Source organism: Sinohyriopsis cumingii, chromosome 9 (genome assembly GCF_028554795.1).
Source record: "Sinohyriopsis cumingii isolate HCF-2022 chromosome 9, ASM2855479v2, whole genome shotgun sequence".
In the NCBI taxonomy this organism is placed as follows: Eukaryota; Metazoa; Mollusca; class Bivalvia; order Unionida; family Unionidae; genus Sinohyriopsis; species Sinohyriopsis cumingii.
The window spans coordinates 105,019,888-105,085,904 of NC_142969.1; the positions used below are offsets into that span (position 1 = coordinate 105,019,888).

General features: G+C 37.5%; 1 protein-coding gene across 1 annotated transcript; it reads left to right on the forward strand.

Moving 5' to 3' along the window:
- Positions 1–36,960: 36,960 nt before the first annotated feature.
- Positions 36,961–60,520, forward strand: LOC149792405 (uncharacterized). Its single transcript, XM_089970975.1, has 3 exons — positions 36,961–37,121; positions 47,789–47,950; positions 56,021–60,520. Exons 1-3 carry the CDS (start codon positions 37,055–37,057, stop codon positions 56,287–56,289), a joined length of 498 nt encoding a protein of 165 aa, XP_089827101.1. The 5' UTR covers positions 36,961–37,054; the 3' UTR covers positions 56,290–60,520.
- The last annotated feature ends 5,497 nt before the right edge of the window (positions 60,521–66,017 follow it).

Below are 66,017 nucleotides of genomic sequence, written 5' to 3' on the forward strand. Positions count from 1 at the left end.
AGAGCACTCTTGAATGTTATCACTGTGTCTTTGTGTCTAAGTTCAGTGGGAAAAATTCATTCCACGTTGATGGGCCCTGGTATGCAAAAGAACGCTGTGCATATGACTTTATTTCGTAGTGGGAATAATGAGTATACGACTGTCAGAAGAGGAGCGTAAGTATCTTGCTGGTGTGTACACATGGGTGAGGTCAGATTGGTATGTTGGACTAGAGTCCGACAGTGAAATGTAGCACAAAGAACCAATTTTGTGCTTGATTCTGGATCGAATGGATATCCAGTTTAGGGTACAGGGCAGCGGAGAGGTGTGCTCTGATCGTGGTACTCTAAGTATGATCCGAGCAGCTGTGTTTTGAACTTTTTGAAGTTTCTAGAGCAGATATTGAGATGAACCAGACAGATTTGAGTTACAATAGTCCAGTCTTGAAAGTACTATTGAACACACAAGTGTTTTAGTGGCATCAACTGAAAGATATTTGAGAATGGAGCTGATGCATCTCAGCTCAAGATATGTAGCCTTGCATATGTTCATGACATGTTGGTGCAATATGAGAGTACTTTCCAGAGTAACACCTAGGTTTCGTACTGATTGTGTGAATTTAATTTTGGTGTTGCTGATATTTATTGTTTGAGATAAAGGATGCGAATGAGAAAGTCTCTGTGGTGTGATCAGAATGGTCTCAGTTTTATCATCATTCATCTGCAGCTTGTTACATGTCATCCATGATTTAACATCAGAAATGCACCTCTCTATACCTTGGATGATAGCATCAACTTCAGTTGGGTGCCTAGATTTGTATATTTGGGTGTCATCAGCGTACAGTTGGTGAGACACTGGACGATGATCTATGACACTTGAGAGCGACTGAGTGTATATAAAGAAGAGAACAGGTCCAAGAACAGACCCCTGTGGAACACCACAACATAGATGCACTGGGCTGGAGTGTATTCCTTTTGTAGATACAATTTGTGTCCTGTTGACAAAGTAGGACTTGAACCACAGTAAGGCTGTATCATGAATGCCAAATACATGCTGGAGATGGTGAAGTAATATATCATGGTCTATTGTCTCAAATGCTGCAGACAAATCAAGGAAGGTGAGGACTGTAATCTTTCCGCTATCCAACGCAGAGAGAATGTCATTAACTACTTTCAGAAGAGTAGTTTTAGTACTGTGGCAAGGGCGATATGCAGATTGTACATTGCTAAAAAGACTGTTTGAATTCAGATGAGATACAAGCTGGGATAGAATAACCTTTTCTAAGATTTTTTATATGAATGGAGATTAGAAACTGGGTGGTAGTTCTTTAAATCGTTATGGTCTAGTGTTGGTTTCTTCAGCAGAGGCTTTACAGTGGCAGTTTTGAAAAATGATGGGAATTCCCCGGATGAGAGAGAGGTATTAATAACATCGGTTAGTGAAGGCAATACTGGATCTAAGCACTCAAGCAGCAGTGATGAAGGAATTGGATCAAGTTCACATGACTTTGGTGCACTCTTCAACATGATTGTACGTACGAAATCCATAGAGACAGGTTCAAATGCTGCTAATGGTGCCGCTCAAATTATGTGTCCCAACTGTATGGTGACGACGAGTCAATTGAAATCGTGGTGTCAAGCTTATCTCTAATGGTTCGTACTTTGTCACGGAAGAAATCTGCAAACATGTCCGGTAGCTCGACTGGAAAAAAGGTAGTTGGAAGTGGTGTAGATTTGTTCCTTGACATTAGCTTGTTAGTAATCTCGAGGAGCTCTTTGCAGCTGGAACTTTCCATGATCTTAGTTGTGTAGTTGGCTGATTTCGCTGCATGGACTATATCTGTGACATTTTTCTTAGTGGCTTCATAGATTTGCTTATGAATAGTGAGTCTGGTCGAAAGCCAAATCCTCTCAGCTTTACGGCGGTATCATTTAGCAGTGCGAAGCTGGTCCCAAACACTGCTATACCATGGAGAACACTTTTGAATTGATACTCTGCACTTGGCAGCTGGGGCATGTTTGTCGAGCAATGAACACAGGAAGTTATCGAGTTGTTCTGCTGTAGCAGGTAAGCAATTTGTTAGGTTTGCTTGGACGTCGTGCATTAGTTTGGTTCTATTTATCATACGGAGGTTTCTCTTAGTAGCAGATAAAGGTGGAGGGTTAGGGACTGATACGTCAATATGGCATATAATGCAGAGGTGATCTGATGCAAGGTCCTGGGATACCAGGGAGGACCGTAGAATGTTATCATCAGGTCTATGAAGAATCCAGTCTAAAATGTGACCATGTTTATGGGTGGGTTGGTTAACTGACTGTTTGAGGTTGAAAATATTAATGGAATCTATGAGTTTTTATGTGTTTGGGTTTCCGAGACAGTCAAAGTGAAAGTTGAAATCTTCAAGAATAATCAGGTTGCCACCTAAAGAATTTCCATACTCCAGGAGATTCGGAAACTGCTCCAAAAAGAGAGATTCAGCCAGCTTGTTTTTTCTACTAGGAGGAGGGTGGTATCGGCAGAAAAAATGGACTGACCTTTGCTCCAGTGTGAGTGTGGTTTGGACTTATTCGAAATTGAATGCTGTGGTGTGGTTAAGAGGTTTGATCATGGAGTTCTTTGTGATGAACGCAATTCCACCTCCGCGAGAGTTACGGGGGGACGACTTGATGGAGTAACCAGCGGGTGTTAGATCCGCACACTTGGGCTCATCACTTGATGTTTTTAGCCATGTTTCTGTCAGAAAAAGGACGTCAATATTCTGGTCGTTGATAAAATTAACTATTTCTGTGGGCTTTTCCGGTGGTCCTACTGACTGGGCATTGAATAATGCAATACGAAGAGGTATCTCTTGGATAGTTGACACAAAGGTTGACGAATTAATAAAGATATGAAGTATGTTATCTAAATTAACGGTCGAATTCTTTTAAAATTGTTGAGCCGAAATAAGGTAGATAACTGAAGTTATTCGTGTTCTACGCCGGCCAGCTTTGAAACAACGTTTTTTTTTTCGCCTCTGTTTACATTTAGATAATGATGAATGTAGTCCCAGTTCGTTTAGTCTAGAGCACAATGTAGTGTGGAGAGCCAATGAGTGATCATATAAAGCAATTAATGAGTTTCCATCAGAGCATAAACGGGGTGACTGGCGAGTATAACGTGATGGCGGTTTGTTCAAAATCAGTGGAGCAAGACAGCTGAGAAAAAGTCTAATTGTTCTCATTTCCAAAACAAGGAGATGAAGAAACACATACGAATTGAACAGCCAATACATAATTAACACAATAACATAGATGAAGACAGGCAACAAGCACAAATATCGTGAAAACGGCACTAAAGAAAACGGAACAGCTGCTTCAAGCCGGTTAAGCGATAGCGGCCATCTTGTCTCTTGTCATCCAGTGTCTCACCAATTGTGTATATATATATATATATATATATATATATATATATATATATATATATATATATATATATATATATATATATATCAGATAATTTCGATGATACTGATGGTAAGGATTCGGTATTGTCCATCTACTATCAGGGTACAAATAGTTTTGAGAAAATGACATTTAGTTGAGACTTAAGTACATGGATTGGAGATTGAGTTCTATGTTTTTCACAGAAGAATCATTGATCCTTGGTTCTTTATATCCGTGGTTTGTAGCAAAGGTTAAACCAACAAACGATCGTACCTCACAAAACAAAACAAAAAAAGAACAAAAATCAAATAATAATAAAAAAGCAAAACGTGATTTCACATGATCAATATTTTGATGACTGTGGTCATGTTTCCTACTTTTATGGCTTCATACTTCACAAGCTTTTAATTTATGGCTTGGACTTGATAACATTTTTCAGCTAACATCCTCGGGTTCAAACTCAGCTGGTAAATAATATGGTTACAGTAAATTACATATACTTGAACTTTCTTTGCAGTTATCAAACATAGCTCAAATAGTACATGTACATGAATGACCTTAAAGGTAATGTACATTGTTAAGAGCTTGTTTAAGTTATGTTCTGCTGTAATTAGTGCATAATTATATTTGCTAATTAAGGCCAACGGTGAAAAATATTTGGGCGGTCTATGAAAGGTTCTCTTATTTACAATAGCACTGTCTTTCTTGTACAGATGTTAAGGTTGTAGACAAAGATCTGGACACTCTGGACAATCGAGTCCAGTCAAATTATTGGAAATAAGTGTGTCAGTATTTGCGACTAGAAATCCTAGTTCCAGATGAAAAAGAACTCGGTAGATGCGAACGATTCCACGTAATCTTGGCATGATACTGGATTCTGGGAAATTTAGATGCTGTTTCTTATGTCTGAGCTCACGTTTTACATGTATAATCATTCTCATTTTTGTTAGCCAATATATTCACTGAGTTTACCACTTCAGTTTGCAGCTATTTTATGCAATCATTTTAAATTCAGCGATTGGTCGACTTCAAATGGCTTTGAGGTATGCAAATTTCGCTGTGTATTCGACAGGTTCGTATAAAGATATTGAGCTAAATTGAAACTTGTTAAAATGTGTCCTTTCGTAAACATAGCCACGTTATCTTATTCGTCAGTATATATTTTAGTTGGTCCTTTAATTAAAAAAACGTCCGTTTCGATGCCATAAAGCTTAAAATAAATCAACAGCCAGAATAATCTGCTGTATGGTATTGGAGTTGTTCTCGAATTTCGTGATGCAAAATATAAAGATCATTTTGTTGTAAATTGAGCCCGGCCAGTGAAATTTAAAGCCAGTACACAGAAAGTACTTGTTTTGTACGCATAAAGTAAGTTTTTAATGCTTTGATATTGTCATGAGTTGATACCTCTAACTAAAAGAGCAAGATTAATCCCCATGTGGATGCAGCTTAGATGATTCGTACCAGAGTGTCCATGTAGTTCGCGACCACCATGCTGCTTACACAATGGAGTTTTTCCGCTCACACCCACCTTACAGTGTTACACTGAACAGGACCACCACCTTTTCTCACATGATAGACATATCTCCAACACTATTCATTGACACATTAATGGCCTCAACGAGCTGTCTTCCCCATGAAAAGCCACACAAATTTTTTTCTCCAATTATATAAAATAGTAATATAGTTTTACAACTAATAGTTAAGGATTGTGAAGTACCAGAAGGGAGGTGAGATTACCTAATAATCAAGACTTTTAGCACATCAACACTAGTAGTGAAGTGGGGCACTTTACGGACAATGGGAAAATACATTACGGCCCACCCCCCGGCACGATTACGGACATGGGAAATTGAACATAGGAATATATAGGGACAATGGATTGGGCCTGTTTACGGACAAGGGAAAGTGGAGTATGTATAGCGTCGAAAGTCACGGTATGGGAGATTGGTAACAATGTTGCAACCATGGGAGGTGACGTCACAGGACTGAGCAAAGGAGTGGGACTTAGATTTATATAACACATACAACAGACAACATACAAATAACAAATACTTTTTTGATGCAAGAAAGCAATTCGTTTCGAGGCATATGAGTGGCCCTGAAAAGGGCCTTTGGGTTCTTCTGCTTCTTCTTCTATTTTCTCCACATATTGTACCAGCTCCTTACCTTTTCTAATATTTCTTTCTTCTTCTTTCTCTCTTCATTCTCTGGTATCCAATCAGGATGATCCAATGACCTAAACTTCTCCTATATCTTTATCCAATTCTGATTTAGTTCGTCAAAGGCCTCTTTCTTCTTTATGTTTTCCTTGTCCTTTCTTTCTTTACTCCACTTATCTTTGATCTTCTTCACTTCTACTTCCATCACCTTTCTCATTAGTTCTTCAGCCTTTTTTAGTTGGTCCATACCAAACATCACATAAGACCAGTCTGTCCAATACACTATATTTTCCATAAAGCACCTCACTTTCATTACATTATCTAGTTCCACTTTCAATGTTCCCACTCTGACATGGGGGGACTAATCAATCCTCTTAGTTTCTCTATTTCCTCTTAGTATTCCTTGTATCAGATCCCTGGCTAATTTTAGACATGTTACTTGACTTGTTACAAAGTCTGTTGTATCTATATACCCCCATTCCTTCTCTATCCTTTCTATCACATATTCTCCATCAATTATCCAGAAATAACTATGTCTCAAATTATTGAACAAATCTGACACTGCTGCTATCTTCTTTTGATTATTCCATAGAATGGCGCGAACGACGAATGCTTTGACTTTATATTTGTCAAACACGGACGTGAAGGAAAACATCACTTACATTTACTACACATATTATCTACTATCCACACAGAGGTGAGGAGCCAAACAACTGACCAAAATATACTATTCACACACGCGAAGAAGCAAACACAAACCCAAAATGTACTATCCACACACGGAAAGTTGACATAACTATCCACAAATTTACTATCCACACACGAGAACAAGCAAAAACATAACCACAAATATACTATCCACATACAAGAAGAAGCAAAAATGCCACAAATTTACTATCCACACACGCGGAAAAAAAAAACCATAACCACATATATGCCATCCACACACGGAAAATTGCTATAAATAACCACAAATTTACTATCCGCACACGCGAAGATGCACAAACAAACCTAAAATATACTATCAATACAAGGAAAGTTGCCATAACTAACCACAAATTTACTATCCACACACGCGAAGAAGCAAAAGCAACCACAAATATACTATAACCACACGAGAAAAAGAAAAAACTAACCACAAATATAATATCTACACAAACGTACGTGAGCTCATACAAACACACACACACACACACACACACACACACACACACAAAATCATTAGTAAAGGAGTGAGTGTTTATATTCACACTACTCCACATTCACACAAATTGGCCATTTGAATAGTTTCTTTTCTAGAGATACTGAGTAGCCCTGAAAAGGCTCTTTTTCGAACTCCAGATGCACCAGGCTAAAGGTGACATCTCCACGGCCTGGCACCACAAACACATCGCCGACTCCAATCTTGCTCCCAGTTCAGTCTTGCTCTTGGGATCGCAGAGGGTGGTTGAGTGGCTTCACCATTCCAGTTCTCCGTTTTTGGAATAGTGAACACTTGTTGTTGTTCCCTATGTCTTCTGTGCCACACTCGAGGATGAACTGGCCCCCTTGCCTCCTACGGACGCTGTACAGGTTGTTGTTCTGGCTGTGGCTGTCGTGCTAGTGCTGGTGCTACCTGTGGAACTGTCTTCACCATTGGCTTTACCTCACAACTTTGCCTCAGCATGAGGTGAGGTAGGATTGTTTCTTCCTTCTCTTTCTTCTTTTTCCTCTTCTCCTCCTCCTCCTCTATCCTGGCTTCCTCTTTGATCGCCTCCATTGCCAGCTCATCCAGCAGCCGCCTGGCATATTCCAGATGAATCTAGAGTTCAATCAATTTGCTAATCCTACTCATCTTCTTTTTGTTGTCTCGTTGACTTTGGTTAGTCAAACTGAGTGACATTCCCTTTATATTGGTCAAGCACGGACGTGAAGGAAAACATCCCTGACACCAAAACATACATTGCCCATATTATCACAAAAAACGCGCGGACTTAACAGAAACACTCACTCACTTTTTATTAACAATCACTAATTTAAACTTTTGACAAGCTACGGAAACGAAGGGCTTATAGTGGCATTTTTTAACTAAGATAAAGAAATAATGTGCTTATAGACGCATTTCTGTTTTTTTCTAACTGACTAAGCAATTGAATTAATATTTCTTTTCTAGAGTATTAGGTAGCGCTGAAAAGGGTTGGGCTTTTTTGTGAACGAGGAGCTATGGCAATCTTTAATGATCTAAGATTGCGGCCTCGTCTGGCGGCAGGCTTTCCCACAAGATAGGGTCTGCTTCTTCGGAAAGAGAAAGAGAACTCTTTGGTGTCGACACGGCACTCGACAAAACCTCTGTCAGGTTCCTGCTGCTGCTCTTACTGCTGCTGATGATCTCTCTGCTCTCTCTGCTGTTTCTGAAGTCTGTACTTCTCCGTCCATTCTTCTTTCTCCTTGTTTATTTTCTCTCTGAAGAGCTCTTCTATCAGGTCTTCGGTTACTTCTAACATTCTGACTTTCTCTATCTCTTCAGGCTTCGGTATCAGGCTTTGCCTGACTCGATGCAAATTCACGTAAGCTTCGTTCAGATTGGCTTATCTTGAGCACATCTTCATAGGAGGATGAGTCAACAATGGATGGTCAGACTGGAGACTACCCCGCTGTCATATGGTTCAAGCGCGGACGCGATCGAAAACATGCCTACACTGTTTAGAGTCGGAACGCTTAAATAGTTTGATTTGAGGGATAGAGATAAATCAAAAAGCATGGTTCATGATACAAATGGCAAACAAACGACAGACGCATTTTTTCAAAACAACATTTTTATTCAAATAACTAACAACTAACAATCAACAATTAATTTTTTTTTTAAATTAACAATTTAATCAATAACAAACATTGTTTCTTCTTCCAATAACCATCTATTTTCGACAAGGTTGACAACGTTGTGAACTGAAGTTAGACTTCCACTGTTGGAAGTCATTGGGCTATTGATGTACACTACGTTTCCTAGCTAATGACAAAAGATAACCATAATGGTCACAAAACTATCGATCTACTTTCTCATCGTATCTTGAGAAGTGACGATCAAAATAATTCACTAAATGTTCTAAAGATTATCCAAGACTACGTTGATGAAGAAAATATACACAATATTGTCCACACACCATGGAATCTGTGCCTTGTAATTTCACATTATTGAATCGTGTTGTCTGAGCATTTCTTTTCATAAAGTCAATGATATCGTCTTCCAAAGGGGGCAATCCATACGAATCGAAATACTCCACACAACCTTCGTTAGGAAAGTAGACCGCTACCCAGTGGGTCCCTGGGAGATGACTGTCGTCCGTGTTGATGACATAAGCATGATTGTCTTGAGGTTTGCGATGAGGTAGTTCATCTTTAGCACACACGACAGGATTCCAAGAAGCAGTGTACGGACTGTGGTTCAAAAGGTAATAAAGTTCCCAGGTATCCATTTTTGTGTTGTTTTCTTCACAGATAATGATAAGTGATCAATTCAATCGGGACTTTTTGCCTGAATTTGTCTGACAAGTAAACGGCTATTAGCTCCGTCTTCGTACCCTGGGCCAAGAGAGTTTCGATGCGACGGATCTCCAGAGTAGTTAATGGAGGACAAAAATGTTAACGCAGGTCTTTATACACGGCTTCATCCGAGATGAGACCCCAAGCTTTGTCCAGATACTCGTCCAATTTCTCTTCTTGACACAGCATCAGACATTTATTGTGTTGAATTTGACTAGGATGATCGTTTTGACATCCATAGCAATCATTCTTGATTAATTCCGTAATTTTTCTGCTAAATGTTTGGCAAGACAGAAGACTATTTGCTGTTCTTGTTCTGGTCATCTGGACTTTATCACTATGTCCTTTTCATCTTTGTCTTGAAGGTCTGCTTTCACGGTCTCCTCACATTCCATGTCCAAAGATTATCAACTATTCAAAGAGGGATAACAGTATTCCATGGCTTCTAATAGTCCAGAATGACTGCTCTCAAACTGTTGATTTATATGGTATTATCAAACTCGGCATACAAGATGACGTTCACCGTCTTGGTTGGAGCTGTAGCAAACTGAAGTTCCACTCAAATCTGGCCACATTTTATAGGGTGGAAATGTCCCTCGTCGCTGCCTTGGTCTGGAGTGAAATCAAAAGCACACAACACGTAACCTTCTGCATAACCGTCGTAAGATATGCCTTGACTGGTGTTGGTTCCTAACTGTCCGGTGGCTTCGTACAGGGACAAGTACGATCTCAAGCAATTCCTCTTCTCGTCACTAAAATCTGGTTCAAAGGGTCTGGTACACAAGGTTTTGCCATCGCGACTGACTTCGATCTTGGTCACGTTGTAGTGATTAAACTCGAATGGACTGGCAATGCTTTTACCGTTGAAAGCTTCGTTGTTAACGATACCAGTACTTAAACGTTTGGGTAACTGTCCTTGGAACAGATGATCTTCGATCATGGATCTCTGTCCAGCAGGAATGGTGAACGTTTTCACTTCCACTCGTCGTATCGGAAACTTGGCTGTTGTTCTGCTCAAAGTGTGACTAATGTCGTTTCCCACTTTAGGTAACACTTCCACGCGTCGCACGTACAGTCTGGCTTCTTGGATGATGGTTTTGTAATAGTCAGCATCAGCTATCAAATGGAACGTGACACTACTGCAATTCAGGATATCCACTCCGTTCAGCAAATACTTGTCTTGCAGCCACATGTCCAAATGCAAGCGATCCATTAGTTCTAAACTTCGGCTTTTAGCAATTTTCTTTTTACGTTCAATAAATTCCTTTTTATCGTCATCTGTTTCGTTAAATTGGCATGCCGTGTCAGGTTCCCCTACCACGCATGCATCCAGATGGAGATGGGATGAAATTCGACCCATTGGGATTCTTGCATCATCATCATCGTGTGTGGCATGGCAAACATATCCAGTTCCGAATTGGAACAGGCGCAGTACTCTCGGTGCATCGTTTTTTGTCCCTATGATTTAATAATCAAAAACGTCTAAGTCTCGGGCGGTTATTCATTTCTTAGTCTTTCTATCTCTAGGGATATGAAGGCTTCTGAAGGGGTGTTTTCTTCGCCGTCTCTTTCTACCTTGTCCTTGCTGTCGCGTCAGGGAAGCAGGAATGCCTGACTCGGTAGCGTCCTGGGCATTTATAGGAGTTTCTCGTCGGCCCAAAATGTCTTTGCCCGTTTGCAGCAAGACATTTTTTGCCTGCTCTCAAGAATGCTTCCTTAGGGTATTGTTTGTCGATGATGACATTTTGGAGAAATTCTTTGCCCTGCGTCAATGTGTCATCTTTCAGGGCGTGCCATCCTCGTGTCACCATCGGTTTCAACACCGGAGACACCGAACGAAAGGCTGATTTTAATATATCTTCTAAACCATGTCCTCGCTGTCGAGCGACACCTCTGTACACAGGATACATGACTTACGAGTCGTTAGAGAATCGTTTTCGAAAATGGAGTTTCACCGTGACTTTCCGGGGCCGCGAGTGGCCGAGTGGTCTAAAGCGCTCTCCGTTACGGATCACTGCCATCTCACTTCTATCTGCATGGGTTCGTGTCTCGGATTCGGCCAATGTGGGTATGTGAGAAAGCTTGCCAGTAGCTTCTTGTGGGTCGGTGGTTCTTTCCTGGGTTTTCCGGTTTCTTCCTCCACCATTAATACTGGCCGCCATGTATAGTCTATCTTGTGCTGAAAAAATGGCGTTAAACCCCACAACATCAACATCAACAAAACTCACCGTGACTTTCCCCTTGGTGAATGGAATATTTTGTCCCAGATCTCCTTTTATAGCAATCTCGACAGTGTCGAAATACGACTTGCTGACGGGTAAATAGTGAGGATGTACAAATTCGCGGTGAACGTGATAGGTGTTTCCAACTCCGTTGTCAGCGTTCGTGGCAGAATCCACTTTGAAAGGAATGACATGCAGTAACGGTACGGAGGTTTGTCCCACCACGTTGTACTCCACCACATCGGAATACACAAAGATCAAATTGAGTCTTTGGTTCAGTTCTACTGGGGAACGAACATATTTTGCAAACTCCAGGTTACTGGTAATGGTTGGTATGGGTTTACCCATCAGTATGTTAATGTCTCCGCCCAAAATGTCATACAATTGAGGACAAAATCTAATACCTACCACTTTGTCCTCCGGAAATTTCATCAGTGGGCGACGAGCTACTTTATGGTACTCGAGGCTGACAGTTGTTTGTTTTTGTGTCCAAAACATATTTAACAAGCAGTACATTGAATCTGGTAGCAATTGCGTTCACCAAATGTTGACCACTAAAATAATTACCTGCAGGAATATGCAACCCATAGCTGTATCATTTAATTAGATTGTGCGGTAGTATTGGCTTAGCGTCAGCTGCAGTTACAACAGCTGAGTGAGTGATCAAGTATTCTTGCATTTGGTCGTCATAAACGTCCACCACATAAGTGTTTTGCTTTTCAGTGACTTTTTATTTGTTTAGGGTGAATGATTCCACCAAAGCCACTTCCCAACTGGCTTCGTGATCTAATTGGATAGCCTGATGTAATTTGGCCGTGTAACAACATAACGTATTGTTGGGAAACACCTCCAAGGAACTGTCACTGTGAAAGGTTAAGTAAAATTGGTTGCTATTGTTCATAATTCCAGAATTATGTGGCTGTCCGAGGGGTCACTGAAGTTAGATGAGTGTCTCCACCCAAGATGTGATTGCTGTTGTTGTTGGAGTGGTGACTGACACTGGACGCAAGATTCCCGTTGTTCCCGGATTGGGAAGAAAGTAACCGATGCAACTGCTCAATAAAATGGTCCACAATTGTTTGTCTCCTTGTTGCAAATTCAAATTACACAATACACCACAAAGTTTTGGGAGAAAAAGATGATTTGCGTTTAGGCACACGTTCTTCACACAACACCTACAAGGGTTGCTTTTGTAGACCTTGTAGAGAAGAACTGGGTGAAGGAGTGGTCACTGCAGTGGTAGCGGTAGCTGAGGCTGTGTGGAAGGGCATGATTGTCACTTCTTTATATAGTCGATGATTTGCGAAGCGTCGATCCAAGAATCAAAACTGGGAGGATATCCTTTCCAACGCACTTTGACTTCTTTGACACGTCGTTTTCCCACTTTACGGGTTATTCGTTCGAGAATGTTTTTGATGTCGTACACGTCATCTTCTTTTTTGGTGACACGTTGTAACTCGGGCAAGTAAAACGTTCCTTTTAACACTTCCCTGTTCATGTCTTCAAATTTATAGACGGTAGGATGACGATCATGCACTCGTCCAGTGACACGAAACAATTCGTTGGTCCAATTGGGTAAGTATCCTTTGTCGAAAGTGCGTTTGGTTTTGCCAATGCGCACCCAATCTCCTACAGCCAAAACTTCACCTTTCTTGGGGACAGCCACTGTTGGGGACGTACCAAACAGGCGATCAGAAACGTTCACTTCGTTGTCGGGAGTCACTTCCTGAGGTGCACGTCCAATGCTTCGATAGTAAAATTGGTTGTACGCTTGAACCAGGTGCGGTAAGACGTCGGTGTACTTGAGAGTGTGATGATGTGTAAAATATTTCCACATGCCGTCTTTCAAGTTACACTGAAAACGTTCCACGATGCTGGCACTGGTTTCAGGATTCTCGGTGGTGAAACAATGAATGTCACGTTTCTTTAATTCTTTTTGGAAAGCTTGGTTCAGAAATGTGGTGCCTTTGTCAGTTTGCCATCAAAGAGGGTGACAACCGCTTTGTTTCAACACCAGTTGCAGGGCTCGCACTAACTCACTGCTCGATTTGGAAGTCAATGGCACGACCCAGGAAAATTTGGAAAAGACGTCGATGACACAAAACATATATTTGTAGTAACGATTGTAGGTGGACAAATGAGAGACATCGTCTAAATAGGCTTGCCATTGATCATCGATGCCTTCCATTTGCGTGCGACTTCTGGATATTTTGCTTCGAATGGGTTTGTGTAAAGAGTAGGTAGCTTGTTCTTGTAACCATTGTTGCACTTGAGGTAAAAGGAGACTTTTCAGTCGAGTTTTAACAGCACGATACAATTTCTGAACTCCTCCGTAACCTGCAGGATGGATGAATCGTAGTAAATGCTAACTAACACCTTCTCCAGTTTTTGTTAATAAGTCATCCACTCTTCGGTGATGCAACTTTGGACGGGGCGAAAGGGTGGTTTGGAAACGGATTTACGTGTCCGACGGACCACGGGGGTAGATGTCGAAGGTAGTGGAGGTGGTAATGGAATGGCTTTGGTCTTCTTTTTTTTCACTTCTGGTTTCCCTTCTTTCTTTTCACTTTTGTCGAAGGAGGAGTGGTAATCATCTTTTTAACCCAAGCTTTCATTTCTTCTCGTTGGGGTGTGGGGAAAGGGGTCAACAAGGACGCTGCAATCTTACTAGGAATGGAAACTGCGGTGTTTGAAAAACTTCTCGTACCTCTTCTTCCTCAGGCTTTCGTGGGGTTGCGTCTCTTATGACCACTGGGGGTGGTGGGGGTAGGGGTGTATTCTGGGGGGTAACATCTTTGGGCCTTCAGGAGCACAAAAACACTGATACCCATGCTTTGTCTCAGGCTTTTTTTATATTTGAACCCGTCGCCACTGATTGTCTTTACGTCGTATCAACTTGACGACAGGCATTACGCGTAGTGAAGCAGTTCGCAAAATCGGGACAGTTCTTGCTTGGACAAATCCAGCAAACTCTGTAACATACCCAATCTCTTTTGGACTTTGATTTTGGGAGCAGTACTTTTTGAGCAGCTGCCACTGCAGCTATAGAGTAGGAGGGTGACACCGCTGGTGGTGAAGTTCTTGGAGACGTGGGTTTTCATGGTTTTATCAAATGAGGAAGAACGGGTGTCAAATTGGGTTTGGCGGGCATCACCAACAACGGAGAAGTGGAAGAACCTGAGGCTACCGGAGACGCGGTCACCGTCGTTGCTGGTCGTGGTTTTCCGAATGTAAGGTTGCGTAATGGCCGAGGTGTCTCTCTTGTGGGTAGAGGCTGTTTTCGGTGGACTTTTCTTTTTCTGGGGACTTTTCTTTTTCTGGGGCTGTGACCTGGTCATGACACCGCTGATCTTTTTCTTCTTTGGGCTTCGTTTGGCTTTTTTGGAAGTGGCTTTTTTCTTGGGGAGAATTTTGGGAGCATTAGGAACCCATCTTAAGAGGGAGCGAATGATGACACCTCCTAGAGTACCGCTCACTCCAGGTTTCAAAATGAATTGTTTTTGATTTGAGTGTCGAAGCGGGGATCGGCCAGTTGTGTCAAGGCTACTTTGTTTCGATCAAAAATGCGTTTGGTTTGATGAGGAATTTGAATGATGCCTTGCAGTAATTGACGTGCTGTCACCGTAAACCATCGTAATACTTATTTGGCTTCTAAGACACGAGCACGTATTTGTGGAGTTTTTTCGCGACTGATGCCATACAAGGCACGAATCATTTTGACGGGAAGATGAGACTGAAGGGACGTCATGTTGACGCTGTGTGAGACAGACGAAAAGTGTCCGAGGTTTTTATAGATTTTTTTCGTTAAGTCGACGACGGATACATGTACAGGACAGGCCCTCCGTCTTGAGACTAGTGGTGAAACAAATGGGTACGAAATCGCCAATAATCGGCGGGTTGTGGTTAAATTGACGATTAAATAGGCATGTGGAGTTTGAGTGTCATCGTCATACGCATGAGTTAGCCAAGGCGTTCCTAACTATCTGGCTAAGACTTGCACTTGCGATTTATCCCTAGGGCTTTTAAGCAAGACCACGTAATGAGCAATGAGGCTGATGGTGCGATGGGCTTTACTTTGTTGAAACAAATTTTGAGTAATGTAAATGACACTGCCATTACGATGATGCCCTTTGCGCGTAAACCAGTTTAATTTCTTCTTCGTCTTCTCCTAACATGTCGTTGAAAATGACTAGATGGGTTTGACTGGGGTCAGACGCGATTCCGTCGTCTTCGTTAGGAAACATGATGGAATCGCCTTGACTTTCTCGCAAGAGACTTACGCTGTTTGCCACTCTTTGTAACACCACACGATTCGTTGAGGTGTACGATCAATCAAAAGATTATGTTCGATCAAACATTTGACAAATTCGGTTTTGCCTGAACAGCTAGGCCCAGCAATTAACATGTTGAAGGGATGGCGAAGATACAAGGCCTCCCAACTGGCACGATCTAAGTGTTCGTCGATGACTTTGAAAGTGGAGGAAAAAGGAGCAGAGACAGCAGAGGTAGCCATAGTGCAAGGCATGTCACTTGTGACACAAAGACAGACAAAACAAGAGTTTTTATACTTTTTTCAGGACACGTTTATAGATTATTTTTTTTAATTAACACGAAAGACAAAAATACATAAAAGCCAAATGGTTAAGTACAACGATAAAATACACATCAAAACGATCAAAATGGAATATTAACAAGACTCTGCACAACACGTGTTTGGTAACCAAGATGTCCTAGGGACAGTGCGTAATGTTCTTACAGTCTCTATATGGGGTAATGTCACACAAGTGTCCTCCCGGAATGGTCTTTTGGGAATGTCCATGAGAGTCCTGTGCTGAAGGGAGTGGTTGTCCTAGGTGACGGGTTCTTCTGTCGCTGTCACTAAGACAGGTTTAAAAGTGACTTTTTTCCTAGGACGTCTGAATGGAGGATCACAACTCCTGAGCATAATTGGCCGCTTCTTGGGTCCAAGCCTCAAAACCCCAATTTTTCCAGTCACGAACATCTGTTCAATAGGGTGTAGGCCACAAGCTACACACACATCGTCATACACATCTTCGGTACCTAAAGGTTGATGAATCTTTTTTCCCGTAGAGGTCGAGAAGTATCCAGATGTAAACGCAAGGTTTTGAGCAGAATGAATCTCTCGTGGCCATTTAAAGGGACCACTGTCATGTTTTATTGGGTGGTAATTACTGTTCGTAAAGAGTCAACAAGGAATCAACTGGTAAACGAAATCCCAGAACACAAGTCACTAAGACACTCGTCACACGTCGAACGCAATTCAACGGATACAGTTCTCGTAATAAGTGTTGGTAATCTTACACTGTTTGAATAGTGTCATTGATTTAATTCCACGGAATCTGTTGAATCACTTCTGATAAAAGTTGTGACATGGTAGCCTGTTTTTATACCCTCTTTTTTCAGAAGCAATAAATGTACTTTCTGCACAGAGATAATCGTACTCCAGTTCCGAATCTAATTCAATCACTAACATAGAGATCACACTTCATTCAGAAGCTTCCTCTTCTTCTAAGTTTCTGATAATCCTCCAGTTCTTCTTCTGGAATTCGTTGCAGTATGTGTATCTCGTAGTAACGAAAATAATTAACATACTGATACTTCTCGTCCTCGAACAGTTTGACAAGGTTTGACCACTGGAACACTTTCTCCTGAATCAGCCCTCTTATAGCATTCAGGTACCAGTGGTTTAAACATCGGTGATGTAACTGATGCAATTATTCTTTACGTTTCACTTGAATTTTGACCAGTTCTCGGTATATCCGTTCTCTCAACTCCACAGGCAAGCCCAAAATGTTTTCTTGTAAAGTATCCATAATCATATCCTCCTTTTGGAATCACTGGGTCGTAGCCAATAGCCTCGTTTACATTTGTGACTGAGGTAGTCTCCACTCATAATCAGTCTTCTTATACTTTGGAAAAGAGCATAATTTAAAACTCGGGAAATGATTTTGAGTCTGCGTTTCACTTGTATTTTGACCAGCTCTCAGTAAATTCGTTCTCTCAACTCCACAGACAAACCCCGAATGTTCTCTTGTAAAGTATCCACGATCATGTCAGTCAGTATTATTGTATTTAAAATCTTCTCTAGAGCGAAAGTAATGAACATAGTGAGTAATTTCTGACCACTACCATTCAGGGTAACGTTCAAGAATGTCAATAAGATATTCTAATGTAAACGGTCTAAAGTAGAATAATAGGGTGAACACACACTTGATCCAGAAAAATCTAATCCGTTTGTTGACTTCTTTCATTCAAAGTAGTTAATCCTTTCTCTATCCGTTGGCCATTTTTGAAACGTTTCCAATCGACGGGCACAACCACAATAGTCAGGCAAGAAGACGGGAAAATTGTATGGTTTGGACTTGGAGTTCTCATTGGGTCCCTCACTCGATTCTTGCTGTGGCGAAGTCATCCTTCTTGTTGGTGAGTATCCTCTTGGGAGCATTTTTTTATACCAACGTGACCGTACGGTAAAGTGAAGCGATTGGGAAGCCTCACACGATTTGATACAGCTTTTCCACGGGTCGACTGACGATTTGGTGAGTGGGTAAACGTACAATCTTTTGCGGTTCGTGGATGGTCTCTTTAAAGTTTCCATCCTCTCCAGACTGCAAGGCTTCTTTCAATACCCCAAAGTTTACCACTCGACTTGTGCGATAATTGAGAGTCAATCCTTTCACTTTACACTCGGCGTGCACTTCTTGTTTGTCCCGGTGTTCGTAGCCGTAATTTTTAGGACCAGCACTAGCGAAACTTAAAATCTTCTCGTCGGGGTGTTCGTCTGTCCAGGCTCCTAAACGGTCTCCTTCGATGTCAGGGTGACATTGACCTGGGCGATCAATGTAGATGCAACTGTCCGTGTCAAAGTACAGGACACAGTCACCTAACAGTTCTAAGGCTTCGTACAATTTTAAGCGAGCATGGGTTGTCACGTAATCCGCAATGATGACATTTCCAAATTCGTCGGTTTGTACAAAGTCCAGATCTTCTTCGTAATTGACTAAGATCAAATCCGCACGAACGACATCCACGTGTTTTTTATGTATTTAGTTTTTTCGTGAATCATCTGAAAGTACCGGGAAGGATCTGTCAAATAGTCTGTCTTAGGCAAACACGGTCGTTGTGCCATTTTGCCCCACAAACAATTTAACATCACTTTGGCAAACAATCGCTTGCCTCGATGTGGCCTAAAGTGATGCCTTCCTGCACCCAGTATTTCTCTTTGAATGTCCATTGGTCTTCGGGGGTGTGGCAACAGGAAGGATAGCCGCTGGCTTCTTGTTTCAGTTTCAAATAAGCATCCAAGTAGTCTGCGCAAATGCCTCTTGTGGTATTTTTGTGTCTTGGGAAAGTGGTAAATTTCGTACACTTCTAACAGTTGGTATCCCAGGTCCAGAGCTTTAAAAAATTCCACGCTGACCCACGTTCCCGTCAAGGCGAATTACTCCTGGGTGTGCTGACAAGGTTGGCCTTGGTTGCACGTTTCGGCACAAGTGCGACACAAGGGAAACATTAGTTTTCCTTGGCAATGGTGAGGTAACACGGGATGGTACAAATCTGTGGGAGGCAAAACTTTGTACTTGATCAATCCTTCGTATTGTTGAATGTTGTTGTGTTTCGTCAGCAATTGTGGGTGCCCTGCAGGAAAGTGACAATATTTGCACACGAATGGATACAGTGAACACACGTTCAAGTATTTGATTTCTTCTCCTTTCTCTTCGTCAGCGTGGTACAGCAAACAGATGGCATTTGTCCGTCCTCCGTACAAACTATTCCGCGGGTTCAATGAGTAGACCAGCTTATAACTTTCCACGATGCGTTTAAACTCGGGATCGATTTTCAAACGGTGATCGTACTCGTATTCCTACATTTCCACCACTTGGTATCCTTTCTGTTCTAACTTCAAACGTCTATGACAAGTGGTCTGGTACAAGTCTTCTATGGTCCGTTGTAAAAACTGATTTTTAGTGCCACGTTCAGGGTAGCAGAGGGGACATCCGTGAAATAAGTTGGTTGTTTGAGGGCTTACGACAGCCAGGGTGATTGCGGGCATAAATCGTTGATGGTACACTAAGGAACATGCTTTGGCAATGGTGCAAGCTTCTTTCAAAGGATCGACCCCTCCGTGTTCCATGAACAGTTCTCGAAATTGTCCCAGCAACGTCGTAAAATGTCCACGTCAGAACGACAATACTTTAACATTTCTTCCTGAAGGGGTCTGAGGCGTGAGCCTGGTACCAAGCGTAGAAAGCTTCTCGTTGTTCGGTACACATGTTGTCGGGATCGTAATCGTAAGCCTCAGGCAAATGGGGTAGAACGGCGTATTGATTGGCTTCGGTATTGAAAAGTGCAGAAAAATAACTTTTGGCCATTTCTGTCATTCCAAACGTTTTATGCATTCGGCTCAAAGGCATGGTCAAGTAACTCATTAAATCTTTAAACTGTACTTGTCCCACTTGCATGGAAATGATTTTGGCCCCGTTCAAAGTCACTTTAGGACGTGCGGTGCTATGTTCCGTATAGTATCTGAAAAGAAACTGTCCATCGCATCACGAGAAATTGTGAGCCTTTACTGTGGCATAGCGATGACAATCTCCGTAACGTTCGATGTCCTCTTGGCTCCACGTCTCGTCGATGGGGTCTAAGGTCCATTGGGCGAATTCGGCTAGCGTGTTCGGTCCCCGAAAGATTTTTTCACGTCCTCCAGGAATCTTGCTCTAGTGAGGGCAATGACTAAAGGTAGGCTCTTGGATGCACTTATCGCACGCTCGGTGAGCCACACAGAAATTAGGAATATGAATGCCAGTCTCTTGCATGCATTCAAAATAAAAAAAGATGAAATTGCCTTTCTTCTTGTGGCCATCATTTTCCTGTTGGGGTTGGTATTTTTGAATGTAGCATTGATGTTCCAAGTCCACGATTTGGTGATAAATATGACGTCGTTTCATTCCTGAACATACGTGTGACTTGGCATTATTGGTACATATTCCTTGTCCACAAGTAGGACATAATCTCAGGAGTTGACAAGCACTTTTCTGCTGTGAACCTTGTGTTTTCAAATGTTATTGGTAACAGGTAGGCTGACAAAAGTGCGCTGACAAGCAGGGCAATGCACTCGTTCTTGTCTTTCGTCCAGACAGGGTTGAGAGGCCAAACATCCTGAGCATTTTGGTCCACAATGTTTGCGTTACTCTCGATTGTTATAGCCGTAGTCACATTTCTCACAGCAATAACTGTATCCCAGGAATCCAGTGATACTGGTAGTGGTATCGAAATGTTCATCGTGTTAATAGACGTGAATGTATTTTCCGTCATGGAAGTATTTACCTCGAAACAACAAACGTCCGCGCACTTCTTAAGGATGTACTTTCAAGGTGTAGCGTGGATCCAAGACGTCTTGCAATTTTTGTATTTCAGGAATGCCATAGGGTGTGTCTTTGGATAACCCCGCTTGCTGTAACAGGAATTCTGCTTCATTTCCTTGTTTGGCACGATTCGATTTTTGATTTGTTTGCCAGGCTCTTTTCCATTCTGCCGTGTCGTTCTTGTCGGCATACACACATCTGGTCTTGAGGGTTTTTAATTCGGACGAGACTCTTTTTGCTGCTGAGAAGGTCGTCCACCAATAACACCTTTTTGCGTCCTGTCCCTTGGGAAAGAGACACGTGGGTCATGAACAGTGTCGCTTTTCCATCGATGATGTGAAACTTGTCGTTGGATTGTTGCGCGTGTTGAATCTTGTCGATGACTTTGGAAGGTGTCAATTCTGCTGGGTTGCTAAACTCGATCCAAACGGGGCACTTTAAACTGTCGTGATGAATGGAAAGTCTCAATCGATCGTCTTCTTTGGCTTGACATTGGCGTTTCAGAGTGTTTTGACAAAGAATCCCACACCTCAGTGATGAAGCCCTCTGCTTTCTCCAGTGTTACGTCGGACTTGAAATCTTTAAACTTCACCGTGTAGGTGTACGCCGTCGTCCTATATTTTCTAGAGGAGCGCTTTTCCGTCTATCGAATGTGATAGTAATTTTCAGGGTTTACTAATGGTGGTGAACTTTGGCTCGGTGTAGACTCTCTGGGTCTTGATTCTGGCGCACTCATGTCATCTTCAAAATCACTGACATGAATTTGTGCCAAGACTTCAGCTATTGTACGAGGTGATAAATCACATTTCTGCCTCTTACTTTCTTCCCCTTTCTTCACGAATTGATGCGATTTTTTATCTTGACTGTGACAAGTCACATGACTACATTTTAAATGCCATTTTTATATGATTTGCATACTGTTTCAAATTTACTTTTCCTTTGTGCAAGTGTCATGTATCAAAAACTTTTACTACAGTTACTATTATTTGCATTGGAAACAGAGGTACGACTTTCCAACATGAAGGGAATGTAAACAATAAATGGAGATTATAAATTATATCCAACATTAATGATATGTGCAAATGCACTTCATTAGAATACAACTTAACAGGTAGTCAGGATTGTTTCAATATTATGTTATGTTTTGTTATATTATATTATATTATATTATATTATATTATATTATATTATATTATATTATATTATATTATATTATATTCATTTATATGTATGCATGTATGTATGTATGTATGTAGGTAGGTAGGTAGGTATGCATGTATGTATGTATGTATGTAAAAACGGAAAACGAGCGCTGCGCTTTCGACTCTAAATGAGTTTTTCGAAGGTAAATACAAAACAGAGACAAGACAAATAAAAATCAAAATATGTTTAGGTTACAAAGTTTGACATACATATTCCTACATGAATAAAATTTTGAATCTTTTGATGTTTCAACTAGATGGTTTCAACTAGATGGTTGCAACTAGATGGTTTCAACTAGATGGTTGCAACTAGATGGTTTCAAGTAGATGGTTTCAACTAGATGGTTTCAGCGTGATGCTGAATAGACATACAGACAAATATGTCGGTTGGTTGAGAAAGATGCAATTGATCCTTATGAAACATAATACAATCATTGGATGGAAGGATGCATGGACGTAAGAGCAAAACATACATACTGACAAACAAGGTATACGATTGATTGTAATATCTAATATAGAGCGAAATAATGAAGTAAATCGTAATCCCAACTTTATCTGGAACAATTTGTGACTTTTACCGTTGCAATGTCGACAGCAAATATCACAGCAACAAAGATACTTTTGTATAATATACCAATCTGTACTATACGCCATCTTATCGACGCAGTTCTCTGTTGCAAATTAATGAGAAATATATTAGGCCACCTGGGCGGCATGTGTTTCAGAAAAATGTAATCTAAAAAATGAAACAAATACAATCAGGTGGAAATATAAACATCGCAATGAATAAAGTTAACGTTCTCGGTGTTGGGTAATAAATCAGCTAATCTTTCAGATAAACTCTTACAGGCCGCAAAATCCAATTACTCGATACCGTAAAGTTACATTTTTATAATCCCCTGTTTATATGCATTTTCATTTATTTTGTAAAAGAAAGATAATTACTAAAAAATGACAATATAAAATGCATTTTTCATTTGTTCTGATGGTTTATGATGTGTCTATTATTTTCAAATGTACCCTTTTATTTATGAAAATGTTTACCTTTGACATAAATAGGAACATGCTGTATTCTGCTTGATACGATGAAAACCCTGCTGCCCTTCCAATGCTCTTACTTGATTTTGCTTATTTCATACCAGAATTTTCTTTTATAATTTGTTTTATTGGAAATGTATTGTTCCATTTTCGAAAGAGCTTTTTATGCGGAATTATCACTGCCTTTTTCACACGGAACGTCGTGTGTCCTCTTCTGCCAAACGTTTGCCCAGCCCGCATCACCTGTTATATTTCTGTATTATTTTTGGAACAGCTGTACAATGCACATTATTTTCAGGAAGATTTCTGGATAGACATGTTTGCTATAGGTTTTATTTGGTTTAGTTCATTTTAGGGTAGCTGTTTTCGTCCCCTGTGCGGAAGGGGATATAGTGTAGGCCCTGTGTGAGCTCTTGCGTGGTGCGCAGCAATACACGGATTATGGAGGCAACGTGTTGGCAGTGGGATGCAATCTGTGATAATGTGCCATGTGAGATCTTGGACTTAAATAAAATGTGGCTATATAAAAACTGTTTCCTTTGTATTTTAACTCTTTAACCACTGGCGCCACTTTTAAGCGTAAGGAATTAGTACCCTACTTCCGAGCTATGTTGCTTCAAGGTCATTCAAGATACACTAAAGTGGTTATTATTACAGAAATGTAGACAGACTTAGCTCGGCAATAGTACCAAACAATTTGGACTTTCAAATCGCATTACAAAATAAAGAGGAAAAAACGCAGTTTTGGGACCCGATGTTCTACACCCACCCAAAATTAGCTCGTGGTCTGAATCCGATTTTCTGTCTGGATTTTAGACTTTTTGGCCTCAGATCTAATGCAGACCGGTCTGCGCTGCACACAGACAGGATAATAAGGGCATTTGGAGTAAAGAGAGGCCAGTACACGAAAATGATCAGTCCAATAAGCAGAAAAAAAATCAACTCCAACTTTTGCCCTTCTGCACATGCGCGAGCGAAATAGCCAATGAAAAACAACGTTTCTAACACAACTAGGCCACAGGCTAAACTAAAGTCTCTTGCAAGCCGATGTATTTGGATGTATTCAGAAATAGCCCCCAGAATGTGTTTCTTACTAGCATTTCAGTCGAAAATGACCTAAATCTCCAGGGGTTAATTAGTTAATGATTTTTCCCATTGTCCCCTTTTAAGCCTTTCTTACGGAAGTTTTTCCAACATCTTTAAATTCTTCTTTTGTGTCATGGTGCATATATACTTCTTGATTCGAACAGTTTGTTTTTCTGGGATTCTGGCAGGGCTTTGGCGTCATAATTATTCAACCTAGCTTTAGCACGGCTCTATGGATTATGCTGATGAACTGTTATTCCCTACACATACATACATTCAATTTTATTCTTTTGTTATGTTTTGTTTGGGGTGGGGGTGGGTTCTGTTACTTTTTGTCCTTTATAGCAATACAGCTGTTAATTTAGCTGAGCACTTTTATCTCCCTAAAAGAAATATCATCCTGATATTGATGGTCTTTAATCCGTTGAGTTACGCATGCACATGGTCATGACATGTACTTTTAGTAATTGTCCTTTGAAAGTAATATTCCTCGGCGACTTGATATAACGGATCTCAGACATTGAAATGATTCCTACTACAAAAGGATGTTTCGACTAATCAACAGCTTTATGGCGCATAACTGAAGCAAATGAAATATAAAAATATTATGAATCAAGAAGACAAAAGAAACAATAGCTTCATCCTCGTTTAGATTGTTCAGTACCAATCAATCAAATTCAAACTAACATCCACACATCATAATCAGCAATGTGGAGACAATAAAATTTTTTATATCAAAGCCAATAATAATTGTATGTGCCATCTTTACCAGAAAAGAAATACAAATTAACAGTGATACAGGAGTTAATTGCTGTCTCAGCTTTGAAATTTTGGTCTATAAGATTTTCTTTGATGCATGATTTATTAGCTCGATAGCAAGAACTTTAAGTATAATTTTTTAGATTTGTTAGATTTCATCTTGTTTATCTTCTCTTCGATTTGCAGGTTACTGTTCTCTGAAACATATGTCCTACTGACTTATTAATATGAATTCATGTTTCAAAATCCTCAATATTTCGTAAAGTCAGTTTCATATCTTTTCACAATCACAACTTGCCAAGATTATTGTCTGGTTATTCTATACAAGGATCACATATAAACTTCCTTTAGACATAAAAATGAGCCGGTATAATCGTAGTATAAATAGCTAAGTTTGGGTCTTTCAGTGTTTGAGCGATACAGAAACACAAGCACATTATATAATGACGTCATATTGCCCGAGGACACAGACCTGAGCTAAAGATCCAGAACTTGGATTCGAACACGTGCCCTTTCAGAAGCAAATGAGGCACCTTATATACTGTGCCACCGTATTTCCTTACAACTGAGAAACATCTGTACATAAACGTGAAATAGAAAATAGATGATGCATATATATAAGCAAGAGAAAACATTCTAAATAGAAATACAACCCTAAAATCTAACACTTGTCGTCCTGGTATATTCATTACAAGTTTGTTGATTCCAAGAAATTGCGGGTCGACATGTTTGATTTACATGTTCATTCCAACAGATACAGTTGTTACCTTCTTGTTGCATGTGGACCATAAATCTTTTATTTATTTCTTGTTAAATAATTTTGTATTTTAGAATGTCATGTAATTACATGTTATGGGCGACCCAAAACTATAATGTAAAAGGAGTCGATGGAGACTGCAATATGGAACAATAACCACCGGAGAAAGGACGTGATTGAACAAAAGCCAATACAGTTTGCAAAATCAAAGACCGCAAGGTGGAAAAAGAACGACAGAAGACTGCAAGTTGGAACCTGAACCATAGACCACTGCAAGGTGTACAAAGAACGTCTGGAGACTGCAAGCTAGAACAAAAACCATAGACCACTGCAAGGTGTACAAAGAACGTCTGGAGACTGCAAGCTAGAACAGAAACCATAGACCACTGCAAGGTGTACAAAGAACGTCTGGAGACTGCAAGCTAGAACAAAAACCATAGACGACTGCAAAGTGGAAAAAGAACGACTGGAGACTGCAAGCTGTAACCAGAACGACTACATAATGTAAGGTGGAACGAGGGCAACTGATCAATGCAAGAAGAAGCAAGAACTATCAGAAACTGAAAGATGGAATATAAACTAGCTGAAGCTACAAGATGGACAAAGAACAAGCTGGAGATAGCAAATTCGAAAGAGAGATATTGGAACTGACGTCATAGAAAATATGCATAAAAGATTTTTAAGATAGAGCACAACCATTGGAAACTGTAGAATGAAACAATTATTTATATTGTGAAGTATATTTAATTTGTATTGTGTGATTGTCCTTTGTCAGTAAGTGAGGGTAGGGTATATTTAATTTGTATTGTGTGATTGTCCTTTGTCAGTAAGTGAGGGTAGGAGTTTGGGTCAACCTGACTAATGTCAATTTTTTAAACATTGTTTAGAAACATATTTATTTAAATCTGAGTTCAGGAATTGGTTTTCCTCTTGGAAATTCCTGGTCCTCCTGCTGTTTGTCATGTTCTTTTTCAAAACTTAATTAAATCACCTTACCATGCTTATAACTTTTAATGTTCTAGAAACGAACGTTTGACCTTCATCCTGGTCCTCTTATTGTTTCTTAGTTATTTATTTTGATGTTGCTGACATCAAAACTATTCATTTATATTTTAGCATCTGTACCTGAATCAGTCTTTTAGTTGTATTCAGTAATAATTTTAGAGGATCTATTCATTTCAATTATTCATTGGAATTTCAAAGCGATCAAGGTCTTTTCAGACTTAAGCGCTATTTTGGGATTAATATGAATTTATTCAATGACATTTTGGATTATATCGTTCTCATACACTTCAGTTGCTTGCACATCATCACATTCAACACTAAAATGTATTCGGAACACCACTGGAATTTATTCGGAACACAATAGATCTGGACTTGTGATGGAACATTTAGGACTAATTGGAATTTAATTCACAATAATGTAGGTTCCGTTTCAATTTTCACTTTGTCTTCTATGGAAATTAATTTTTTTTCCGAAATTTTACTAAATTGTTAGCTTTCGCTTTCTTCTGTTGCATAGTTAAGACTATAGAGTAGTAATAGCACAGACTGCAAAATGGAACAAAAATTTTGGACCCTGCATGACAGAATGAGACCATATGGAGACTGCAAGTTGGAACAAGAACCACTTGTGACTGGAAGATGGAGCTACGACGAATGAAACAGTGTACTGTTCGCTGAACCATCTAATGTACAAGTTGAATATTTTTAATAACGTTAAAACTGTGGAGTACTAGTTTGTGTCCCAATCACATACTAATTCTAATAAGTGACCCTTGAATAGGAAAAGTTTGCAAGATGTCGAGATGTTGAATATGAACATTTTTCCTGAGCAGTAGAAAACTTATATTAGGGAAAGAAAGAACAAATACTTTAGGACGAATTACGGTTGTGTTAACAAAACAAATCAACATAAATGTGATCGACCTACTCTTTTGCTCCAGTATTTATGAAAGAGAACAACTATATTTCGTTAGGTTTATACTAAAATTAAAGTGATTTCCTGTTTCACATTCATTTTTTTATTGTACTTAATATCCGACAAAAGTATATGCTAATGTATTTACGACTCCGTGATAGCTTTGTTAGGTTTTAGTGATTATTTGTTTGATCATGGGGATTGGAGATGGGAAGATATTTCTGAAATCTAGTAATTGGCCGTCTTCCAGGAGTAGACCTTATAACCTACTGACTATACTTTATTGTGGCAACAGATATTTTCGTGAAATTTATATTTCATAATTTTTTAACTTAAGGAATTATCTGTATATTTTTCAGCAATTTGACATAGGAATAGTTCTTTGTATTATTAGTTTAGGTCATGTTTTGTTGCACGTGGTATGGAATACCAATTTACGGCTGAGAAAACCATACTGAGAAGTCATGCGAATGTGAAGCAAGAACAACAATGCAAGTGTGAAATAAACGTTTCGTGGCTGTGTCATAGTTAGTTGATTAGAGGCAAATTATTTAAGGCTTTTACGTGTTTTTTGATGATCCCAAACATTGACTAACCGAGTTAATGAGATCAAGTTCTTGAAACTAAATGAGTTTTAAAGGAAGAGATAAATATATACTCCTCTTTTAAATCTGATTTTTTTTTTGGCGATTCTTGAAGCACTATGATCAGTGGGTTTAAATTAATTCAATTACTATTCTGAACAGATAATTATATTTGTAGTACTATTATGGTTGTTTGTATTGATAATTTATTATACTGTATACTATTTAGTACCTTTGTTCTCCTTACCACGTTTTGTCATTATCGCCCACAACAGGTAAGAACGGTCGATTATCCTTAATATATTCACTGTTTCAGTTGCCACTATCACGTGAAACTAAAATATACAGAAATGCATTAAAGATACTGTTTTATTATTTTATTTGTATATATTTATAGCATTTTAGAGTTTTCTTTTATTTTGATTTTCTCAATATGACATAATTCCTCGATATTCATGCTTTACTTTCGTGAAGTATGCGCTCGAATTATAATAAATATAATACTTATATGGCAATCGCACTATCGCCCTTTCTTCCAACAAAAGTCAAATGTCGTGTATAAAAGGCAATCAACTGCAGAAATATATGATGTCAGTAAGCAGCACGTGTCAACATAAAACAAATAGCCCGTACTGCGTCGCGAATCATATGCTAAAACATTTTCTATACACTGTTAATATTTACATAATTATTTATACAATTCCAGTCGAATATTGGATTTCATGAGTCATTTAGGCCAGATATTTACGGTCACAGTGCTACTTTTTGTCTAACGTTCTATGAATCAGGACGAATGCTATGTCTCCCGATGGATCCAGGTATCCATATTTTCTGTTTAATCGAAATTGTTCTAAACGAACAAATCACATTATACAATTCTCTCTCTCTCTCTCTCTCTCTCACACACACACACACACACACACACACACACACACGCACACATTCACACAAACATAGAGAGCGAGATGGCAATATGTGGAACTATGTTGTTAGATGAATAAAGTTTACACCAAGTAGCATGGAACAAGGACCAACCTGTTAGCTTCCGCAGTAATATACGATAAAAATGACAAAAGGTTCTTAAAACCAGTCGGGACATGATCCTTACTGAAAATCAATTGGTTATAAAGCACATAGATAATCGTATACATCTGATATTTTGTTTCTGGTCGTTAGTTTTGTTTCGTCACCAGCAAGGTTCTTATGTTTATGTACCCAAAGCCTGCCTGCCTCTCTCTCTCTCTCTCTCTCTCTCTTGTAGTCTATCGTATTCAAACTGACAATTAAAGAGAAAGAGAGAGAGAGAGATTTCATGACAAACAACGAATTTTAATGACGATGCTAAGCCATGCATAATGATCACTTAAATCAAATGTAAACGTCTTTTAATATTTCAATTACCCCCTCCCACGTGTTGTCATTTTGCTGGGTCTAATTCCTCATTTGGTTCGACGCACGCGCCCGGGATCGATCAATATCAACGGTCGCACTTTCACTTTTCAAAATTAAATGCTTGTACTTTCTTTATTAAAACCAATTTTCAAGTTTGAATCTCAAATTTCTTTTTATTTTATTTACTTAACATGACTGGAAACAGATTTTTGTAAAAGAGAAGCAAATTAAAAGTTGTCTAGCGGCAAAGTTTACATTAGTGGAGACAATTGGGGGGGGGGGACTTGACTATTTATCTCCCTCCGTCAATTTCCAGCTTATTGTTGGCAACCTTAAGACCACTGGAAAAGTCAGTGTGTTTTGGCATGTGGTATGAATAAAATGTTGTACATAGGCTGTACCATTACACAATTTTTGTGTTTCTCTGTAATGTCAGTATACAATGACATGTATGCAGTATTCATTTCAAAAATGTTTTGCAAGCTTTGTTTCTTTTTAATAACTGATGTAAGCATTAGTTGGTATATCATTCTTTACAGATCTTCCGCAAATCCATACCTATTAGATGTCAAAGTTCATACAATTCAGCGGTCGATTTTCATACCAATTAGAGGTCGATGTTCACGCCAATTAGAGGTCGATGTTCATGCCAATTAGAGGTCCATGTTCGTGCCAATTAGACGTCCATGTTCATGCATAATAGAGATGAGGTTCATGCCAGAAAGAAACGGGGATAAAGCGTCAGATGTTTACGTCTTAAGACAAGAATAATATTCATTTTCTTGTTTTTATTAATGACATGGCTTATAAAGTAAGAAAGCAGTACACCTCTCTCTCTCTCTCTCTCTCTCTCTCGTGCATTATACCGGTATAACAGTTATAATTTGACGATGGTACGGAACTTTCCCTATTTCGGAATCGTTTCTTCAGGCTGAATGCAAAACCAATTTTAAATCACGTATTTCTTATCCTTTGTTGTCTTATTTGCAATTTCATACAAAACTCTTTACGTGCCCGTGTGAAATATAGAAGACAAACTTGGGGGTTTCAGTTCGATTTGAGTAGCAGCTGCTCGGGTCCTTGGTTTGCATTTCCATTATATTTCCAGCTATTACTGACAGTGTCAGATAGCTCTTTTCGGTCACCAGTTAAGAGGCCGACGTATTTTGTTTAATATATCATATTGCAACGCACAGTGTCCCATGGTCGATGGTAAAAGAACTTTGTCAAAATATAAATTCTTATTCATCGGTTAATAAAATATTGGAATAAACAATAAGTAATATCTTGTTCCCTTTTGATTTGATGGCAGGAATTATTGTTTCACTGGAAAGAAGTGAAACATTTATATCACGTGCAAATGCAGTTTAAAGGTGTTTTTAAAATCATTCTCAACTCTGAATCGAAAATATTGAGATCGTTTAGACAGTATCAAGTACTAACCATTTGTGCGGAATAACGGCGTTCACCAGAAAAGCAAATTCGGATAATGACCTCTCTCTCTCTCTCTCTCTCTCTTTGTGACACACACACACACACGCACACAGACACACAGATACAAAGACAAACGTGTATGAATAGTACATAGAACTGGCTCCTATATATTGGTTACATCATAAACTATGTTCATTTTGGTTACAATGTTCATCTTCATGTACTATGGAATGAATTATAACGCTACTAATGGATTAAATATCTCTTTGAACAAAAGTGCATTTAAAATGTCCCATAAATGATTTTCGCCTTTTGTTTACTTATGAATTATTAGCCATTGTGGTGACTTCTTTATATGCCCCTTTATTACTGTATTCAACATGTCTTTATGTCTCCCTTGTGTATGTAAATTATGCACGCTGGCAACCAGATGACAGTTTGCCTATTTATTTGCTTCTTTATTTATTTATTTTTTCATCATTAATTCTTTCTTGCAATTAATATACCAGTATCAGATTATATACGAAATTACTTAGGAATTATCTTGACGGTCGTGTCGCTTTTAGCTGAAGTTCTGCAAATATGGATCGATGATGGAACTGTCTCAAGGTTGTATGGCTTAATATTACAAGAGAATACTTGTTATGCTTTTTAATCATGGAAATTAATTAGATTTTACTGCTTTGGTGGCCGATTTGTTACACTCAATTATATAAAACTGATTCCGACATTTGAAGGACATTATGAAAATATTATCGTTAATATTATCGCCAAAGCCTACTTAGTTATATCTTTATATATCTTGCAGGTAACAATAATGTTACTAATGTATTAAAAATAGATTTGAACAAAACAAAACAGAGATAAAATGTCTCCTAAAAGTTCTACATCGTATATATATATATATATATATATATATATATATATATATATATATATATATATATATATATATATATATATATATATATATATATATAATCTTTAGTCAACAACAACTGTCTATTTATTTGCTTTTCTTTTCATCATGAATTCTTTTTCTTGCAATCAATATACCGATATGAGACTGGATACTACTTAAATATTTCTTTGACCGTTGTGTCATTTTACATGAACTCTCTAATGGCGCTTGACATACATTGGCAAAAGATGTTGCATCAAGGTTATACGACTTGCTAAGTTACCTTAACGAGATTGAAAAATAGTCACACATTAGCATGGCTTGATAAATGACTGCATGCATAGGGCATCATTGAATTGTAAGTGTGCAAGTTAGTTCACTTATTTGTAATTTCGATATGGTTGGGTTATTTTTGTGTATGTACAAAAACTCAGCTTTTACAAGTGCTGATGAATCCAGGAAAATGAGGGTTTAATGAATGAACAGAATGGAAAGTTTGTCCTCTATGCAGTGGTTTAAGTACCTTGTTTAGCATGGTTGAGTGGGCCCAAAATATTGAGGTTAAACTAAAAACCGGTTGTCAATATATATATATATATATATATATATATATATATATATATATATATATATATATATATATATATATATATATATATATATATATAAACACTCAAGCGTGATCAAATTAGAAGAGATGTTCGAATAGGCGACGTCACGCCCAAAGCACACTAGATACCAATGCAAGTTTGTGGGCTGATTTATTGGACTAATTGAAGAGAGAATTAAATATTGAGAGGGTAATGTACTGAAGAACACGCCGATGAACACACGTGTGGGCAAAATACCATATTTCCTCCTTTTGTAGTAATTACAAGTGTTCCTCACACCAGATAAAAACTTAGGAAAATTGAAACCCAAAACGATAAAAAAAAATCAAATGAGATTTTTTTAAAACCACGAATACACAACCTGAGGAACAATTTGACATATTGCTGTCCTTACAAGAACACATATAGCATACAAATAATATAACAAATACACATCTGGCAAACACAGGACATAGGAGATCTCCGGCAAAGATCATAAAAAATCAAGGAAGGGAATTCGTCTTGGACAAGAGTCTCTGGTCTGATGAACAACCCTAAGAAAGAGGAACCGGCCTGGGTTCCTCAATACTAGGAAATACCCCGCTTCTAAAACGTATTTAAATAATTGTTTCTTAAAAGTATGTTTATTTAAAAAAAAAAAAAAATGCAGACCTTAAGGGCAGCACCAGTTAGACCAATTATGCTACAATCTTTTGACATGCACTCGAACAACATGATATAATACAGGTCACGCCTAATTATTATTATTATTATTATTATCTTCATTCTCTTCTTTTCTTTCCCTTTGCATCATTATAAATGTATGTATCATAGAGGTTGTCTTCATCATCGTTAGTAGTAGTAGTCATATGGTCTATATCCTCTTCTAAAATCCCTAATTAAAGCGTATGTATGTATGTATGTATGTATGTATGTATACATACATATATACATACATACAGGGCCGGCGCCAGACTATCTGGCGCCCTAAGCAAGGTTTGATTCTGGCGCCCCCCTCCCCCCCCCAAAAAATATAAATTTCAAAAATTATAAACAGTTAATTTTTTTAACAATTTTTTCAACATTTGAGCACAGACCAAGGGTAATTTAAACAAAAAATACCCCTCTGTGCTCAAATGTCCGGAGACCCCCCAAAAAGCACTACTTGATACTATTTTATTTGCAAAATTAAGATAAGAATAAACAAACGTAAAGAAGGACATTTAAATACCCCACACAGGCCATTTCTTTCCTTGTTTATACCATTAAAATAAGGAGTTACCCCCTCCATTTGGTTTCAGCGGCAAACTGAAGGTTTCGTATACGCGTGATTCCACGGAAAAACTCGTGGCCTATAAAAACACGCGAACTTAATTACGTCCTGAAAGTTTCGTATATGCGCGATTTTCACTCACTCATTTTGATTGTTCCGGTCAGCCTGGTGTTTCGGTCAGACTGAATCTACCCGATTATTTGTCCCTGTATGAAAAAAGCCAGGATAAAAAACGACCCTCAATAAAACTGAAATTTATTTGTTTATTTTTGAAAACTGTTGTTGATTTGGAGAAATGCGCCCCCTGAAATCAGCGCCCTAGGCGGCTGCCTAGTTTGCCTATATGGTAGCGCCGGCCCTGCATACATACATACATACATACAAAAATTCCAGTTCCGCCTCGGAGCAAACCTCTGTTAAAAAAACTCTGCAGTTTGTCAGCAATGATGTTATATAAGTAATGGTATCAAAGTGACTAATAATAATGCTGGGCAAGCTCCATAGGTTCACGCAGGTAAAATAATGTAAATAAGCAGAACTGATGGCTTTATTTTCGAATATACACAGGTATACTGCGTGTCACATGGTGCAAATAACAATCGCCTTAGATCACGATGAGTTACCACACATTGTTAATCTGTGTCGATACTGGCAATTTTATGGATTTTTCCTCTTTCATAGAAACTGAATGAGGGTAGTAATACATTATGTTACAATAATATTTATTGTTTGCAAACTCTGTGTGTGTGTGTGTGTGTGATTTGAATTTTTAACGTACCTTTAACAAATTTTCAGTCATATAGCTACGATGTATGCAGTGTGGCATTTTATAGTGATGTCTAGCACTGTAGCATTATGCCACAGACATGTAGCATCATGTACCACCAACTCACACTGTCCTGACACCAGGGCAACCAGCCTTACACTAACCTCTAAATGCTGAGCTCCAGGTGAGGCATATGCTAGCATAATTTTTAAGAGTCTTAGGTATGACTCAGCCGGGATTCGAACTTGCGAACTCCCGCATTCGAGGCTGACGCTCTAACCACTTACGCCACCTGTGCGGTCTTTACAACCTGCAAATTATCTTTGTCAGTCTAGACCCATCCAATATATCGTAACTCAGAGCTACAGTTCTTTCTTTCCTCCTTGTGAATGTAATTTTTACAGACTGTGTTATCTGCATTTATGATTCCGCTCATGCCTTACCAAACAAATCACACTTATAGGAAGAAATTTGATGCATGATTTGTCTCATAGAAATCCCTCTCATGATAATTTAGCAGGTATCTTTCATTCTGACCCCTCTCATGCATAACCTAACGAATCTGATTCCACTCATGCGTAATATAACCAGGACCTCGCATTCTGGCCATCCTCTTGCATAATTTAGCAAGTCGATCTTATCTCATGGCATCTGGTGCATAATCTAACAGGTGCCTTTCACGGTCATATCGAGGTGGCCTCACACCATGAACGAGAGAGACTGATTCTACTAAACAAAATATGAGAAGAGGTAACTGTCTGATTCTTCGAGGAGCTTCGATCAAGAGAGATGGGTTTTGTTTTATCAGCGTATTTGCCTATTCCAAAACATATCAATATATGTACATCAAATACTTTTTTCTGATGTATTCATTAAGCTTTTGTTTTTCATTTTGTCTTTTTCTTAAATAAATGAAGACAGGTATGTAAGTTATGTTACAGCTTTCATACCTCGCAATTGAATTTCCCCTGTAAAGTTAAGGTGGGCTGTAACGTATGAATGGCACTTCTGCATTTCAGGACACATCCGACCCACAGCCACTCCTCGGGCACTGCTGGAGAGAGAGAGAGAGAGAGAGAGAGAGAGAGAAACAGACAGAGAGAGAGAGAGAGACAGAGACAGAGAGACAGACACAGAGAAGATAGTACTGTTAGTTGTCGTAGTAGTGGTGGTTGTAGTAGTAATAGTGGTGGTAGTAGTAGTAGTAGTTGTAGTAGTATCTCATCCTTATAGAGTGTTCTACAGTGTCTCCAAGTTTGAAGTCGTTCAGGTTGCCTCTTTTACCAAGGCGTATTATATTTGTCTTTTTATAATTAAATTTCCGCTGTGTTTAGTAAAAACAAAACACTATTGATGTTCATTTAGTTATTTACTATAATGACATAAAGATGACTTTCATGTTCTGCTAAACTGTGTTATGATGACACAAAAAAGCAAATACTTGTCCCATTGCAAGCAAAGGTAGTTGACCCAGTGTCAATATGGTTGATAGCTACATGTGTATTTCAGTGTGTTCTCCCGCTTTCCTGTTTTCCACATCAGGAAACGAAAATTAATTTAAAAAAGGTAATTAAGTAAAATTCGAATAAGTAATTAAGAAAAACTCGAAGGAAGGTCCGTAACTCCGCCACTGCAACATTTTGATGATAAAGGTGTGCATAATATTTATCCGAATGCAATTAAAGCGAGAAAGATCTCCTGTTTATAGCTACATATTTCAGTAGAAATAGGGCAGGAATTCTGATAGTACAAAGTTACACCCAGGTTAGGAACTCGACCTACCCAACCCCTGCTGAACGCGAGACAGCCGGAACGTTTCCCATCGAACGTTTTCTTAACAGTAAGATGGTTACAATTAGGCCCTAAGGACGCTTAAAATACATGACTTTTTAGGGGCTTAGCTCCCTGGGGCGCCACAAGCGATTCCATTCCAAATGTCATTTGCCTCCTTTGTTATGCTCCCCATTCAAAAAAGGATTTTCTAGGATCCGTCTAAAACCCCAAAATATCATTTGAGAACACTTTATTTTTTTTAAAAAAGAGACACTAAAGTCCTGTTATGTTCAATTGGGTCATTAAGTTACTTTTAAAGGAAAATGTAAATATTTTCATTGAATAAATTAGTTAACGGTTCTTTCGTGTAAAGATGAAGTAATCTACTGTAATATACTATACCTTTCACATCCATCCAAAACAATACGTTATGTATAAAGGTCACGGCAAATCATCATCATCATCATCATCATCATCATCATCTGTATTATTATTATTATTATTACAACTACTACAACTACCACTTCTACTACTACTTCTACTAATATGGACGTCTTTTCCTTTTACATCATTATAATCATAATTGTCATCGTGGTTGTCAGCATTATCTTCGTCATCATCTTTTCTTTTTCTTCCCAAAATCCTATTAAAAAAAATAACCCTCTATTGTACAGACTTGCCTACAAAACTTCTTTTTCTATTCTCGAGGTGAATAAATGTAGCATCTTGTTTCCGGATACGCGCAAGCAAACACTCAAAATCAAAAATTATATCACAATACCATTGGAGGGACTTGGAATGTCATTATGTCATACGGGTAGGGCTAATTGCGCACGCGTGTTTTAATACACGCCATTACCTTGCTTCATCCTTGAAAGTAAAGACGCGATGAGTTCGATTTCAGCCTTCAGTGTTTTTGTTCTGGGAATCCTGACTCTACTGGCTCAATACCACGGTAAGGGACATATTCTACTGTAGTTTCTGGGGTTTGTATATGTAATGATTAATATAGTACCAGTGTCAAAAGAACAGGGAAGTGATATATACTCTTCAGGGACATAGAAAAATATTGGTGTCACCCTTCATTACTTCTGTAAATGTCTAAGAATCAAGAAGGCGTGCTAATGTCGGGTACTTAAATGATGTTATAACTTCGTATGCGCTCTGTACAAAAGTTTATATATCTGCAGATTATATACACAAAATATACTAATCTATCACTAAAGCACTTCATAAGTATTTATTTATCTTTCTACGTATCTCTCCCCACCATATCTCTCACACTTATATACCTCATATGTTAAGGCTATGGTATGATGTATACTCATAAATCAGTTCCTCGATGATCTGATATGAAGATGACAATATATTCTTGTATATCCTGTGCTGTACACAATGGGCATCGTATTAGCAAGGTGCGTGCAATGTGATCTTAATGCTAGGGTCTAATGAGACGGGTTGTACCTTTGTAATTATAGTTACGCTACGAATAGGATGAGTACTCATTCATCCCACTTTAACGTTTCTGTTACTATTATGTAATAGTGAAATAACTGAAATGTAATCTCTAGTAAAGAAATAATAGGAACAGGCATGCAGTCAAACATATAAGCATATATAACACAAACGTACGTGTGTGTATATATATATATATATATATATATATATATATATATATATATGCATGCATGAAAACCAACAGACATAACACATTTTCTGGCTGTTACAAAATTTTCTGTAGTTGTTAAGATAGTTCAGAGGCTATGAAGAGTATTAGTTGTTCTGTCCTGGAAATATGGCAAGTGCTACCTTGAAATTTGCTTATGGATTAATGTGTTGACGATGAATGATTCCTTCTGGCTGGTAAGTGTATTATTTGTCATTAAATAGTGTAGGTATATTTTTTATTCAACTGGGGCACAATGGACATGCTTAACAAAATTAGAATAAAGCATGCTTGACATAACACATTTTCTGGGTGTTACTAAGTTTTCTGTAGTTGTTAAGATAGTTGAGAGGCTATGAAGTGTAAAGGTCTGTAGTCTATGTGCATGGATCAGTGTTTTCTGTCATAGTTCATTTCACACAGCATTGAGAATTTTATCCTATCTGTAGTACAGTCATTTTTAAGGTCAGCGTCATTAAATGTAGCAAACAATATATAATTTGTTTCACACGAAGTATTTAAAACTAATTACGTAGCTCTAGCTACATTTAATAACGCTGACCTGAAAATGTACTGAGTTAGGCCTGCATATAGGATAAAATTGACCATGCTGTGTGGAACGAACTAGCATAATACCAAAAAGCTCGAAATCGTATGTGTGTGTGTGTGTGTGTGTCTTTGTCTCTCTCGAAATGTTTTTGTATGATGTGTTCTCAAAGATGGATTTACCATAAGTTACTATGTTTTGTTATATATTTGTTGTTGTTGTTGTTTTTGTTTTTGTTTGATTTTAGAACAACTAAGTCAGGCACAGCAGATGACAACGAGGGTTTCTTTTGTTTAAAGTAGTTTGAGCGCGTGAACACGTTGACTGAGACGACTGGTCTGAGATGACTAGACAGATTAGAAAAGTAAGGTTAGAAAAACAGATCTCTGTAGCATGGGTGAGAAATGAATGTATCAGCACTTTTGAATTGTAACTCTATCTACCATCAACCACGCATACATACATACATACATACATACGTGCGTGCTTGCGTGCGTGCGTGCATGCATGCATGCATACATACATACATACATGCATACATACATACATACAAGGGAACAGTTCTCTATTCAGAATGTTCACAAGAATATTTTCACTGTAAATTTATGATTACATTTATATTTTTAGTCAGTTTAGCTATTTTTGATGAATATTGGTAACAGGTTAGTGTTTCACTAAAATATCAAAATGCTCGAACTTGGAATAATCTTACATTGATACAAATATAAAACTACAATCTTAATTCTGTAGAAACGTCCATGGAACTTGAATGAGACATTAATCCCCGAAACAATGGCGAGGTTAAAGATTCATCCCCTCATTTCAAGGTATTGTCCAACCACAAAATCAAAAAGCGAAGTTAAAGATAAAATGGTACTTTTAAAATGTATTACTTAACCAAAAAATAATGGCGTGTTAAAACTTAAAAATGAAATTATTATATACTATTAGACCACAAACCAATGGCGGGATGAAACGCTGACGATTTTACCGTGTATTTTGCATGTATATAGAATTTTACTCTTCCTTGAGTTGACGTACTACATCAACTCTTGACTACATTCAATTTATTAAGCTTACGTGTTAATTCAGCTCCTGACTACGTACGACTTGGTGTATTCGTACTTACGAAACATGTACTTATTTGCTAGGTGTGTGTGTGTGTGTGTGTGTGTGTGTGTTTAACATAGCTTTAAGATTTTTTTCGCTACGATATCTGCAGTGTAGCAGTTTATAATGATGTCTAGCTCGGGGGTATCATGCCGCAGACATGTAGCATCATATCCCACCCGTGTCACATTATCCTGGCACCAGGCTGACCAGTCCTGACACTAACCTCTTACGGCTGAGCACCAAGCGAGGCGGCTGCTGGTACCATTTTATAAAATAAGTCTTTGGCATAACTCGGCCAGGGGTTCTAACTCTCGACCCCCTGCATCCGAGGCGGACGCTCTAACCACTGTCTAAAGTATGAACCTTGTTATACATGCACGTACCTAAATTAATGAAAACAACAATTCATTAAACCTTTGAAATTTTGTGATCGAATTGCACCGCTCTAACACCACACAAGTTATCTGAAATATATTTTATCTTTTATTTGTTTGTTTTTCGGGGGAGGGGGGCATTTGGGGCCTATCATTTTGATCCAGTTATGGGTTAGTCGGACGTGACAGTCGCTGCGTATTGGCCTTTCAATCCAATTATTATGCCGGTTTTATTTATGTAGTAAGGGTATTCGTTATTTCCGTGGCATCATAATTGGAATTCAACCATTACACACACAAAAATATCTACAAGAGGCGTTACTCAGACTTAGAGTATAAACGGTCGTATGAAAAATAAGCGTGAATTGTAACAAGCCTTATATTTTTTAAGTTTTGTTGTTTAGTTTTACTCAAATCATGAATTTCCATGCTTACAACACATCAGAAAAATACATTTTGGGCCTTATTTATTTAGTTTTTAATTATTTTACCTAGCACAAATCTGTATATACATCTGTAGGCCGATAAATCTGCCCCACACGTGTAATGATATTACTGAAGGTTTAGGGACTGACATCTCTTTCATTAAAGTGTGCAAATATTTACATACAGTCTCCTCTGCACATGTCGGTGTACATTGTATACACTTACTGGTGTATCACGCGGCTTTTGAGCTACCGTCGATTGGAGTTTTTTCTTCTTCTGGCGGTATGTACATAATATTTCAGGATCAAATCCTGTGTTCGGCGAGTCGTAAATCTACTTGGAAAAGCACGACCCTCTGTCATGTAGCCAGCTTGAATTTCGTGTTAGATACGGTTATACCAAATACAGGTAATGATCTAAACGCAGTACGTAGCTGTGTTCCTGAAAGATTTACATGCAGCGAAATTGAACATTTTAATAAACATGTAACAGCATACCCACAAATCACCCATCGGTATCAACTTAGATTTGGGGTGGGGATATTTATCATGCAAGTAGTTATGGAAATTATATATTAAATGAATACATTTACAATACATTCAGAACGTTGAATTTAATAGGGTAGGGTTTATAATACTAAGGTACTAAACTCTAACATAACTTTACGGATGCAAATCGAGTCTTAACCTTTTTGTTCCATTAAGGTTGGTCTCCAGAGACCCGGATGTCAAAACTGACTCATGATCTGAATGAAAGAAAATAGATTCACATTCCCACGTATGTGACAAAAGCCCATCCCACATCAATGCGCACAGTCAACTAAATGAAATCACGTTTTCCCTGTTTGGTCGTGGACGTCTGTTGTTTCTTGCAATTGTTGTGCAAAAAACACGATCATCTTTCCTAAGCAAATCTAATTATCTTTAACTTGAGCCGTCTGGGTGTCGTTTCTAAACCGGTTTTGTTGTATGGGATAATATATCAAACTGATGCTGAGGATGGTTATAAGACTATCTATACGTTTTTTTTATACATTGTCAGGAAGGCAGCATTCGTTATTTGACTTGTATTTAATTAAAAGGCTTTTGATGGATGCCTATGAAACAGAACCTCAAGGCACGGTGGCTTTTCTCGTTGTTTATTTAACTTTTAATATGCATGTAACATTGTAACTAAAACTAAAAGTGTCTGCGTGTGTGTGTGTGTGTGTGTGTGTGTGTGTGTGTGATTTGGATTTTTAACATAGCTTTAACAATTTATTTAGTGATATCGCTACGATGTCTGCAGTGTGACATTTTATAGTGATGTTTAGCACTGGGGCATCATGCCGCAGACACGTAGCATGATGTCCCACCCGGTCACATTATCCTGACACCAGGCCCACCAGTCATAACACTAACCTCCTAATGCTGAGCGCCAAGCGAAGCAGCTGTTAGTACCACTTTTGTAAGTCTTTGTTATGACTCGGCCGGTGATCGAACCCACGACGTACCACATCCGAGGCGGACGCTCTAACTACTAGGCCACATGCGTGGTCTATAGAGAGAGAGGGGGGTAGGTTGTTCGGTAAGTAAATAGAGATAGATAGATAAGTCATTAAACAACGATACAATCTCCATGTGACCTCTATAATGCATTTTCAAATGTTTATATACCAAGAGAATAACATTTTTAACAAGGGAAAATCAATTACAAAGTTTACGAATGTGGAAGCAGGCTGGGAGCAACAATGTCTCACGGAAATTTACATATACAATATTATGCTGAACTTGCTCTCTGAGATTTGTTTGTTGCATATTTCTCGTGTTACCATCCTGGCAACGTGTCTAACTGACGAACAGGCACAAATAAATAGTTAATAGCAAAACATTGTGTGGATATACATCGGCACCTCCGGAACACTATAACCAGCGGACGTTGCTTCTGGTGAGATTCGCGATTGGAGGTATCTGCCCTTTTTCGGGCAAAGCCGTCATGTTCCGACTGAACAGTGACGTTAAATTTTTTAACTAATCGGTTTGTTCCCTATCAAACAGTCCGTACCTCCACTACCAGAAAATGTGAGGTTGTATTCAGTCTATTTTCTGATGCCGGAATTGTGAGTGGTGCGCAGACAAATTGTCCTGTTTGGTAATGACCATGAAAGCCTGCAAGCAAGTCGTCTTGTAGCAAAGACGGCATCAACAGAACTGAAAGAGAAAGGCTTGGGTATAAAATTTCATCTGTGTAGACAGAAACCACGGACACTGGGCAAAGCCTCACAGTTTGTCGAAGAATTCCAACACCAGCTCCCAATCTGGTGAGATTTGTCGACATTATACTTATATAAGTGCGTGTATCAATAGTAACATTGTTCGATTCAATTTTCCGGTACAATCCGCCATGGTAAATGAGAACTATTCATATAGAGAAAATCCACACCAGTACATGGTTTACGTAGTGGCAACTGTTTGATGAAGCCTATCGAACCTTCAATTTTCTGTTCATTATAAAGCGTCGCTATGACCACTTTGGACTTTTTGTCTGTCAAGCCAAATTAATTTGATTAAAAAAACTAAATATATGACAAACTTTCTGAGATGTCTTATAAACTTCATAAAACATATTTTAAAATGTATGATATATTTTATAAACTTTATTGGATATCGCATATACTTTATAATCTATGCTTTATGTATATCTTTGAAACAAATGTAAGTCGGGTATGGTACAAAATGTATAAGTTCTTGCTTAGAGTTTATCTGATTACTTTTACAAGACATATTATATATATATATATATATATATATATATATATATATATATATATATATATATATATATATATATATAAATTTGCTTTGTAATATATATAATGTAATTTATAAGCAAATTAGATGTCATGAAAATGCGTATATAATACCTCATACAATGTATCTACATTTGATGAATTATATAAGATGTACATACTTATTTAAAGTTACAGAAAGTATCCTCTTTAATGATATATTAGTAAGTCATGAATATATGCACATAGATCGAAACAACTTTAGAAGGAACAATTTTGCAGCTATACTAAACTGGCGCTTTTTGTATGACAAAAAAAAAAATATGTGGGCAGCGTGAAATTTAAGATGGGTCACAAAAGGGTTAGGTTTTGGCATTTTCACTTCAATCTACTATGAGAAATGCAAAACTTTGTGTGGAATTTAATACGTTTCCATGAGTACTTCTTTATATAAAAGAAGTCTGCGATATTATTGATTCTAAAATTGTATTACAAAAACGATTAATCAAGAGATAAAAAACAAGAAACAGGCCGAAATTGTTTAAATTTGCAAGAGATATATTCTTCTCAAGATGTGTATGTGTGTGTCTGCGATTTAGATTTTTAACGTAGCTTTAACAATTTTTTAGTCACATCGCTCGTATGTCTGTAGTGTGGCAGTTTATAGTGATGTCTAACACTGGGGCATCATCCCACAGACAATTAGCATGATGTTCTACCCATTCACAATATCTTGAAAAAACGCCGACCAGTCCAAACACTAACCTCTTAATGCTGAGCGCCTAACAAGGCAGCTGTGAGTAACATTTTTAGAAGTCTTTGGTTTGACACGGCCGGGGTTTGAACCCGCAACTTCTCGCATCCGATGCGGACGCCCTAACCACTAGGCCCGTGGCTCAGGATATGCATTATCTATCATCGAACACAGTACAGGATTGAGCTCTGCTACACACAAGCATATATACATGTAATCAAACTTCTAAAGTATGCAGCTTGAATTTCTTCTTATACAATGCACATGCAATCATCATTAGAGCCTTATGCATCCCTAGCTTGTACCAAGCTAAATGAGCTGCACCCTGTTTATATTAATTATTAATGTGCAAAATGAGTCCATTTACATATTAAACTGTGTATCGTATCAAACCATGTCAGCTATCTCATAATGGTTTTATATATATATATATATAGAGAGAGAGAGAGAGAGAGAGAGAGAGAGAGAGAGAGAGAGAGAGAAACGATTCGTAATTTTTATGGGAAGTCTAAAGACGTTTATGAGATATCTGAATTAATATTTTATATGATATATTCTTTATTAAGGTACCTGCATAGTAATAGAGAATTGCTTGTACTTTTATGGTAATTATATATAACTATGTATGTATGTATGTATCTATGTATCTATCTATCAAGTGAAAATTTGAATATCAAAAAAATTTAAGGTAACTAATATTCTTGATATGTTAAGAAATGCATAACATATCGTACATATTGAAAAATGTTATAAGGACTGACATGTGGAAGATATCTTATTTAATGTTTTAAAATGAACTATAATTTATTTGAGATATCTTGCCTTTCGATTAAATATTTATTTATCTTTCTGTGCTTTCTATGTATAAAAATGCTATAGCAACCATATACAAGTTGGAGAAATAAATGTTGGAAATTGCTGAAGTTTGGGGTATAGAAGTGATTTTAGGGACACATTAGAATTATTTTACAGCTACTTTATTTTGTCTTGTCGAGTAACTTCTATATAGTACATAATTTTATGTATGTATAACAATTTATTTGAATTATTATAAATTATTATTTTACAAGTTTTAATATTTTTAATAAAAGGACTTTATTTTTAATTAAAGGTCTTTATTTGACGGCGAGATAAAATACCTTACGGATTGTATAAGAACACTTTGACGTATTTTGTTGATTTGTTTTAATGTTTTTATTTTTTATTTTATTTATACTTTACACTGTTATAGAAAAGCAGGAAAAATCCACAACGTAGCGAAAATATCTGCATGTATATTTTACCTATGTGGTAGATACTTAGCACATAACGTTCCCTATTACATGCTCAAGTGTCTATGCCATACCGCCACAAATAATGTGGTATCTAGTTACTAACGACTACACGAAATAAAATGATCTTTATAATTACTGATGTGCCCAAAATGTATGGTACATGATGAATGTAAAGAATAACTCATTCAGAAAAAATATACAATGTTGGGATCAAGAAAGCCTTGATAGTCACAGCTGACTATTTGTTGTGCTTCGTTTCATGTAAAAGTAAACGTGACTATCAGAGCAATAAAAATGTCAACTTGTTAATGTGGTCACAAATCGAGTATATCAAAATGTGATAAGGAGAAACCATCAAACTTTCGGCTTTGACCGTTGATATATTACAGAACTCTTCTATGGTCCACTCCAAAAAAATTCTTGACGTATAACACGTCTCTGCTAAAACTAACTTCACAGGAAGTTATGATGTATTATTACACATGTATGCTAAGATTCAACCAACGGAAAGCTATGATTGAACGTGAATTCGGAATAATATATTGCCCTAGGGATTTAAATGACGCCTATTTAAACTGACTATTCGGCAATGTTATGAAAGGTCTGTTTCATAAATCTAGCTGTAAAACAATCCAAAGAAATTCAATCATTTTTAAATTTCAGATTACTCATTTTCTTGCACAATGCCACGTGGATACATTCTCAGTGTGCGGCTAGTTTTATTACTATTTTTATAATTTTTTTTATAGATTTCGGCATCTGACATTTTCAGTTTGTATGAATCAAACCAGTCTGCGGCGGTCGAATTTTTCTACAGTCTTGTTTCTTATCATATACATTTCAATACGACATTCACACGCAAGCGAACGAACGAGATCTCTACAAGTTACCTCCCTATCAATACCGAATGGAGAGAGAGTGAGAGGATGTTTGTGTAAGATTTTACAAAATTAAAATAAAACGTTGTGGCCTTTTCGCATCCCATGATATTCCCACACTCACAGACGTTTCGTAAACAGTAAATCAGTCATTAGGTAAGCATTTTAATTTCTGGAGCTTTGATATAAATACTGTATATAAAACAGAGACACTGTGCAAGCATGCTTCGTGTATCCTATTACTATAAAGAGAGAGAAATCGACTTACAATCAATTTACATAATTGCAGACAGGGGCAATGTTTTGTTTGACTCAGATTAGTGCCACACATTTGCTAATTTTATAAAGGACTGCCTGTTATTATTTATAAAAAAGTTCTCTTTTTTCCTTCGAATTTACACTTTCCCTCAGTTTGGTTATGAAATTTCTGACAATATTTAATTTTTTTGTGTGAAGCAGATACAATACAAAGGATGAAAAATAACTTTCAGTTTTAATGTGCACATCAGAGACTTCTTTTACTTGAAATACAAGCTGACCAATTCGTAAAGTTTGAGAAAATCTTCATTTTTTTCTTCTCGTACTTTCATAAGACAACGGTCAGAAAATTGCAATTTATTATAACTGCATTTTAACAAGAAATGTCCGCATAGAGGTCTGTGAAAACCTTTCAGTTCCAGAAAAAAGGCGTTGTAGAAAAGATAATGAGAACATACAAGCCTTTCAAGGTTTCGAAGATTAGAAAAGAAAAACAAATATAAAACAAGGAACTCCAAGACATTTTTATTCAGTGAGTCCATGACTGCAAGCAAAATGAGTTTGTTTTGTTTGGATTTGTTTTTAAAATTTGCGCATATGGAGGTATATAATGCCATTTGCCGAATGATATAGCTAAAATATCGCTATTTGGACGTCGTTCGCTGTGTAGTTTGGCAGCTATCACGATAAACGTAGAGAAAAGTACAATTATAAACTCTTAATTGTTAGTGCTATCCGCATGTAGGCCGCAGCTGTATGGCGAAGCGCCCAATCGATTTTCCGTCTGTACATTCACGACGCAAACTGCACTCGGTTCTCCTATGAAGATCATATTTCAATTTATATTTATTGGAGACGACAAAAAATTGTTTTGGATCTATAGGATAAGCTAGAAATAGAATTATATAGTGTACTGTAAGTTTGTTCCCCACTAGGGCTTTAGCTTGTGGATGAGTGGTTTTAACAACACGATGAACACATTATTGGCTTTATCATGTCAAAGAAATTACAGCTGTGTGCCTTTTCTAAGGACACACTGAGCGAACTAACCCCGCTCGGCCTGCGCGTATATCAAAACATTGATCCTTGGTTTTCGAGACTGACGCTCTATCAACATTACTAATGCGCTCCAGATTTATTGTGTGTGTGTGTGTGCGTGTGTGTGATTTGGATTTTTAACGTAGCTTTAACAATTTTCTGTCATATCGCTTTGATGTCTGCAGTGTGGCAGTTTATAGTGATGCCTAGCACTGGGGCATCATGCCGCAGACATGTAGCATGATATCCCACCCTGTCACATTATCCTGGCACCAGGCCGACCAGTCCTAACACTAACCTCTTAATGCTGAGCGCCAAGCGAGGCAACTGTTAGTACCATTTTTGGAAGCCTTTGGTATGACTCGGCCGGGGATAGAACCCATGACCTCCCGCATCCGAGGCGGACGCTCTAAGCACTAGGCCACCGGAGCGGTCGCCCCGATTTATTAAGAATATGTGTGATTGCAATGAATGAGTCCGAATATAGTAATTACATAATGCCTCATTAATTTCATTATATTTCACAGGTGTTTCAGGGATCCAGTGTTACTCCTGCAGTTATAGTAAAAGCACCGATTGGACAGTTGATTATGAATGCGTAACAGCTGCAGCTAATGTGACAAGGGGGACTCCAAAGCCAGCTTGCCCTACCGATTCAAGCTGCTTTGTCAAAACAGTGTATAATAAAGGTATATACAAAAAAATTAATCTCAAAGTTATATTTTTATATTATATTCCATCATTTATTCCCTCGATGTTTTTGTTACCATAATGTAGACAAACTTCTTCTTTGTCTTTCCTGTTCGGAGGTGACCATGAAATCACTAATTCTTTTGGTTTGCGTAGCTGATCAGTCCAATTTGGAACTGTATGTAGCTCCCTTAACAGCATATGTTACTTCGATTTTCTTGATCAATAGGGCAAGTGCTGCAGTTATGAATTTCACGTTGCTAACGCTTTTGCACTGCCTCTGCGCATTTCCTCAGTTCAATGTCTACAGCTCCAGTATTGATAAGAATGCACCAGGTCGAACGATCCTGTACGGGACTTTCCCAAGACTGAAGGTCAATGTTGAAGTGAGTCAAGAATTATTTAAGGGAATCTTTGAATACTTTCTTTTGACAATCACCTTCAGCTCAACACAGGCGATACTCTTCAGCTATCCTGGAGTTGTGACATGCCCATCTCGGCTGTGGTTTCATCAGTAGTGTGTGGATGCTTGGAATGTTTGTCCGCGTGAGAAGGGGAGCTAATTTGGAAAAGGTTGACATTCTTAGCAAAGCGTATGTACACTGTCAATGTTTCGTAAGCATACAGACAGTAGCAGTATAAACCTTCAGTTTTATTTGTAGACTAATACCTCTGCGCTCACACACAATTGCACATAATCTGCCAAAGGCTACACTTGCTTTAGCAATTCTGTCATTGAGGCTGCACGTGACAGTGTGCTGCTGGTATAGGAGAATATGTCCAATGAGTTTCGTCATTTACTTTGTCGGTAGACTACGTAAGGCTTTCCTTGTGCAGGTTGGTACAACACCTATTTTGTTTTGATAGTGATTTTGAAACCGAAATTATCCATGTCAGACTCAGATTTAGCATTCAAGGAACAGTCGTCAGAAAATAGGAAATAATAAATAGTCAATTCTTGTAACTTCGTGTTTGTATGTAGCCTTCTCAGATTGATACGTTTCACGTCAGTCCGGTATCTAATGTCAAACCCAGTGTCATGGTCACGGAAAGCCTCAGTAAACATGTCAGAGAGCATGCTATTGAAGAGGGTTGGAGCCCAGCATACATACTTGCTTGACGAAAAGGCCATCACGGAATTGCAGAACCATAACGACGAATTTCTCTGATCAACCAGATTTTGCTTTTGTCAGGACCATTCATGTCGTGTACAGGTTGAAGTTGTGTTCATTGCTGTTTACGAAGCTGCAAACACTGGAGTTAACGAGCTGCAAACACCTTGTGTGTGGTCCTTCGTCCTTTTCAGAGGCCACACTGACTCTCTGGCAGGAGCGCTGTATCGATGTGATGCACAAGGCGATTCAGCAGAATTCTGGCGAGGATTTTGCCAGATCTTGACAGAAAGGAGATTGCCCGGTGGTTTTTGGAGAAATGTCTAATGACATTTTGCTTGTACAAGTGGGACATGTATGCATCTTTGCACTCTTAGGACATAGTTTATTAATTCCCAATGGACTGGAAGAGTTCGGTTAATTTCTGTGCCATGTTTGACCTTCTGGCTTTGTAGACTTCTGATGATATGACATCTTCTCCATGTGCTTTGCCACTTGAAAACAGTTAAATTGCTTTCTCAGTTTGAGTCTGCGTTGGAGGATCAGCAAGTTATAAGTTGATTTCCACTTCGGGTAGTCGATCAATTACCTCCTAACTGATAGATGACTGTTGATTGAGGATGTTGTTGAATCATACTGCTCATCGTTGAAGTATATTTTCTTTTGTACGTGAGCGGTTTGTTGCTGTCAGCACTCATTATTGGAGTTGTTCGTGATGACTGTAGCCCTAAAATAGACTTCAAAGCGTCATATATGTTCTTCATGTCATTCTTCATATCCACCTTATTGCTCCACCATGAGTTGTGTAATTTTATGAGTATGCATTGGACAGTCTTCTTGATATTGTTGAAGGGTGTCTTCTTAGATGATGAACTTATGTCTTATAAACAGGTCCTCCGAAGTCTCTGTATGGCTGCGTCGTTCTTATCAAACCAATTTTGATGTTTACGTTTGGTGGGACTGACGATTTTTGGTTGCAGACGATGAGTATACAGACTCTCTGACTCATTCTCTGGGGTTTTTGACATTCTCTGAGTACAGGTCGAGTGTATCTAGATGGCTGTACAGTTGGTCGACGAATGTCTGTTGCACATTCTCCTGCTTCCATTTGGAGATGATAAACTTTCGGGGCACCTTTTGTGATGTGGTCGTCTGCTAGGATGAATCTGTACATTGGGTGTTTAGACACTATGAGTCTGTGGTCAGTCCAGCATTCTGCATGTTTCATGGCCTTGGTTACTCGGACATCCTCCCTGTCCCTTCTCCTGACGATCGCATGATCAAAGATATGTGAGTGCTTGGAGCGTGAGGATATCCAAGATGTCGCATTGCGGTTGGCAGACGGAATATAGTGTTGGTGATTAGCAGGTCAATGTTTAGGGCATTTCCTCAGTAGATGAATCCGTTGTTGTTTCAACATGCCAAAAGTCGTTATTATCCATAACATCATGATATGTCTGGTTATCTCTGCCAACTCTGGCCTAAAGAAATCAGGAATGATGAGCTCTTCTGCAGAATCCAGATCTTCATAAAATTTTACCTTGATCTAATCTGAGTTGGTCGTCGTGGGTGTATAGGCGCAGACACTAATGTCTTTCTCCAGACAATGGGCGTCCTTCTTTCTATAGTCTGTCATCCGCACCTTCTGGGAGAGTTGTCAGCAATGCTTACTAGCTGTAACGTGACGTGAAACCAGACATCAGCCTCACGTCGCTCTTCTTAACTTCGTTCACCACAAAGGAATGTGTAGCCAACTCCTACTTTGCTGATTTGTCCTTCTTATATTAGGCGAGTTTCATTTGTGGCTGCTATGTGTTTGTTGAACCTAGTCAGTTCAGTTCCAGCTAGAGCCGTTATTCTCTCCGGTCAATTGGCTTGTGTAATGTCCGTTATTTAGCGCTACTTCTAGGCACATAAGGCGAGTCGAGGCACCTTTGTCTTCTTGCTAGGTTTTCGACCGCTAATCCCCGTTAGTGTCAGTAAGCTACCCACCCTTAATATTTAGGACACCTTTACTAGCCCTTCCTCATGCTACGGAGATGAGCAGTGTAATCCTAAAATGGGATGCCCACTCATTTCGGAGGCTGCCGAGTTCAACGTCGGTGCAGGGACAAGTGACCTTATGCCCTGAGCCACCTGTGTTCATTTATGTTCCTAAAGCTCCCATTGGGTCCAAACCTGCTTCTTTTTCCGCTCAAAAATCTCTACAGGACTTTAAGGTATCAGGTGTGGGACGGAAATGTCGAGAAGTCTAGCAACGGGACCCGATGCAAGTGATGGCGATCAGTTCGTACTGCACTTAAAATCATGCTAGGCGCTGTCCGAGTGGCCAAGTGGTCTAAAGCACTAACCGTTACGTATCACTGTCATCTCACCTCTGTTTGCTTGGGTTCGAATCTCGGGTTCGACCAATGTGGGTATGTGAGAAAGCTTGCCAGTAGCTTCTGGTGGGCCGGTGGTTTTTTCCGGGGTTTTCCCGGGTTCTTTCTCCACATTTATACTGTCCGCAATGTTTGGCCTATCGTATGCTGAAAAATGGCGTTAAACGCTACAACAACAGCATAAATAAGTTCAAACAGCACATTAAGTAAGAATGTTTGTCAACAATTATAAGGAGAATTGAAGTCAAGGAAAAATGGAAGAACATATATAAAGGAAGACAATGAAAAAAGATTGATACAAACACCAGATACAAGAAGGAAAAATGGCAAAAATGAAATAGAAATAGTTCAAGACGATTAAGTATGTTACCAGCAAATTATATCATATAAAAGGAATTGGTTTCCTCAATACAAATCTGAAATTCGTGAAAAGCGTTTGATGTTTGTGCAATCATAATAATCGTGTGAGGTAATTTATATTATTATATGCTCATTTTTTTCCCCGTTAACTTTACATTGTCAGAATCGTTCAGTATTACCCGATACTGACCTGGCGCGACAATATACATATAGCATTCACGTGCATAAAGGAACTACTTTCTATTGTAAACAAACAATGGACGCAGACGCCACACAAATCATGTACACTCGCGTAAGAGGCTCTTTACGTTGTGGTTGTTTAAATTTCTTTCTGAATGAACTAAAACATGTTTCGTGGACTGTCACATACCAGCTGCTTTGGCACAATCCGCGTTGATACAATGTTACAGATTCAGGCTAGCTACTTTATATAAGATACGCAAGACCGGGTCCTTATAAATAACATACATGTGACAAGTCATATACTGTCTTCTTTAGCTGGTGATAAGAATGGAAAAATAAAATATACTTACAGATTTACATCCTGAATTTCCTCAAAATGTATTTTCTTCATTCTGCAAATCCGAATTACATGAGCCATGTCATAAGTTTTCAATCTGGATTACACATTTCGAAATTGTGCTGTAATTTCGATGATAAGTGCAATTGCATCCTCGTGTTGAATCTAACGTAGAATCTTGTGGTTTTGTTGCGCTTCTCTTCTATCTAGATTTTCCTTTTAAAGACTCGTAATCCTAGTATAAACTTAAACTATATTCAGATTTACCTTTATATTAAAAACAGGACAGTTTCCAGATTAAACAGTAGTATTAAACAGTACTGTCTCAACCAAATACAATGTTATCCTTTTTTCCCAAAAATCTGCGACGCAATGATATATATTTTTAAAAAGAGTAGAAAAATACATTTAATTGTACCTCAGTTGAATAAAAGAATCTGAAAGATGGCGTGCATGCTTTTTAAAATATTTGTGAAAAAACACATCCGTTACTCTCTTTAAATAAGGTTATAATTATTATTATTATTAGTATTAATATTATTATTATTATTATTATTATTATTATTATTATTATCTGCAAATGAACCACATACTATTGAAACATTAACGTATACAAGAATAGCATATAAGGAAATTTGCATATTTGATAATTGAGCATATTTGATAATTGAGCACACCTGTTTCTTCTAGTTGATTATTTATTGAGTCACATGGAGTACGACATGAAATCGGTGCCAAGGGTACGAGTTGACATTACTTCAGGTTACAGTGCATGCCAAACAAAAGCATTACGACCAGAGCTCGTTGCCTTTAATTTCGATCTATCAAATAGATATGGGTTAAGTTCAGCCAGGTAATTTAAGTGATTCATCGACAACCCACTTGATTCGACGTAGGAAACCAATACAAGAATCCTCTTCATTCACCGTGACATAAACCGATAAGTCTTGTCCCATGGGCCTAAAACTCCAGAGAGGGCTACCCCCAGGATTTTAGAAAACAGAGGGAACGCAGATATGCTTTCGGGTGAAATTTATGATCAAAATCGACGATTAAATGCGAAGGATCGCCCTTTTACTTGCCTACTCGAGCTCAGATACCGAGTATTGGCACAAAGCAACATTATACTAATTTCAACAGTTTTCAGAGAAGTTATACAAATATTTCACGAGTTTATCAGGTCAGTATATAGAGTAAATGTCTATCTATGTACAGGGTTGATGTAATTAAAGTCGGGTTAAATTTTGATTTGTAAACAAAATAACATACAAGAGAATTAAAGTAATAACGTTTTTATTTCAAACATCAAATTGGTGTACTCCAGTATAAAAAAGATGCAGATTTACAGCTTACATGTAATGATTTAATTATGATATCATTGAGAAAAGCATCATCAACCCTCATATGAAAATCCTTATAACGACACAGCATGAAGAAGGAATAAATCACGTATTTCCTGTGGGTAAAGGTGGGATGGCAAATATCCAAGCAAGCCCTGCAACTGTTGGGGGAAGGGTCATGGAGACGAGCAGACCCAGTGGGGTCCAAAATTCACATCAAACAAAAAGTTTTATTGTGAGGTGGCCCAAAACTTTAGTTTTGTGGTGGCACCCAGAATTTCTTGCTACGCCACTGGAAAGTAAATATACAAATTGGTATTTTGATAAATTGGTACTGCAACTTTAAAGACTCGTAAAATTTCCAATGTCAATCCAGAATGATCCTTCAAACGTAGATGTGAAATTTACGGAAAACAAAGTCCGATTTAAGATACCACATGGTGACAGAGTACATGAAGTAGCTTTAACATAAACAACTACAAGAATGTGAAACTTTGACAAAATCTGAATTCAGTCATACGTTTGAAAGAATTAATAAAGTATTGACATTTGCTGGAAATAAATGTAACTAATTGACGGTGGTTGCGCATGATTATTGACAGCATTGAACGATCACTTATTAGACATAAAGTATACTCATTCCATGATTATATATCGGTTTAAAATAAACCGCAACAAGGGCACAATGCAAATAACAACATTTAAAAGAGCTTCTCAGTCTCGAAAGTTCATTTGCTTACAAACATATTATACAATTGTAGGAAAACTATTATACGGACAAAATGAGTTGAAAATATACTAAAATATTTAAAGAATGGTAAACCGAACAATCTATATAACACTAAAGAAGGAAGCAAAATAATTTCACTACAAAAAGTTTATGTAAATCTTGTGGATGAACAGTGACAAATAATCGTAGCTGACATCGATGATTTTGAAAAATAGAAAGAGTAAAGATGAATATTGTATGTTATAAATAAATAATTTTTAAAACTACGCTTGCACTTAAAAATGTGAAAACCATAGGTAGATAAAAGTACAAATATACATCTTTAAAGCGTGAAATGATCAAAAGTTTCAGTTTGACAAAGTAAAAGAAATTTACAATAATAACGCTGGGAAATGAAAATACTGACGAATTTTTAACTTACTCAAAAGGCTAGAAAGTCAATGTATCTCATTTAAGCGAAAATCAGAAAATAGGTTGAAGTCGGAAATATAGTGGGGGATGTAATAACATGCATTATTGATCAATATACACGAGTTGCTTCATTTGGAAAACATTAAGTTAAAATATGTTAAAAATTTGAATATCAAAATACAAAATAAATTTTACAAGGGTTTCATTCCTGACTTAAGAGAGGAAAATAATTGAAATCCTGCAAAGTAATTCGGCGATACATTCCTTTATAAACTGAAGGACTTGAACGTGTATCTATATCAGATGGCATGATTTGGGGAAAAAAGTTACATCTGCATGACAAACAAAGAATGGATAATTGATGTTGTTGTTGTTGTTGTAGGGTTTAACGCCATTTTTCAGCACAAGATAGGCTATACATGGCGGCCAGTATTAAAGGTGGAGGAAAAACCCGGGAAATCCCCGGAAAGAACCACCGACCCTCGAGAAGCTACTGGCAAGCTTTCTCACATACCCATATTGGCTGAATCTGAGACTCGAACCTACACAGACAGAGGTGAGATGGCAGTGATCCGTAACGGAGAGCGCTTTAGACCACTCGGCCACTCGGGGCCCCCAAGGGATGATTGAAAGTATGAACATGTGAAATGGAAAGAATATTATGAATAGTTTGAAGCCAGTCAAATTGTTATGCCATTAAATAAATGTGCCAATAGCACACGTCCAATTTGGAGACGAAGTGTCAAAGGTGTACAGATTCAACAGAGATGTCTGAAGGAAAGCAAATAAATAATAGTACTGAAAATTACAGGCTTAATATTTTGAATTATTATGAATGTACAGAATAAGCAAAGGAACAAAACGAAAGATAGAATATAGGAGGAATGAATTAATGTGGATATTATGTTAATATTGCTCGCAAGCCAGAGGAAAAATAAACCGTGCTGCTTGATCTCAGTCTTGTATGTTTGATGTTTTATAAATTCATCAATGATGATACTCTTTCAACATTTTTTCAGCCATATAAAGAAAAGTGAATCGATTATTCCATGAAAGAAATACCAACATCAACGATACATTTAAACATATCATAAAATACGATCATATAATCAACACCACCACAACATTTTTTTTACTAATACATGTGTTTGTTAACAGCTGTATCGTTGTACAACATGCCATTTACTTTCAGGCACACATTTAATATATTTTCAGGTGATATGCGGGTAACCTCAGCACTACGAGGATGTGGAAAAGATGGCACGTCGTGCAATGATAGAACTTGCTGTGATGAAAATGGCCCCTCTTCAACGTGCTGGACGGTGTGTGATACGGATTTGTGCAACGACATGGATGTTTCTTCAAAACCGCAGGGATTAGGAGGCATGAATATGGGTACATGTCGCTTGAACAATTACTGGACACTGTTGGCTTGTACTGTCATTGTGCTTTGTAAACAGAGATTTTATTTGACAAGATATTAATTATATGCAGTTAACGTGTTAGAAATCAGATTACTAATTCCTAATTGAGCAAAGGCAGAGTGACAGTCTCGAGTTGGTTTGGAGGGATGTGTTTGTTCTAACCATTTTCAGAATGGTGAAGCACTCTATCTAGTTCATTTTAGGTACTTTGGGACAAACCTCAACATGCAGCCTCTCTGCAGGGCCGACAAGAGCTGGGAGAGTGCAACCTTGGATATATTCCCGGTCGAGCAACACTATTTAATTTCATAAAAGAAAAATTTGGTTGGAACAAGGGGAGAGGCCTGGGTGTTTCTTACTCCAGGACACGTGATCGCTGTCTACGGCCCTAGCAGCAGAGAGAGTGAACAGACCTTTTTGCTGAAACATCATTTTGAAAACTAAAACCTCATAAGAAAAAATGAAACAAAATAAGGTCAGTAACGCCAAACCAAAGCCTCTAACTTTAACGAGAGTTTCTCTAATTGGGTGAGTTTTTTTGTCACTTTGTTTTTGACGTTTGTGTCTTTCTAAATTAGTATGTGAGTTCGTTTACCCGCCGGACGTTTCATTGAGGTCGCAACCTCTCTACTGCTATAATTAAATCATTTTTATATCAACCACTTATTTTTTCAAGACCTACACGATATCTTGCTCTGTGATCGTGTAAATTTATTGTTATGAACCCGTGTGGAGTAGATTGTGTTTTTGAAAAGAATTTTTTGAACTTAATCATGTCCATATCCCCACCACACCAAGTCTGATGAATATTTCACAAAGTATGTGTATCAACTCCATTAAACATAACTAAAATATTACAGTTATCTCTGATCACTTTAGGTATTTGTGTGTATCGTCGAGTAACATATATCACTCAGTATTTTTATGCCTGCCTCGAGAAAATATTCCTGCTGTTGGATTAGTTTGTTTATCTAACATTACTTCGTCTTATACTACGAGATTATTAATAAATTATCTACGGACGGTGCTTCATCAATATCAGTTATAAAATTAATAATATTATCGCCATCTTTATTCAATAACTTTGCATTTTCATTAAAATCTTTAGAACATCGAAACATCTCTGATCAGAAATGACGGAGCTACCAAATATAGCTTATCCTATTTCACCCATCTTATTGTCAAATTAAGTAATAATTGCGTTTTACCGGACCCCGATGGACCTATTATTATCATTATGATAATTCGATAATGCTGAAATATGTTTGACCGGCTCTTGATTTCGTGTCGCTGAGAAATCAATGATATCCATGTTGTAGAAATATAATAAATAATATGGATGTATATTGTGTTCGATGTAGAGCATCTACCCCCACAATTGGATTAACAACAATAATAACAAAAAACAAAAAGCGTGCACTTACAGGTAGTTGACTCATGCATTAAATTCCATAAAACATAAACCTTTCAGAGAATCATTAACTAATTGGTTGGTAAGATCTGCAACGAAAGGTAAATTATTATTCAGAACCGGTAATTAATCAACCGATTATTGAAATAATGGACTCAATTTACTTTAGCCAAAGAGGATATTGGAGGGGTAGAGAAACGATTAGTAAACTCGCTGATGCAGCAAATGTTGCACGTTCTGCTGCTGAAAATGGTTAGCACGACAGGAATTATGGCAAATTTTTTCAACCATAACCTTAAAAAAGTTCAGCATGCACATTTTGATCTCAGTACCCCTAATGAAGTTCATCAAGCAGATATTTTCTTTTGCCACATGATACTACTAAAATTGGAAAACGTCAATTAACAAACAAATACGCGTTAACTGTCGCTGACGTTGCAAGTAGATATAAGGAAGCTGAACCATTTTCAACTAAAACAGCAACTGAAGTTTCTTCTGCTTTTGAATGAATTTATCAACTAGGACCCTTATAATGGCCACAACTATTATAAGTTGATCCTGGCAAGGTATTTCTTAGTGCAGTATCATCTCTAATGAAAAAACATAACGTCAAAATTAGACCAGGATATACTGCTATTCATCGTGATCAGGCAAATGTTGGACGATTTAATCGAACACTTGCTGAGCGGTTATTTGGATATCAATATGCAAAGAAAATAATTCATAAAGATACAAGATCCCACGAATGGGTGGCGAGATTACCAAGTGTGATAAATGCATTAAATAATTAAATTACTCGAACAACTTCAATGAAACCTATTAAAGCAATTACAAAAAGAAAACATATACCAATACAACGACATGACTTTTCAAAAAATAAGTATTAGGTAATGTTACTGTAAGATATTTATATGAACCCGGTGAACTTGAAAGTGGTAAAAAAAGAGCGACTGATCCTATTTGGAGTATTACAACACATACAATTTCTAGAGTGGTAAGATCCACGGGTAGACACGCAATGTATAGATTAGATTCAAATGCTCCTCAACGTGAATTTGTAAGCGAGCAATTACTTGTAATTCCTGAAAACACACAATTACCACCACGTTCACCTTTGTAAACTAGCACCTCGACGTCGACTACATTCAAGGCAGGCCAGCATCACATTTTCGCGTGTATGACCAAAATTACTATTAATTCTGTCTACACTGAATAGTCTTGGATTATTATTTGAATACTGCCACAACATTTCTGTATTACAGCTCGGACAATGATTATTTTGATGTTGTTTCAATGTCATGATAAATTCAGCTTCGAGATCAAAGTCATGTTTAATTTTTTGCACACTGTTTATAACCAATTGTTTTTTCTTACTATGTCATTGTCAATAACATCGCTATTACCATTAGTTCTGTAAAGTTTATGACGATTCTCCTCAGCTGAGATATTCTTCTGACTCGAGACACTGCGAGATAAACTAAATTTGACCATTGGATATGAATCATCGACGATCCAAACATTTGTATCAGAGATAGCTAATCCTTCTGATGAATGAATTGTCATTGCGTATCCTCGCGGCCATGGAGATTTTTCCATGGTTAACGCGCTTTCAACACCATTGACAGGAACTAAGACAATATCATTTAACTCGAGATTTTATTTCTCTGATGATCCTGGTATATCAACGTCGATATTCTGCCGTCGCGTATCAATAGGTCGATAACACAATGTTACGGGTAGATTTGAAATTTTTTAATTATGTAACATAAATAATTGTTGTTGAAGTTTATCACGATCTTTCTACTTGCAACTATCAAATCATCTCCTCTCCATAAATTCCAAAAATTGTTTATATGAGTTTCTGAAATTATTTCACGCATTATTTCACATTGAATTTTATTTGGTTGTTGTCTGATTAATTTCAGACTCTCCTAATTATGGATCAAGTGCTCTAGGATCATCAGTTATTTCTTCATAATAATCTATAAAATTCCTCAGCCATTTATGTGGAGACATTCCAACAAAAGGTGGTGGTTGACCATGATCGCCGCACATTATTACAGCAGTATATTTGTCAATAACCAATCAAGAAATATTTTTAACGTTTCTAATCAAACAGTGCATATTTCATCCCAAACGATAATCACTGGAATATATTTCTCTCCCGTTCGTTGAGGAGTCCATTTCTCTCCCTTCTATCGAAAGAATTTATGATAAGTACATGATTTAAAATTTCTTTCTCTCATTTCTCTTACGAGTCTGTGTGTAGGTGTTATTGCAACAATTTCCGAACAACTGTTCAAGAATAATTCGTTCACAAGAGTTGTTTTACCACAACCACTAGGCCCATTGAGATAAACTGTTTTATGCTAAGCTACAGGATCAATTACAGATGGTCCTGAAGACAATTTTGATATTTGAATTTTTTGTTAATAAATACTCTTAATTTCAACGTCGCCGAATTCAGAATAATTAAGTATAACTTCTTGTTTTATTTCCCATTCACCCCATAATGTATAAGTGCCGATATGTAGTTGTTCTAACAATCTTGTATTTTTTTATTGATACAAAACGAATCCGTAGCGACTCTAACTGCGGTATCAGCAAATCTGTTTATCACTGATAATAGATTTATCGAAACGTACGCGAGCAGTGAAGATCTTAAATGCGCAAACTACGGTGACTCACCATCAATATAACTCAAAATGGTACCTAATTTAGTTCCGTCTGATAAACTAATATCAATTCGACTTATAAACGTTTTTCTATTCCTTGTATCAGCAATTATAAAATCTGGTTCAGCATCATCTATAATCAATATTGTACAATGCCGTTTACGATCATATGATCCTCCTTGGGTGAATTTACCGATTATTTTTCTGCCGAGATCTTTTGCGATTTTATTCTCAAAATCAGTTACATCAGGATTTTCATCATCAGAATATTTATTTTGTTGTGGTAACCAAACGTCCCTCTGCGGATGATATGATATAATTGCTTCACCTACTGTTAACAATAATAGTATTTTTGCATCGAGAATATACCGTAAAAATAATGTTTGTCTAACCAGACATAACAAATCGAATGAAGATATTCGGCAAACTTAAATGACTCGATCGAAGTGAATCAAGTCAAATCAAATTCCGGCAATGGTCCATTTATCGATACTCTGGTCATTTCGTGTGTGGGATGTCCAACTCGCTCAAAATACTTAGAACACTCTCCCATACCAAGAAAACATCCCGAATAACATGCAAACATATCAATTGAAATAACATCTCTACAATCGTATTCATTATCCCATAATCCACCGTGTCCGTGTTCCACACAGCAGCGTTGTATTTCTTCAAGGAAATCCAATCGTGTTGGTTTCCTCGAATGTTTCTCTTAGAAAAATGAGCAGCAACTGACTGAACAGTAAAATAATTACTCAGTAATTGTTCAGCCCTGACATCATCAGGGTCATGAGTATATTTTAAAGCAAGACTTTTCATTTCTTCGTAGAGAGATTCTGTACGATAAATAACACCATTAGGCCGTACAAACTGATCATAATTTCCATTCTCGGAATTTTAAAACAACGATACTGGTACAGGATTGTTTTTCCATATTTCTTTAATAAAATCAAATATATCATCGTTATAAAATTTAACAGTTCAATTTCGTGGAAATATTGTTACTGCATTAGTCCAAGCATGTGCATTATGATCAATAATTTCAATCGAAGCTCCTTTTGATTTATACTTTGACTCGTATTAAATCTCAGTGGTTATCGTTCTTACTTTTATTGGAAATTTTAATTTCTTTCCTTGCTCAGCTACGTCTTTGACAGATGCTCCGGTATCTTTAACTATTTCTCCCCACTAGTTTATTATTTTTCGTCTTTTACCCGTTAAACCATTTCCACGTATCGCGTTTGTAAAATGTTCCGTTACTCGTTCGGCTACACAATTTAATTTTTAAAATTTCATCGGTTTCAGATTATTAACGCGTGGTTTATCATTTATCTTGATAAATTCCATAAATAACTGCGGTTACAGGATAAGCTCTTTCATAATACAGTTTGGTAATGCCAGTCAGCATTCCTGATTTCGAATCTTTACTTAATATGGCAATGGTTTTATTATGAAGGAAAGGGTCACGTTTGTCACTGATAATCCAAGTATTATTGTTTGTTTCTGCTAATACAATAAACTTTTCTCTGAAAAAAATATCCTCGATTGTCGACATAAAATAATAATCGTTGCCACTCGTTTTGTCGTTTATTGTAGCATCGACTACATTGTCGACACCATCGGTGTTACGTATATTATTGAACGTCGACCACACATGAGATGCACAATTCTTGCTAAAAAAATTATTGGCGTCATGAATAGTATTAACCAAACTTGTATTCGTCGCATGAACCAGAGCTCGCATCGGTAAGTCGAGGGAAATTCTGTCAAGAATTATTCTAGAAGGCTTTATTTTAATCTCTGTCAATTCGTTCAAATTATAATTAAGACAAATATATATATATATATATATATATATATATATATATATATATATATATATATATATATATATATATATATATATATATATATATGTACGGAGAGGGAGTTTAGGACCTAAACCCTAAACCGTGTCTGAAGTGTGGTGTTGGTGTAAGAGCAAACAAGCAGTTATGTATGCAATGTGGTGGTAAAATATACAGAGAGCTCAAAAGATATTATCATAAATGAATAACAACGACAGTAATGACACCGTTATAAGAAAGGCTGAAGTCTATCTGGCAAGATTTTTAAATAATAATATCGATAAATAGTCATTTAAACAAATTATATTATTATATACAAATGGAACAAAAAGAATTTGTAAAGCATCCTATCATTAATAATTATGAAGCATCTCGTCAAGGTATTATCAGGAACTGTCAACTAAAAAACTAGTCGGTTATGTTAACAATTGTGGTTATCTAATGTTCAGAGCCGAGTGGAAGAAATAATATCTTTCTCATAAATTTATATACGAGTGTTGCAACAGAGTAATCGAAGACAGTGTTGTGATCGATCATATTGATTCAGATAAGAAAAATAATGATTTGTGTAAATTGCGAGCTATCACACAGAGCGAGAATTGCAAATTTGGTGATACTGGAAAATATAATAACTTTTCTAGGGTCGTAAAATCCATAAGTACAGACACTGGTGAAGAAATAATATTTCAATCAATGAATGCAGCTGGCAAATATTTCGATATTTGTATACCTTTAGTACAGTATGTCGCTGACAATATTACCAGATCGGCTTTTTCGAAGAAATATAAACAAAAAATAATTTTTCATTTTTGTTGAAGGGAGATAACTCTGTCTCCATCCAGTAGAGTAATTAAGTAGTTATTCCGTTTGTTCTAATATTATATTATTATTTTTTTATTTAATCATTTGTGTCATTATACTCATTCTTAGAATAATTATTTCATGAACCTGATGCTGCTATCGTTTTGGCGAAAGTGTATATATTACTATATAATTATGATAATTGTTCGCCAGTCACAGTGATGTATAGGTAATTTTGTGTTTATAAAATATCATGATAAAACAATAATTTTATCTGAAACTTCCACTGTTGAAGCGAGATAACTCTGTATCTCTTGTATAGTAACTCAGAAGTTACTTCGCTTGTTACTGCGAATGACTTCAAGAAAGGATTTCCTCCTCCATTGAACTCCGTTGAGCTTAATGTTTTCCTCATCGTGTTGCCATAATATAACCAAATATTTGTTTTCAAAGAAATGCAACCAAAGGTGTCTTAGTTCATGGTATAACTCTATCGCAAGACAGAGTAATTTAATGTTTTTATGACTTCGTCGTTGATATATGTCAAGGGGAATAACTCTGTTAGATAAAGGTAAAACCTGTAATCAAGCAAATAATTTTTATTTATTGATCAATTCTGTTCTTTTGCTTGATTCTTTAAGAAACATTATCCTAATTTTTCTGAATTTGTCTTCTTGCCTCATCTAAATTTTATCATCCATGATAATTAATAAAAAAGACAACAAAAAAAAAAAACAGCATATAAGCCACGCACATTGCTTGAGCTACTTTTGGATTTCTGAATATTAGTTAGCTTATATATCATAAAAACCGTTCTATCATTGGGGGTCCTCCCTAACTGCTCGAACTTCAACACAAAAAACCACCCTCTCTACCATGTCACCACGTAGCTGGTGCTCTTTTGCACATACCATGAGTTGACTTTTTTGGGGGGTGCAAAAATCTGTTGAACGCAGAGAAGGCTTCATATATGTATTTGTGCCGTCCTTAGAATTAAGATATACTTGTAAATAGCTTGCTAGACAAATCTCAATTTGACTATTCTCATTAGACAAACCTCACGGTGGTTATTCTCATTAGACAAACTTCACGTTGGCCATTCTCACTAGCCAAATGTCGATTTGTCTATTCTTACTAGAAAAATCTCAATTTGGTTGTTCACACTAGACAGAGGTTTATTTGGCTATTTTCATTTGACAAACGCCAATTTGGATATCTCATTAGAACAAATCTCAATTTGGCTATTCTCACTAGAATAATCTCAAATTGTCGTCCTTGGAATTAAGATTATATGTTTATATGTTGTGCTGTCCATAGAATTAAGATTATATATATATATACGCTGTAAATAGCTTAATATAATGCTGTTGTTGTTGTTGTTGGGAAAACCCCGGAAAGAACCACCGACCCTCGAGAAGCTACTGGCAAGCTTTCTCACATACCCACATTGGCTGAATCCGAGACTCGAACCAGCGCAGACAGAGGTGAGATGGCAGTGATCAGTAACGGAGAGCGCTTTAGACCACTCGGCCACTCGGGGCCCCTAATATAATGCTGTACATTCGCTACTAAATGTATTTGTGCCATCCTTAAAACAAAAATTATATGTTGTGCCGTCCTCAAAACAAAATAACAGTCGCTGTTGGCTTAAAAAACAGTAATGATCTTATTTCTGCAATAATGTTTTCTTTAACACGGCATAAAAATTCAACTTGTTCCAGAAAAAAATATTTCTGATTTTGAATCACTGCAAATACGAATATTTGAAGATAGATATACACTACCAACGGAATATATATTCATAAAGATTATACAACAAGCTATGTTCCAATCATTGGCTACTGTAAAAGATATGGAATTTAAAAAAAGAAATTCGTATCCAGCGTGATCGAAAAAAACTTAGATCACAATTAGCTCACGAATACGAAACAACGAAAATTATTAAGACGCGCGTGAGGCAGTTGAAAAAGTTTATGTCAGATCGTGAAAGCGAAAGTGCTGTCAGTGACTGTAGCATCAACGTCGCTTGTAAAAGTAGTGACGAAAGTGAAAAAGAGGAAATTATTGACAACATCACTGATGGAAATGAAACTTACGGCAATGTCGTGGTTAATTATCCTTTGACTCTTATTCTACCTGAGAAATAAAATAAAATCTGTAATTTTTTATCTTAGTTTACGGTAATATACCCATCAGTTTAATGAAATCAGATGTTTTGTTCAGAATTAGTTAATATTTTTCAAGCTGATCAAATTTAATACAAGAACTACATAATTCTTAATCTGATCTTTATCACACGTGATCATAATAATGTTTTCCCCGCAGTTCATTTTATTGTTCCTGCGTCACCAAAAAGTCTTCGTTGCTGTATTCATCAATAATTATATTAACACTAAATTGTTCTGTATTGACTGGGGGTTGTGTCATTATTGTTCTGATGGCGTTTTCAAGTACCCCCCTTTGTCGTGTATGAAAACTTTCACAGGTTGGTACATTATATAATACCACTTGATTAAAAAATTAATTGTAAAACACTGTGTACAAATCGTTAAGATTTTACGTAGAGATTTATACTTAGAGATTCTTCACATAAATCGATTAAATAACTGGATTGGTCAAAAAGTTGGAAATGTATTCTTGATAATAGCAGCTTATGACACCATAGATAAACTGGATTGATCAGTTCTTGTACAATCAAATATCCAGGAGGAACTTGCGGAGTAAATGTATACAAAATGTATCATTGTTGATCCTGATTTGATTTTTCAAGATCTATTTGATAACTGTCATCAAGTACATCACATACAAAATTGACTGCAATAGTTGTAGTTATATTAACGATTCCTGGTGAAATATGACGACCTCCACCATACGGATCATTGTCACGTTTGACAAGAGATGCTGGTGGTGCTATTGTTCTCCATGATTCAAAAATTTTAGGAAAGTTTTCATTGATGAGTGATTTGTTTAGTTAATCGTGATTGAACCTCGTAATAAAAAGTTTGGTAATTCCGATTCAGTTATTTTGTATCGATCAAAAAATAATTTCTTTTT

Excerpts from the sequence above, each read along its gene's own strand:
- LOC149792405 (XM_089970975.1), top strand. The coding sequence starts at position 37,055 with ATGAGTTCGATTTCAGCCTTCAGTGTTTTTGTTCTGGGAATCCTGACT. Across the intron at positions 37,122-47,788 it reads TCTACTGGCTCAATACCACG|GTGTTTCAGGGATCCAGTGT; the intron begins GTAAGGGACATA and ends TATATTTCACAG. Across the intron at positions 47,951-56,020 it reads CAAAACAGTGTATAATAAAG|GTGATATGCGGGTAACCTCA; the intron begins GTATATACAAAA and ends ATATATTTTCAG.